The sequence below is a fragment of the Saccopteryx leptura genome, chromosome 9 (assembly GCF_036850995.1).
Source record: "Saccopteryx leptura isolate mSacLep1 chromosome 9, mSacLep1_pri_phased_curated, whole genome shotgun sequence".
Lineage (NCBI taxonomy): Eukaryota > Metazoa > Chordata > Mammalia > Chiroptera > Emballonuridae > Saccopteryx > Saccopteryx leptura.
In genome coordinates this window covers 2,951,484-3,020,937 of record NC_089511.1, presented here as the reverse complement: position 1 = coordinate 3,020,937, position 69,454 = coordinate 2,951,484, and the positions used below count along the sequence as shown (strand labels likewise).

The following is a 69,454-nucleotide window of genomic DNA, read 5'->3' as shown; positions in this document are numbered from 1 at the left end:
GTCACAGGTGTGCACCGGGTCAGCATGCTCCCGCCCCCAAGCCACCCACACCCTCCCATCTCATCTTGCTGAATCTCACTGCTCTGCAGCCAGCAGCAGAGTAACGGGTCTCACCAGTGGCCGCTGCACCCATCGGTGAAAAAGGGACTTGTAGATGCGTCAGCCTGTCCACACCCGAGTCCACAGCCGTTCCTAACCACGTCCTCAAAAGAGATGCCCTGATGGAGGCCCGTTACACCTCCTTTGAAGGATTCTTTCCCCCAAATCCCCTTTCTGAACCCAGTCTGAAGTCTCGATCTTACGACCCATTTGCTAGAAGGACCAGGAGAGCGTGTTCAACACCCCGTGAGGCTGCAGCCAGTGAACTGCAGTGTGCAGAACGATCAGCTCCAGTGCAAGGGGAGAGGGAGGAGCAGTGCTCAGGGGAGGACTCTGAGCCTGGCGCGGACCCTGACGGGAACATGCCGGCGGTCAGGTGGCGGTGACGGAGGGGCCTGGCAGACATTCGGACAGTAAGGAGTGAAAGCGCTTTTTGGTACACAGACTTACTTTAGATGTGCATACTGAACACTTAGGAATGAGAGGCTGTCTGAGATGTGCTTCAGTGTGCTTCAAACCAACTGTCAGGATGGCGGGGAGGGCAGAGCAGCGAGTGGGGGCGGTGCTCCCCAGCCAGCCGCGACTTGAAGCCGGTGACAGGCGCATGGTGTTCACAGGACTGTTGCTCTCGTACAGTGTGCAAGTTTTCCATAATGAAAACAGTTAAATCACTGGGGAGCTTTCAAAGACATTTGCCTCCTGCACCTCCCACTCTTGAGAGATTTGGATTTGTGGGTCGGGTCCAGGTTAGATTTGGGAGTGGCTTTGTAAGAGTCCCAGGGGAGTCTGAGGGGCAGCCGGGGTTGAGAGCTGGGTTCTGTCATGTCCCGGGATGATCTCATCTGTTGCTCTGATGCCGTCAGTGTGCCAACAACTCCCTGATTTGTGCCTCTAGCCTGCCCCTTCCTCTGAGCTCTGAGCTGGTGTGTTGCCTGCACTATTGACACCGTCCACTTGGAGGTCAAACAGGCATCTCAGCCCAGAGTTGGCAAAAACAACGCTGTTTTTACTCCTGAATTTGTTTCTCTTCCTGTCTTCTCTCCCTCAGCAAAAGGCTGTACGTCCACACACTTGGTGGTCCATAACTGGTTCTGATAAGGAGGTCCCGACAGCCCACACACGCTGTAGAGAAAGTTCCGTGGCTGGTTCAGAAAAGGGCCCGAGTGGCTCGTGACCACCAGGCACAGCACAAGGGCTCATACCCAATATTTTCCACGTAGTTCACAGAATTGTTTTGATTTTCCCTGAGCTCCCGCCCCTCCCAAGGCCTCACGCTTCTGGCCAGGGGTGGGATTTGAACGACACTCATTTCCGTTTTAGGTTTTTCTACCAACACATTTGGAGGAGCTGGGATGAAGAGGAGGAGGATGAGTACGATTACTTCGTCAGATGTGTGGAGCCTCGACTGAGACTGTGAGTGTTTGTTGCCTGGGGACCTTGGAGTAGGAGGTAGAGCTGCCTGTGGTTTAACTTGACCTGTGTGGTGAACACTCACTCCAGGGCCCAGACAGAGCAGTCCGGTCTGGGTACAGTTACCCACTGACAATTATTAAATGAAACTTGGATGTGCAAAGAAACCTACTTATAGTGTTTACAAACTGAGTCTAAAAGCAGATAATTAAAGAATATTTAAATAAATAGCAGCTCAATGTTAACTAAGCTCAATGTAAATCTGAATAAAACTTGAGTTAGTGTGTTAAAAAAAATACAAAAACTTTGTTAAATTCAGAGACAGTTATTTGAAAAGCAGTGAGATTAACTGACTTATAGAAGACTTTACTGCTTTAATTTATTGAAAGAGTACTTCTAAAGATGTATGGCTTTGAACTAAGTTCCTACAGTGAAACAAGCCTCATAGATTTATCTTGGGAGGATTTGTCAGGTTCTTGTCCTCAAATATTATTTGACATATAGATGAAAACAAAATACTAACCATGGCTAGTTGGCTCAGCGGTAGAGCATTGGCCCTGCTATAGAAGTCTGTCCTGGGTTTGATTCCCGGTCAGGGCATACAGGAGAAGCGCCCATCTGCTTCTCCATCCTTCCCCCCTCCTTCCTCTCTGTCTCTCTCTTCCCCTCCCGCAGCCAAGGCTCCATTGGAGCAAAGATGGCCTGGGCGCCGAGGATGGCTCCATGGCCTCTGCCTCAAGTGCTAGAATGGCTCCGGTTGCAATGGAGTGACACCCCGGATGGGTAGGGCATCGTCCCCTGGTGGGCATGCCGGGTGGATCCCAGTCGGGCGCATGCGGGAGTCTGTCTGTCTCCCCACTTCTAATTTCGGAAAAATACAAAAACAAAAGCAACAACAAAGAAATACTAAATAGCTAATAGTAGTGAATCAGAATGTCCAAAGTGTCTAAACTCATTCTTCTAATTTAATCTTATTTTCTTAGGAAAAACCCTTCCATACAAATGTACTCCAAATTCACCATCATTCAACCCAAATAGCTGTTCTGCACTTTGTTAAGTGTGGCCGTTAGCCTTCCACTAGGTGGCGCCCTGGCACCGTTCATTCTTACGGCCTGCTGCAGGAAGGGCTAAATTGGAACTAGCACTCCCCAAACGAGGAAGATTTGTGGAGGCCCCTTCCCCGCGTGAGAGCTGACTGGTGCGCTGCAGCAGGGCAGGGAGCCCTTGCCCTCGGAGCCTGCAGGGTGCAGTCAGCTTCTTTGGCTTAAGTAGTGGTGCTAAGAAAAAGGTCTGGGCAAAGTCTGGGTCAGGGTCCGGCTGGCAGAGGGTCAGGTGCTCTGTGTGGGTGGCCGTGCCTCCAAGCGCCTTTGCAGCCCCTCCCTCGTGTCTTCAGCCAGGGCCGGGATTTCCAGAAGCTCGCGCCAGTTCTGGTTCTGATAGACCAGTTCTAGAGCAGTGGCTGGTTCTGGCACTGGTTCAGAGGTGCGGTGCAGTGTGGGCGAAGGCCAGGTGTGGCCAGGGAATTGGATCCTCACCTGGCACAGCGGGGCCCCAACTTGGAAGCCTTACATTACACGTGTGCGCGGGGACAGGGTGGGCACGCAGCAGAGCTTCGCCGGCGGCCAGGGGCAGGGAGAGCCGGCAGGCGCTGCTCCTGGTCGTGGAGAAGAGGCCGGTCCGTGGCGGGGGGACAGGCGTGCGCTCACAGGCAGGCAGAGCAGGGCGCTCTCCACTGGGGAGATTCCGGGAATTGAGCCTGGTTGTCGTGACGTCACCCCTGTGGGAAACACTCTCCCTGTCTCATCAGAACGCTGCCGCCGGAGGTGGCCTGCCGTTCCCAGACTGCACGTCAGGGCTAGAGCAGACAGGAGCTGATGGCATGGGTGTTGGAAATGCGAAGGGATGTGTTTTAAAACCCGAGTCCTGACCCTTTAAGTCAGGCATCCCTGAACTACGGCCTGCGGGCTGCATGCGGCCCCCTGCCACACTTCCGGAAGGGGCACCTCTTTCATTGGTGGTCAGTGAGAGGTGCACTGTATTTGGCGGCCCTCCAATGGTCTGAGGGACAGTGAACTGGCCCCTTGTATAAAAAGTTTGGGGACCCCTGCCTAAGTTCACGGGCCTGTGTGGCAATCAGCGGTGTGGGCCCCCTTCCGTTTGCAGAGGGGACTCCGGAGCAGCTGGAACGGAGTGTGGATTAACCAAAGCAGACAGAAGCCTTATTGTTCAAGCTTCGCCTAATTCATTTACTTGAACGGCAGAAAAAACAAATTTTTTTTACTCATTTTTAAGCATTGTTTGCTCGCTGTAATTCGATGTACGTTTGTTGGCTCTGTCCCCTCATCTTAGAGCATGACGTCATCGCAGGCGGGGGTCCCCATCCTGCCTGTCATCAGTGTCCCCGGAACTTTAAAGAGCACCTCTCCACTTCAGGGTCCCAGTAGTTGGTCTGGTTGGGGACCTGGGCAGTATTTTTAGAAGCTCCCCGGTGGTTCTCAGCTGCAGCCAAGGCTGGGACTCTGGCCTGTAGCGTCTGTGAGAAAATGGACCTTTAAGAGAGAAACAGCAATGATTTTAAAACTACAGGTAATGACAATAATATTGTACTTTATTTTTTTTAATTTAATTTAAAAAAATTTTTTTATTCACTTTAGAGAGGAGAGAGAGAGAGAGAGAGAGAAAGGAGAGAGAGAGATAGGGGGGAGGAGCAGGAAGCATCAACTCCCATATGTGCCTTGACCAGACAAGCTCAGAGTTTTGAACCAGCAACCTCAGTGTTCCAGGTTGATGCTTTATCCACTGCGCCGCCACAGGTCAGGCCTGTACTTTATATTTGTTCATTTCACATTCCTCAACTAGATTATACATTCATCAGTTACTTGCATCTCAAAATACTTTCTGTTCTGTTTTTGAGAAGGTATATATATTAATAGTAAATTTCAAGTGCCAATAAGGTGATGCAGTACAAGGTTGTTCCCTGTTAATCACTCTAGTTTAGTGATCACAGAATCTGAAAGGCTCATGTCTTTGAAACACTGTAACAATCTTCTGTGTTCTGCGCATTTTGTGCCATGGGACTGGCGGTATGAATTATTTTTCATTGCGGGTCCTATAAACATGGGTGTCTGAAATGTAGCGACGAGGCTGTTTGGGATGTTTCCTGGCCCTTCCCGACCCCCACATTCCCTCTGCCCCCCATTTGTTAGCATCTGATGCTAACACAGGAGAGACTGCCAGTAATTTCTCATTGAATAATGGTGACACATTGTGTAACACAAGCTCTCAGTGTTTGTATAGCACAGACGCTTGGGTGAGGGGAAGCAGCTTCTCGGAGAGAACTCGGTGTGTTAGTGAAGCAGCTCAGCGCGCCCGTGGCTTCCCCTAGCTGTGGAGGGCGGTTCAGGGCTCCCCACCCCGCCCTAACACTCCTCGGGGCTCCTCTCTCCACCCCATATGCCTCAGCCCCCCCCCCCCACTCCCATACTCCCTGCCCCGGGCCTGGGGCCACAGGCCAGGAGCTCGGGCCCTGGCCTTCCGGGAGAGGCGGCCCCCTCCAGCATAGGAACAGGGTTCAACCTGCATGTGGTCCCGCAGGCACTATGACATTCTGGAGGACCGCGTCCCTTCCGGACTGGTGGCCGACTACCGCAGCCTGCTGTCGCAGTGTGAGGAGAGCTACAGGGGCTTCCTCAACCTGCGGAGCAGCCTGTCGGCCTGCGACTCGGACTCGGAGCAGGAGAGCCTGTCCATGGTGGAGGGGCTGAAGCTGTACTCGGAGGTGGAGCAGCTGAAGCGGAAGCTGAAGCTCATCGAGAGCCCCCTGCTGAGGTCGGTGCCCCCTGTCCCCCCCGCTGCGGTCGGTGCCCCCTGTCCCCCCCGCTGCGGTCGGTGCCCCCTGTCCCCCCCGCTGAGGTCGGTTCCCCCTGTCCCCCCCGCTGGGGTCGGTGCCCCCTGTCCCCCCCGCTGGGGTCGGTGCCCCCTGTCCCCCCCGCTGGGGTCGGTGCCTCCTTATTCCCCCCCGCTGAGGTCGGTGCCCCCTGTCCCCCCCTGCTGAGGTCGGTGCCCCCTGTCCCCCCTGCTGAGGTCGGTTCCCCTGTCCCCCCTGCTGGGGTCGGTGCCCCCTGTCCCCCCTGCTGGGGTCGGTGCCCCCTGTCCCCCCCCCGCTGGGGTCGGTGCCCCCTGTCCCCCCCGCTGGGGTCGGTGCCCCCTGTCCCCCCCCCCCGCTGGGGTCGGTGCCCCCTGTCGTCCCCCCGCTGGGGTCGGTGCCCCCTGTCCCCCCCCCGCTGGGGTCGGTGCCCCCTGTCCCCCCCGCTGCGGTCGGTGCCCCCTGTCCCCCCCGCTGGGGTCGGTGCCCCCTGTCCCCCCCGCTGGGGTCGGTGCCCCCTGTCCCCCCTGCTGAGGTCGGTGCCCCCTTGTTCCCCCCGCTGAGGTCAGTGCCCCTGTCCCCCCTGCTGGGGTCGGTGCCCCCTTGCTCCCCCCCGCTGAGGTTGGTGCCCCCTGAGGTCGGCGCCCGGGTTCCCGGAGGAGGTTGTGCGGGCGCTTCTCTGGGCAGCGCGTACCGAGTGATCACGGCTCGGTTTGGTTCCTCAGGTATGTGTTCGGGTATCAGAAGAACTCGAATATTCAAGCCAAGGGCATCCGCCCAAACGGTCAGAAGGTCACCCACGTGGTCTCCCCCGTCATCGTGGTGGGGCTCCTGCAGTCCCTGCTCAGGGACAAGCTTTGTCAGGAGCCTGGTAAGGAAGAGACGGAAGTCCAGGTAAAAGGAGTTTCTTGCTTGGGTGGCTTTCTCCCAACTTTCCTGAATTCGACAAAGTGCTTGCAGGGCCTCCCCGAGCTGGTTCTCGGTGAGCGGGGGTGGTGGCAGCCCTGCCCTGGGCACAGGGCAGCGGCACGGGGTGCTCTGTGTGGGTGACTCCTCTGCAGTGTGGCGTGGAGCCCCTGGGGGAACACTCGGGTTGCAGTACGTTGGTGCTGTCTCCAGTTCCACAGGGACCCGCTGTCTGCTGTCAGTGCCTGCCACGAAGGTGACACCGTGATCATCTGCCCCGGGCACTACGTGGTGCACGGCACCTTCTCCATTGCTGACTCCATTGAGCTGCAAGGTGAGTGTCAAAGGTCACCGAGCTGTTCTCTCGCCCACGGGCTGCAGGACAAGAGCACCGTCCTGGCGCTCCAGGAATGACGGTGGTGTCCACTGCTCGGCGTCACACGTGAGGGGCATCTAAGGCTTACAGGGCACTGACGAGGTGACTGAGCTTGAGGGACGGCCTTTGTGGCACATGTAGGGAAGACAGAAACGATCATGAGGAAGAAGTGTTTTCCAGATTGTAGGTGGTGTATGGAAAGGGAGTCTCGTTTCTAAAATAAAATTATAAAATTATATTCCCAGCAATACATTTAAAAAATATTTTTTTACTTGTTGCTTGCTTTGATTTCATAAATGTGGATGTATCGGCACATTTAAAATTTTTTTTTCAGCTTATTTTTGTGAGAGGTGTAGGTCCAACTTGAAATTGGACCAAAAATCTTAATTTTTTAAATTGATAAGAATAGATACTACATTTGATCTTAGCCAAAAGGTGCAACAGTTATTATCTTAATTTTTTGAAAGCTTGCTGAATGCCACAAATTCTACCCTTCGAGTCTTGACTAGAATGTACAGTTGAGAACACTAGTGCTGAAAGGGTCTGTTGGGAACCTCTTTGCACTTGCAGCCTCCTTGTGCGGGAACGTGACTCCTGCGTTCAGGTGACTGGCGGTCGTTCATCTTGGTCCCGTACGTTTCCATAATGTGTCAAATTTAGATGCACCTGTTCAACTATTTACCAAAAGAGCTTCAAGTTAGCAATAGAGCTTGTAACGCAAAAATCATATATCATTCCGGGCCTCCTGCAGCTGCTCCGAAACTGCTCCGAGTGTGGTCTTTATCTTGTCAGAACGTCTTAATGGAAACGGGGCCGGGCGTTTAATCTCCTGCTGTTTGCCAGTACATCGGCTCACCGCCTCTTTGTTTTATGCGCGCGGTTCTCTCCTCTCCTCCCAAGTTTGATGTATACCGGAGGTGTGTGTATAAATAACACAGCTGCAGGATAAATCACCATGGTGGAAACACTTTGTTTTTTTCCGGCATCATGAAAACACCGTTGATGTTATAGAGTGCACGGTGGGTGAGAGTTCTTCGCAGAGTGGCAAGGAAATGATAACATCATTTCCAGTGTCATAAATAACCACATAGAATTCTGATAGTGCGGTGTGATGATGATGACGTTTACTCACTGCGTTTCTGAGGATCCGCACAGTCGGTGGTCTCAGGCGTGTGAGTCACAAGTAAGATGAGAGCTTCTCTGATGGCTGCTCGGGCCGCAGCGAACTCCTACCAGGCTTACGGGGTACCGTGCACGTGGCAGGGATGGTCTTTCTCGCCTAGAACTTCCAGTCACTTCAATGATGGTTTTATTGTTTTTTTTCCTCTTTATTTTTATTTATTTATTTTTGCATCTTTCTGAAGTTGGAAACAGGGAGGCAGTCAGACTCCCACATGCGCTCGACCGGGATCCACCCGGCATGCCCACCAGGGGGCGATGCTCTGCCCATCTGGGGCGTCGCTCTGCTGCAATCAGAGCCATTCTAGCACCTGAGGCAGAGGCCATAGAGCCATCCCCAACGCCTGGGTCAACTTTGCTCCAATGGAGCCTTGGCTGCAGGAGGAGAAGAGAGAGACAGAGAGGAAGGAGAGGGGGAGGGGTGGAGAAGCAGATGGGTGCTTCTCCTGTGTACCTTGGCCGGGAATCGAACCTGGGACTCCCGCACGCCAGGCCAACACTCTACCACTGAGCCAACCGGCCAGTGCCTATTTATTTATTTTTAAGTTAATTTTAATGGGGTGACATTGATAAATCATGGTACATATGTTCAGGGGATGGTTTTATATTTTAAGCTGCCAAGAATACATTAACTTGTTTATGTCATAATCTCAGTTTTTTCTCTGTGGCATTTAAAAAAGTTTTTTTTTAATTTCTCTGATGATTAAGAAAAAACAGTTATTGTGGAAAATGTGCCAAGTAAATACCTGAATGAGAAAAAAAAAGAAATTGCTCGAAATGCAGTCACCCAAGGTCACCACTGAGGCGCTGCATGTAAGGCCATAGACTCACTAGTGCCCCCGGAGGCTGGTGTCTGTGTGTGTGTTGTGGTGTGTGTGTGGTGTGTGTGTGTGTGTGTGTGTGTTAGCCTGCACTCACTAGCTCCCCAGGAGGCTGGTCTGTGCTCTCCAGGGTGGATGAATCCAGTGTTCTGCCCGTTTGTTGAATGGCTCAAGTAAAAGCTCATCTTCACACAGAGAGCAGGAAGTGGTGTTTCTTACAGCCTTGTCTGTGTGGTTCCCTGTGACGGTGAACGTCAGGTGGGTTCTCTGGTTTCCTGATGCTCCCCTGTTCTGTGAGGCCACTCAGGCCGGACGGCGTGCTTAGCTTGATTAAGATTTGTAGTGATCCAATGCTTTTTATTGTAGCAAGATAGACCTATTTTTCCAGTAGCTTTTTAAAGTGCTATAAGTCATTCTGTTTAATATTAAAGTCAGTCTTGGAACATGCTTAGGCATTCTGAAACCTAATTTATATTAAAATAATAGAACCTTAGAGTTGGAAAAACAGCTTATAAGTGTTAAATGCTTTAAAGCCCTCTGACCCAATGGTGGGTACCTAGTATTAGTTTTGGGTTTTTTTTGAACTATCAGATTTGTAAGTGAATTTAGTGCAGAGCTGGTTTGAGGTGGTTATGGGGTGGTATTCCTGATACGGGGGCACATTGAGGAGTTACAAATAAAAGTTGTAAACTCTGGTTTAAACTGAACAAGATGTGGGGAGAGAATTAGACTCTATAGGCAACTGTGTTGACTGGTCTCAGCTCCTGTGACGGGTTCTTGGAGATCGGCTGTGGCGGGTTCTGTGCTTGGACATTTGCCCACAGCTGTTTTAAGTGGTCTTGCTCCCTTTCTTAGGATATGGGCTCCCCGATGACATCGTCATAGAGAAGAGGGGCAAGGGAGACAGCTTCGTGGACTGCACGGGTGCGGACATTAAAATCTCAAGCATCAAATTTGTTCAGCATGGTGCCGTGGAAGGGATCTTAAGTAAGTATCTGAGTGCTGCTGGTATGTTATTTGTTCTTGGCTTTGAAGGAATCTGTACTTTCCCTGGAAGATACAATTTAATAAAGCACCGCTCTGCGGAATACAGGAGGCTGATTCATTATTTGGGTGCATGGCATGATGACTTAGGAAGCCTATTCCAAAGTGAAATAGAGTTCAGTCTATCCTTGAAAGTTGGTTAGTTAATTCTTGGTTTCTATGTGATCCATTTTTCTTTTTAAAACATTCCAAGATTGTGTTGTGTTTTTTGTATTCAGTTTAGCCCTGGATGCACACCAGCCATATTTTGCATTTCCGAGGTATAGTCATTCTTCTTTTAAAGCATGCTGCTTTCAGATTTTAGACAGTAACTAAAAGCAGTCATCATTCTATACATTTTACACGAGTAATCGCAGTAACAGAGTTTGGGTGGTAGCTGCTGGGAAACAGACCATAGAGCCCGCGCTAGGCTGCTCCCGCCTGGGACGAGGCCGCTAGCGCCTGTGACTGCGTCTTCCTCAGTCATCCACCGCGGCCGGACCACCTTGGAGAGCTGTGTGTTGCAGTGCGAGACGACCGGCGTCACCGTGAGGACCTCTGCGGAGTTTCTGATGCAGACCTCGGACTTGTACGGAGCCAAGGTGTGTCCTCTCCCACCTGTGGGCGCAGTTCAGGCTGAAGTTCTAAGGCAGTCAGTGCTATGTGGGGCCAGGCCCTCCCGTCCTCTCTCTTCAAAGGGGACGAGACATACAGAGGCGGCCAGCCCTGGTGTGGACGGCTCCCCTAACTTACCGCTTTCAAAACAGGTCAAGAGGAGAAATAATAAACCTTACACTTCCTCTGACAACTTAGGGACTTAGACCCTTGACGTTGAACTTGAGACCTGATTCTTAGCAACTGGAGCTCAGTTGCTTTTTCTTTTTTTTGTGTGTGTGTGTGTGACAGACAGGAAGGGAGAGAGATGCGAAGCATCAATTTTTCGTTGTGGTACCTTAGTTGTTCATTGATTGCATTCTCATATGTGCTTAACCAGGGGGCTCCAGCAGAGCGAGTAACCCCTTACTCAAGCCGGCGACCTTGGGCTTCAAGCCAGTGACCTTTGGGTTCAAGCCAGCGACTATGGGGTCATGTCTATGATCCCATGCGAGCAACCCCGTGTTCAAACTGGAAGAGCCTGCAACCCCGTGTTCAAACTGGAAGCCAGCAACCTCGGTGTTTCGAACCTGGGTCCTTAGCATTCCAGTCTGTTGCCCTATTCACTGTGCCACCGCTGGGTCAGGCTGTTTTCTGAGAATTTTTATAATGAATGTGTGTTGATTTTTGTCAAGGGTTTATTCTGCATTATTGGATAGGGTCACATGGTATTAATTGATGGATAGAATCATAAAACAGATTAGTCCAGAATGAAAGAGGTATGGTAATGAAGTGTGTGTGCGTGCGTGTGGTTTCTGAAAGTAGTGAATGATGCAGTTTGCTGGAAACAGAGCAGAAAGCAGCGTTTCACTAGAAACACCTAGTAAGATTTTCTGTGAGACACTGCCCATTTGCTGTGTCACAGTCTAAGAAGTGGTTTCAATAAACCTCTGAGAGTCCTGCCTCTTAAAACCAGCTGTGTGACCTCCGACTGTGCTTTGTAGGGTGCCGGCATAGAGATCTACCCTGGGAGTACGTGCACGCTGCGTGACAGTGGGATCCATCACTGCAAGGAAGGCATCCTCATCAAGGTCAGCCTCCTTCCCGCGGCCAGGCGCCTCGTGGCCAGGCCTGTGCTCTGTTAGGTCCTGTGCTGGTCTGCCGTTTCCGGGTGGGGGGGTGTAACCAGTGCGTAGACTTTAGTACACGAATGGCCGGTGAGTGAAGGCCTCCTGTGGAGGCGCTGTGCTGCGTGGGGGCCCACTGAGGCCACTCAGCTGCCGCCATGCGGTAATGCGCTCAGCTCTCTGCTTTATTTTGAGAACAGCCCGGAAAAAGTGCGGTGGTTTAAGATTGGCAGGTCGAATGTGACAGTCGTTTAAAACATTTGTTTCAATGTCACAGGACTTCTTAGATGAGCACTATGACATCCCCAAAATATCCATGGTGAATAACGTCATCCACAATAACGAAGGCTACGGCGTCGTCTTGGTGAAGCCGACGATTTTCTCTGACCTGCAGGAGGACGCCCGAGACGCAGCTGAAGGTGTGTTTAGTGGTTTCTTGATGCAAACTCTGATTAAGGGTCTGAGTCTTCCTTCCCCCATGAGAAAACAGCGTGTGCCCAGCACGGATACGCCTCGAGCTGTGCCCTGATAGAGTCTCAGGGTGGAAGAAGCTTCCAGGGCGGGCTCCGCAGCTGCTCATGCAGAGCCCTGACGAGGGACGCCTGCGATCCCGCAATGCCCTTCTCTGCACTCGGCTCCCATAGTGCAGAGTTGGGGTGGTCGCACGCGAGCCACACGGCCCCTGTTGGCGTCTGTTAACAGTGGAGGCAGAGAGAGGCGTGTGCCAGGCGGCAGGCTGTGTTTCCTGGAAGGGCTTGTGGAGTCGGCCTCTGTTCTCCTCGGGTTAAATGCCGCCTGCCAACTGTCCTTGGCAGCCACGCTGAGCTGACCCCGTGGGAGAGGGTTAGATTCCAGGCCACGCCCAGGTCCCTGTGGAATCGCAGTGGTAGAGAAGGTTAAGCTTTGGCATGGGGCAGAGCTCTCCTCCCTTTAGATCTCTGCGAGTTCTTGTTATTCTCATTCTGTAGGTGGGAACGCAGCTGGACTTGGCTTAGGGTCTCAGGAGGGCTCACTTGGCTGTCAGCTGGGCAGGGCTCTTCCCTGAGAGTTCTGGGGGCACGATTTCCTTCTGAGCCCCTTCAGGTGGCTGGCTGAAGCTACTTCCTTGAGGGTGTAGGACTGCAGCCTGCATTCACTTGCGGGCTGTTGGCTGGGGTCACTTTCAGCCCCAGAGGCCAATCTCGGGTCCCTGCCACACGTGCTGCACCTCAGCACCCGGGAACCTACCTCGAGGTTAAGCTCTCTGCTGCGACTCTGCCTGCTTGTCCTTTCTTCCTCTAGTTGAGACACCCTGCTGCTAACGGGCGTGTGCAGTTAGGTTATGCACACTCGAAGCATCGTCTCAAGGCCCACTGAGTAGTACCTGGACCACACCTGCAAAGCCCCTTTGCTGCTGCCTTGTAACAGAGCAGCACAGAGCCGGCATTGTGGAGCCGTCTGGCCCGCACACAGGGCTGCGCAGTGGACACAAGAGTCTGTGCGGGAAGGAGCATCTAGAATAGGAAAGGCGTTCAAAATTGGCGATCCCGTGTGAGGCTCAGGGGGCCTTGTCTGAGGAGTCAGACCACCACCCCTTGCAGCAGAGTATCATCTCTGTGAGGTGCAGCAGGAATCCTTGGCAGGAATTTCTTTTCTTTTTTTTTTTTTTGTATTTTTCTGAAGCTAGAAACCGGGAGAGACAGTCAGACAGACTCCCACATGCACCTGGCACGCCCATCAGGGGGCGATGCTCTGCCCACCAGGGGGCGATGCTCTGCCCCTCCGGGGCATCGCTCTGCCGCGACCAGAGCCACTCTAGCGCCTGGGGCAGAGGCCAAGGAACCATCCCCAGCAGCCGGGCCATCTTTGCTCCAATGGAGCCTCACTGCGGGATGGGAAGAGAGAGACAGAGAGGAAGGAGAGGGGGAGGGTTGGAGAAGCAGATGGGCGCTTCTCTTGTGTGCCCTGGCTGGGAATCGAACCCGGGACTTCTACACGCCAGGCCAACGCTCTACCACTGAGCCAACCGGCCAGGGCCTTGGCAGGAATATCTTGAAAGCTCTAACCGGAGGAGATGCATGTGTTAGTTAGGCTCGTTTGCATACTTAACTTTGTTTGTTTCTCCAGAAAATAACGCACTGAAAACCCAGACAAGTGGAGAGGCAGAGGCCGTGGAGAGAGGGGACCTGGAGGAGCTGATTGCGTGCGCAAACGGGAGGGTGGGTCTTGCGCAGCCTGACGGCCCGGAGCAGGGCGAAGGCGACAGTGAGATCGTCAGCGAGCTGCTGGCTGCCTCCACGCAGAAAGGGCAGCTGCGGAGGAAGAGGCTGAGCGAGCTGGGGATTGTGCAGGCGGGTGACAGCCTGATGTCACAGGAGATGTTCGTGTCGATCGTGGGCAACCAGTTCAAGTGGAACGGGAAGGGCAGCTTTGGCACATTTCTGTTCTGACCGTGATGATGTCAGTAGACAAAAACGAGCGGGAGCCGCGCATGCTGCCCTGAGTCCCTGCTGCACCATAGCGCTTCCTGTCTGAACTTTACCCTTGACCTGGGCCCTGGGGTCAGAGTGGAAAGTGGACTGCCATCTGCAGGAGCACATAGAACTCCCGCTCTTTATGAAAAGGTGATGCAGTTGTACAAAATAGAAAACACTCGGCGTTTCTCACTTGGAAGATCTTGCCTAGTTCTCTGATGTGAGCTGCTTAGTCGCTGCCCAGGGTAGACACGTTACACTTCAGAGAGGTGGGAGAGGTCGGGCCGCTGGACGAGGGCACAGGTGCAGCGGGTGTCTGGGCACAGCCCTCTGTCGTGCCCCCTGACCCCGGCGGCAGCGAGTCTGAGGTCCAGGCTGCATTTGCGTAACACGGTTCTCCAAAGGAAGGCTTATGTGGCCCGGGCGTCACCTGCCTCATCAGGCTCTTGCAAAGAAACTGTGGGCTATGTGTTTATGTTGACATGTGTCATGGGAACAGGAGGTGGCGTGGCAGATTTGCAACAGAAAATGAAACGTGTTATTCCTAGCCAGTGTGTTGGCAGAGCACTGACCCAGCTTTTAAAAATATTTATATTGAAAGAAATTATATGACATTAATATGCTTACTGATTAAAATTATATTGATGAAATAAGTCGAATTTTGTCCTGTTTTTCCAAATGCATCACGGGCGAGGGCCGGGCGGCACCGTGAGCCTCTGGAGTTCCCGCGACGGTTTGGTGGCGCTTTTGGGTTTCAGAAAGGGTATTCAGTTTTCTCCACGGTGTGCTTGCTGTTTTCTTAAATAAATAAATCTTTTCCGATGCTACTAAGTGTGGCAGGATTCATGGTCGACTTCTGTTTGAACATCCAGGGGCATTTCTCTGTTCTTTTAAAACCCTGTTGCAAAAGTAACATGAATTAATTCTGCACCAACACAAGCCAAATGCTGACTTAAAAACCATTTATTCAACTTAATAAAATCAAATTGGCTTTCCATTTGAATTTCCACTTTATTATCTTGGAGTTTAGTTTTTGCATATTGTCTTATAACCTGCAGTGTCAAGAAAATGACAAGTAGCTAGGTAAGTCAAGTGAGTACCTTCTCTGTTCCTTTTTATAGCTTGATTTTTCCCCCTCAGATTTCATTTCGGTCTTAGTTTAAATCTAAGCTGTTAAGTTTTATTCGTGTGATCTGTTGTTGACGTGACGTGGAGAACATTTCTGCCTCAGTTGTGAAGCGTCGGGCGTCCCAGAGGACTCCGTGTGGGGAGCAGAGCGAGAACCCGGGGGGCCGTGGATTTGACGTTTGTGGCAGTAAATGGGCCGTCCCCTCTGTGGGTTTGTTGCCATGTCCTGTCCTTCGTGCGGCTGTGAATTTACGGCTGTTAGCAAGCTTCTGTATCTTGCCTGGAGTACTTGGTTGCAGACTTGTGAACGGCCTCCCTTGGTTTCTCATTCTGTTACCGTGCCACAGACACGTCCACGGGCGTGTTTTGATCTGGGGAGAGGCGGTGTGATCTCGCGTGTCTGTGCCCGTTTCTAGAGCTTGCTGTGGAAGGGTGGTGACGTGTCCAGTCCTGAGATGTGCTCTCGAGGGAGGTTGAAGAACCTGAACAGATAAAACTCGGATGGGCCCCTTAGGGTTCCTTATGCACTACTCATAAAATCGAGGGGCTGTCTTCAAAGCAAATCTGAGGCTACAAAATATCCTCTCGTTTCTGTGAGCAGTATAATTCAGTTTGCTCTTAATTTCGGTTCCTGTTAGGAAAAGGATTTCACAGGCTTCTACGGAAATGAAGATAGGAGAAAACTGGTGATTAGGCCGGGGTGCAAATTTTATACATAACACTTAACTTGACAATGTTTTCTTTTATGCTGCCTTGTTTTGGATTGAGGGTTTAAAAACTTGTCATTAGGTCCTGGCCAGTTGGCTCAGTGGTAGAGCATCATCCCAGCCTGTGGATGTCCTGGGTTCGATTTCCGGTCAGGGCACATAGAAGAAGCACCCATCTGCTTTCCACCCCTCCCCCTTCTCTCCCTATTTCTCTCCTCCTCTCCTGCAGCCAAGGCTTGAATAGTTTGAGCTGAGGATGTCTCCATGGCCTCTGCCTCGGGTGCTAGGAAGAACTGGGTTGTTGAGCAACGGGGCAACACCCCAGATGGGCAGATTATCGCCCCCTAGGGGGCTTGCTGGGTGGATCCTGGTCGGGGCGAATGCGGGAGTCTGTCTCTGCCTCCCCTCTTCTTACTGAATTAAAACAAAACAAAACAAAACAAAGAAAACTTGTCGTTTGGCTCTCTTGGCTACTGACCGCCCCCCGCTGTCAGGTGGCTCTTCTCCACGCTGGCGTCAGCATGTCGTCCTGAATCTCTGCGGTGTCCGCACGTCTGTCCGCACAGACTTCCTTTACTTCAGGCCCTTCCTCCTCTCTCGCCCTCCTTCCACTAGCACCTATCCCTCTGGCAACTGGTGCTTTATTCGCTTTTCAACCTTTTTTCTCCTCTTTCATTGTGGGTAGCTTCCATTGCTGCGTCCGCAAGTTGGCCAAGCTCTTCTGTGTGGCTTACGCTGCTGTTAACCTCATCCAGGGTTGTTTTCATGCCTGATAATAGTTCTTAGCCCAGGATGGGTTTTTCAGGATGCAGTGGGGAGACTTTTGAATATCTTTCTCTCTTCATCATGACTATATTTTTACTTTCTTGAACATATAAAACGTATTTATTGATATTTTCAGAGAGAGAGACAAAAACACGGATCTGTTGTTCCACTTATTCATGCATTCATTGGTTGATTCTTGTGTGTGTCCTGAGCGGGGATCGAACCCACAACCTTGGCTTATCAGGACAATGCTTTAACCAACTGAGCTACCTGGCCGGGGCTAGAACATATTTATGATGACTGTGTTAGTATCTTCAGTGGCTAGCTTTATCATCTCTGTTTCTCCTAGTTCTGTTTCTGTGGATGTTTTTCTCTTGGTTACGGTGTCTCCTGTCTCTTTGCTGCCTTATTTCTGACTGGACGGTGGCTATTGTGAGTTTTATGTAATTGCTGTAATTTGTTTTATTCCTTTAAGTAGCGTTGGCATTTTTTTTTTCTTCTGTAGTGCAGTTATTTGGCATTTGTTGGATCCTTTTGAGATTTGCTTTTAGGTTTTGTCTGTCCCGGTCAAGGGCAGCTTTTAGTTTGGGGCTCATTTGCTACCCCGCCCCCTTTCTTTAAGAATTCTGTCTGGTGGCTCCTGTGCTGTGAAGTTCTTTTACCTTTGGCTGTGGGAGTGGGATTCCTCTGCCTCTCCCCCACCCCCAGCCTTGGGAGGTTTCTTCTCACACACACAGGGGTTGGGACTCCGCCAGTACCCAGGGGTCCACGGCAGGTGTCCGAGGTGCTCTGCCTGCATCTGTCTCCTCCGGTAAATCTGATGCTTGTTACTCAATCTTGACTGAACAGGGCCATCGAGCCCCCCTGGTTGGAACCGTGTCCAAAGGACGCGGGGGCCTCCGTGTCGGCAGCGCAGGTCGACTCCGCGAGTTGCTCTGGCTTCTTCCCGTTGACAGCTTTCCCTTTCCCGGAATGGTTGGTGCTGGCCCATAAGAAACATTCATTTTGCAACATTTAAGTAAAAGGAAGTGAGGTCAAGGCTGGCTGGCACATAAAACCCTCCTTTTACTCAGAAGCACGCGTGAGCTCATCAGGCGTGTTCGCTCGGGGCCTCAGCCGGGACCGCTGGCCAGGTGGGTGGATGGCGTTCTCACCGAGATGTTGGAAAGAATCTTGGTGCACGTTGCTCTTTAAAGGCCATTTTGAGTGAAATCGGACCGATTCAGCAAGCAATTAACAACTGATGAGACTCTCCGCGTCATTTTCACAGGCAGCGTCGGCCGCTACCGCGAGAACGGTCTGACGGAACCCGCGTTCTGAGTCCCGCGGGGCCCCGCGACCCGGGCTGCTCTCTGGGTGGCGGCAGGGGGGCACTTCCCCTGGAGGCCGTGGGCGGCTTACGTGCCGCATTACCTCCGCTCTCTGGGGAGCTCTCCAGAGGTGTCTGCACGCCCGCCTTGGGGCGATGTGGCGTCTGGCACGCTAACAGAGCGCGTGCCTCTTCCTCGGGCCGACGCAGCACGTGAGCAGGCAGCGCGAGACCTTCCAAAGTACCGCGAGGCTTACAGCGCGAGACCTTCCAAAGTACCGCGAGGCTTACAGCGCGAGACCTTCCAAAGTACCTCGAGGCTTACAGCGCGAGACCTTCCAAAGTACCGCGAGGCTTACAGCGCGAGACCTTCCAAAGTACCGCGAGGCTTACAGCGCGAGACCTTCCAAAGTACCGCGAGGCTTACAGCGCTAGAAACCGTCTCATTCCCAGTCAGGGCCTCGAAAACGCCATTTCAAGTCTGGTCATTGGTGAAATGCTCACTGTCACCGGAGAATTATTTCTGACCCGGTCTTCATGTCCAATGTTTGCTAGTGAGACCAGTCCCCACCCGGGCCGGAGGAAGTGGACGTTTGGCTCTCCAGCACGGCGCTGGTATTGTCAAGCCAGGTCCCTGTGATTCTGTGTCATCTAGATGTCGTCCGTTCATTTGAATAGCAAAGTTCCCGTTTTAATCGGTGTGAAACACATATGTCTGGACCGTGGTTGACCGTTCGGCCACTGACAGGAGAGTGTCTGCTCAGCTCCAGGACACTAGCCACTGGACTTTCTGCAGCGCTGTGCTGTGTGTGTGTGTGTGGGGGGGGGGGGCGGTCCCCTGACAGCTTTTCTGGGGGTAGGGGGAGGCTGACACGGACCCGCAGCCTTAGACAAGCGCTCAGGTCATGGAGTTAACTGCCTGCGGTCACAGGGAGGGATCTGAGGACATTAAGCGAGCATCGGCAGCACGGAAGCTGAATTACTTCCCCCCAAGAAGGATGCACGGCCTCCAGTTAGATCTTTGTCTCCTGTGTTCAAGAGATTGGGTTTCCTTGCGCACCCGATGTTTGGAGCTGCTGAGAACCTGGGAAGTGGCAGGGGCGCAGGAAGCTCTCAGAGGACACTCTCCTCTGAGGCGCCTGCAGATGTCAGGGTGTTGCAGGCCCAGCCGGCGCCTTGGCTCCTGCAGGTTCAAGGGAAATTCCGTAGACATGAAGGTGGAGTTACCTGGGGTTCGTCCCTCACCCGTGTCAGTGGTCAGTCCCGGTGAACAGAGGGAGAGAGGAGAGGGGGGCGCACTGCTGGCTGGGTCGGGGTGACTGTCTCGTCCCGGTCTGCCTAGGACTTGGCTGGTTTCAGCACTGAACATTTCATGATGGACGGAGCAGGGGTCGGTCCCTGCCAGTGGTCCAGGCTCGGCCATGACGGGCCTGTGTCTTGGAGCAGTGTTTTTCAACCAGTGTGCCGTGAGACATGGTCAGGTGTGCCGTGGGGAAATTAAACATGGGTCCCCAAACTACGGCCCATGTGCCGGATACAGCCCCTGGAGGCTATTTATCCAGCCGGCCACCAGCTGCCTCCATCCAAACATAAACATTCCCCTCACAACCCCTCCAGCTATCAGCGACAGGAAGAGTGGAGGCACAGGGAACTGCTCACTGACCAATCACCTTCTAGGATTCATCCTGAGCACTAGCAATGAACCAATAGTAGGCTGCCTCTCATCCACACCCAGGAAGGTCCCACTCGAGCTGCCACACACTTGTCATTGTGTGGCCGTGGCAAGTAGTTGAAGATGCTACTCCTCCCCATGGTCTCGATTTCTAATCCTGGTCAGGACTGGAGGTAAATATTGCCACCACTAGATGAAGCCTCAGCCTCGGCTAGTTATGTCTATCCTCATGGTGTATATAGATATTTGACCTTTTTCTTTTTAAAAGAGGCCCCCGCAGAGGGTGATATACAATGCATCACAATGTTATCTAACTTTAAAGCTAAAGTTTGCTGATCTTCCTTTGGACAGTTTTTGGTTATCTGTTGCCAAGGAGTTCCCCATTCTGGCCAACAAAGCTATTTTGACATTGCTCCCATTTTCAACCACATATCTATGTGAGCTGAGCTTCTCAAGCTTGACTGCGATAAAAACTAAAAACAGAGAGAGACTGAGAACTGTTGAGGAAGAGCTTCCTGTGTGTCTTTGTACCATTCCTGCCAGGATATCCCTTTTGTGTTCATCGAAACAGGCCCAGGTTTCACACTAGGTGAGTATAAATACATTTAGAAACTATATTATTAACTATATGTATAATATGTACTGTGTTAGAGTGTCATTTTGTGTCATTTTGGTAGGTGGTGTGCCTCAGGATTTTGTAAATGTAAAAAATGTGCTGCGGCTCAAGAAAGGTTGAAAATTACTGTCTTAGAGGAGCGTTTTGGGTGTGGTAGAAACGACCCCCTCTCGGCCCAATCTCGGCACACACCCTCACCCTCACTCCGACCCTGAGGTCTCATTCCCCACGGTGGCCCCACGAGAAAGGCGTCTGCAGCGGCTCTGCTCACGCCCACCCCGCACTCAGACCCAGACGTCCACCGGCAGAGGAGAGGAGCAGGTGTGTCACCGTGGTGTGGTCGGGGAAGGGACTCGGACAGAGGACAGCGTGGGCGGGGTGGGTTTCCCTGATGGAATGCGGGTGAGGGAAGCCAGGCCTGCACAAGTGGACACCAGGAGCTACGGGGTGCTGTTCGCAGGAAGCTGTGTAAAGGGCAGATGGATCTGTGCTGGATGGGAGCGCTGAGGGCTCCGTGGGCGGGGTTAGCACAGGGGAGTTGGAGGCGCTGTCTGCTCTAAGGCCTGTGTCTGCACAAGGGGCTGTAAGTGTCCCCGAGGGCCCGGGGCTCGCCTCCCTCCCCCGGTCGGGGTCTTGTGCTGGGGTGACCACCCGCTCCCACGTAGTAAACTCCTCCTGAGGGAGAAGTCCTTCCCTAATCCAGTTTGTAACAGGAAGGCAGGCTTCCCGCGCGGGCTGCAGATATAAAGTGAAGGGACAGACCCAACTTATTGTTTCTAAGAGGATGCCAAGATGAAAGGGGAAGGGGCAAAGGAACAACCCTCCTGGCTCAGCCCAGTTTCCAAGCCTCTGATTTTTATTAAAAAAGAGAGATGTGGCTAAGATACTAAGAAACAAGAACAACACGAGATCCTGAAATTGAGTCAGTCCAAGAGCAAACTAGAAGATGAAGGGACAGTGACCCCCGTCCCCAGCCCGGATTGACTGTCGGGAACAGCCGGAGGACCGAGGCACAGAGGGGTGAGGCCCGACAGCGAGCCGGGCAGACACTGGGCGGCTGCCAGCCCACCCCCCCTTGCCCTCGGCGGGGTACCCTCTGCTGGGGGTGTGGGTGAGAGGAAGCTGAACACCTGCTCCGTCAGCATTTCTGTCTTTGATCTTTAATCACATTCCTGTCTCTTGATGTTTAGCTATTCTAGTAGCGAATGGAAGGACTTTTCTTTAAGGATGTGAGATCAGAGCTTCAGACCTCAGGGTCTGCCCTCACAGCTGGCAGTCATGGGCACCCTTCCTCTCTCTGCCTCCTCCTTGCTGGTGAAGGCTGTGTGCACAACTTTGTTACAATCTTTTTTAAGTGAGAGGAGGGGAGATAGGCTCCCGCAGGGTGTCTGACCGGGATCCACCCAGCAGCCCCCATCTAGGGCCATGCTGTAATCAACCGAGCTATCCTCAGCGCCTGGGGCCGATGCTCAAACCAGCCGAGCTATCTTCAGTGCCTGGGGCTGACGCTGGAACCAGCTGAGCCACTGGCTTCGAGAGGGGAAGAGAGAGAGAGAGAGAGAGAGAAAGGGGGAGAAGGATGGGGAGAGAAGCAGATGGTCCCTTCTCATGTGTGCCCTGACTGGGGATTGAACCCGGGATGTCTGCATGCCTAGCCGACCCTCTATCCACTGAGCCAACTGGCCGGGGCCCCATCAGTGCCACTGGCTAGCTGCTTTTTAATAAGCATTTCAGTTTTACCTTTGGTGGGGAAGAAAACCCTTCAGCGTGAAATGTAGCATTCAGATCTAGGGAACTAGAATAAGAGTCCCTGTAGGGCTTAGTTCACTGTGTCCGTCTCTCCTGTATGCTGCGCATCCTGTATCCTGAACAAAATGCAGCAAGCTTCCCTGTGTCAGCTGCTTGGCGCCATAAAGGAGCCACAGACTGGGTGCCTGAACGACAGACGCTTGTTTTCTCACAGCTCTGGAGGCTGGACGTCCCAGATGAAGGCGTTGGCAGAATTAGTCTCTTCTGAGGCCTCTGTCCTTGGCTTGCACATGGCCTCTCCCTCTGTGCCTGCCAGTGTCCTAATCTCATAAGGACACAGTGATGTTGGATTAGGGCCCACCCGTGTGACCTCACTTTACCTTAATTACGTTCCCATTAAAGGCCCTGTTCCACATACAGTCACGTGCTGAGGTACGTACAGGGGTGGCGGTGATGAGGACTTCAGTGTGAGGACTTGGTGGGGGACACAATTCAGTCCATCGCCTTCCTCCTGTGGACAGATTTTAGGAGCCAGATGGAACTTCTGAAACGCTGGTAACACTGGTGCCTCGCAACGTCCCCAAAGTCTTTCAGCTGTATCCCTTTCAGCTGTATCCCTTTCAGCTGTATCCCTTTCATTTGTATCCCTTTCAGCTGTATCCCTTACAGCTGTATCCCTTTCAGCTGTATCCCTTACAGCTGTATCCCTTACAGCTGTATCCCTTTCATTTGTATCCCTTTCAGCTGTATCCCTTACAGCTGTATCCCTTTCAGCTGTATCCCTTTCAGCTGTATCCCTTACAGCTGTATCCCTTTCAGCTGTATCCCTTTCAGCTGTATCCCTTACAGCTGTATCCCTTTCAGCTGTATCCCTTTCAGCTGTATCCCTTACAGCTGTATCCCTTTCATCTGTATCCCTTTCAGCTGTATCCCTTACAGCTGTATCCCTTTCAGCTGTATCCCTTTCAGCTGTATCCCTTTCATTTGTATCTCTTTCAGCTGTATCCCTTACTGCTGTATCCCTTTCAGCTGTATCCCTTTCAGATAACAGTGGTGCCACAAAATGTCCCCAAAGTCTTACAGCTGTATCCCTTTCAGGTCTGTTCGGTCAAACCTGAGACTGCTTGCTTCCAAGTGTTTCCAGATCGGGCTTCCTTTCCTAAATAGATACGTTGTTTGTGATCACTGCATTGTTCTATGTAAGGTGGTGACAGAATAAATCCATCGAGTAGCTTAACCGCCCCTACCAGAGGTATTCTTTTTTTTTTTCTCTCTCTTTTTATTGAGGTCAAAGTCACGCATACCATGAAATCTGTCCTTTTTGAAGCACACAATTCAGTGTTGTTTTTTTTGTATATTCTCCAAGTTGTCCAACCGCAAGCACTATTTAGTCCCAGAACGTGTTCGTCACCCCAGAAAGAACCTTGGCAGACACTCTCCAGCCCACCCCCACCCCAGCCCTGGCAGTGACTCTACTTCCTGTGTCCGATGTGCCTCTTCTGGGATTCTCACAGAGATGGAAACATGCCACGTGTGGTCTTCGGCGCCTGCTTCTTTCACATAGCACAATGTCTTCCACGGGTCAGTTATGTCCTAGCAGGTGTCAGTACCCAGTGCTTGTTCACGGCTGAATAATATTCCATCGAATGGATATACCACATTCTATTTGTCTGCTGATGGATATTTAAGTTGTTTCCACTTTTTGGCCACTAGGAATAATGCTGCTATGAACATTCACACACAAGATTTTACACAGACCTTTGTTTTCGACTCTCGTGGGCATGGACCTGGGAGTGGAGGACTGGGTCCCGGGGTAAGTGGACGTCCGGCTGTCTGAGGAAGAGCCAGGCTGTCTTCCACAGCAGCTGTGACCTTTCACCTTCCGCTCAGCCGGTGTGTGCATTCCTGTTCCCCCCACATTCTCGCCCACACCTGTTGGGGTCCGTCTTTTTTATTATAGTCCAGCTACTGAGCCCCCCCTGCCTTTAATTCGCTTGTACCCCCGGACCCTGTGGCGGCCAGCGCCTGGCTCCTGGTTCCGCAGGTGCTGGCTGCGTCCTCAGTCTGTGTCCTTGGGGACTTGACTTGCTTCGTGGCCTTCCTCTGTTCCCACTGCCCCTGCGTGAGGTGGGTTTGCAGCGAACCAGTCAGCTCCTGCCCCTGGGGGCTGGGGGGGCAGCACCTGCAGGTCGCCCCGCCTCCTTACCTGGGGCGTGACAGATCAGCGCCCCACCGTGCACACCTGTCCCCACGTTCTCACCCTGCCCCGCCCTGCACAGCACCACGGGAGGCGGAGCACGGAGGCTGCGGACTTTCTTTTCTTGCATTTCTTCATGAATCGATAAGGCGTCCCCCCCTTCTCCTGTCTCACCCGTCCCCCAGTGGAGGACTGTGACATCGATTCTTTTCCCTCCCTCGAGGAATGTCTTTTTAATGACAAGTCAATTCCAGAACCTTCCCCGGTGGGACTTGGGGGCGCAGTTGTGTTCAAGCCTCCCCGCCGCCGGCCCCCTCCTTCCCGCGCAAGCCGCTCGAGTCACCCGTGATGGATGGAGGACATTAGCGGGAGAAGTTAGCCCTGTTTTGATTTATTTTGTTTACTTTGAGAATAGTTTTCTCACTTGTCAAATGGATTAATTATGGGGAACGCATTGAGGGGTGGGGGTGGGGAGGGAGGGAAGGAGGGAGGAGGGCTGAGGTTCCGAGTCCTCCGTCCACGAGTGAGGCCGAGTGAGGCCATGTGGCTGCCGGGCCAGCGTCCCTGTGTCCTGCCCTGCGGTCAGAGCTGCTGGTCCAGGGCCCCTGAGTCAGCCCAGCGTTTACCGCCCGAGGGAGCCAGCTGAGGACAGAAAGGCCTGGGTGTCCTCTTGTGGGCATGACTGAATTCCAGCAGCCTCAGCTTGGGTTCTGGATGTATTTTGCTGTTTCCCCCTAGATCCATGCACCTGTCCTTCAGTTCTGTGACGTCGGTGACGTCTCCCCTCTGCACGGCGCGCTCCGGGAAGGCACAGCTCCTTACTTGTGTCTGAATCTGGGGCCATGCTCTGCGCCTCTTCCTGGGTGCCCAGAGGAGCGGGTGTCTGAGGGGGAAGACGGTGCACTGGGCGCCAGGTCTCCCTGAAGGAGCGAGGGGTGCGCAGGGCTCTCCGGGTGAGGGCCTGGGGGGCAGGGTTCTGGGAGCCACGGACACTCAGGGGACAGCCAATGAGAACAGGCAGGAGATGCTCAGGACCCCAGGAGCGGGAGGCCAGGAGCCCCTTCACTTTCTGGGAGAGAGGGAGAGACAGAGACAGGGACAGATACAGGAAGGGCGAGAGATGAGCAGCATCAACTCGTAGTTGTGGCTCCTTAGTTGTTCATTGATTATTCTCATATGTGCCTTGACTGGGGGGGGGCAGCTGAGCCAGCAACCTTGGGCTTCAAACCAGTGACCTTTGGGCTCAAGCCAGCGACCATGGGGTCATGTCTTTGATCCCATGCTTAAGCTGGCGACCCCACGCCCAAGCTGGATGAGTTCGTGCTCAAGCCGGTGACCTCGGGGTTTCGAACCTGGGTCCTCAGCATCCCAGATCGATGTTCTGTCCACTGCGCCACCGTCTGGTCAGGCTGGGATCATCTTGTGCAGGGGGATAAACGAGACTCTGCCCGAACCTGCGAGCTCAGGAGACAAAGAGGATTCTGGCATCTGGGTGCCAGGAAGAACGTGCGACCCTCAGTGTCCCAGCAGAGCCAACATGAGATGCTGTCCCTGTAAGTCAGGGCTTCCCCTCGGTTCTTTCTCAGGCAGAGGTGGCTCAAGCCTGATCCTTACGGCCGAGTCAGCTTGGGGTTGGATTCTTGGTCACCTGTCCTTGGTCACCACCCTTCCTCCCGCCCATGGCTGACTCTGCTTCCTGGGAAAGGAGGCCCCCAAAGCTGGCCCGGCTCTTCCTGGTGTCTGAGGGCTGCTGGCTCTCACCTCCAATTGCCGTCTTCAATATGCGGCTTCCCCTTCCCATCCTCAGTGCCTCCTAATTTGTCACTCTTATTTCAGTGATAACAGAGAGACCCACTGGGAGTGGCGGTGGCAGGCAGCCGCGTGTATGGCTGATTAGATGCCTAAAGCACTAGAGGAGACCTCTGCTCACCGGCAGCCCGCCCGCATCTTCCGGCCTTGCTGTCCTCTCCGCTCCGTGGCTCCTGGTGGCCGCCGTCCATCTCACTTGCATCACACGGACCCTCGTTCTATCTAATTAGGGAGCCTGGCGTGACATCTCCCCCAGGGTAAACCTTTGAAAACAGACATCTGAAAGTAATGTCACTGCTTGGACTTGTGGTGCAGGTTAACAGAAAAGCTGTCAAAAGCACCTGTGACTAGGACGCAGGTGCGACACTCTGGTTGAGATAGGAAGAGAGCGCGGCGTGTGGGGAGTTCACCCCCAGTTTGGTCACGTCGTATGAGAGGTGACGACATGCGCTTTCATCTGCTGTCCCCTGGAAACTCACGGCTCCAACGGGTGGGATTTCCGCTCGGCCGTTGACAAGGGCCTCACCGTGGGATCTGCTCATGGCCGAGGTGGGGGCCAGCCCTGCGGGGCGTTGTCACCTCGCTCCACAGGGGGCCCTGGCGCTGGGTCCTGATGACCACGAGGAGGGTCACTTGCCTTCTCGGCTGCAGCGTGAGGCTGGCTGTCCCGTGACAGCACGGGAGTCTGGGACGTAGCCACTTTCCTGACGCGGAACCTGCTTCTTGACAAAGTCTCTTTGTTCAGAATTGTCACGTTCCCTCAGCGCGTCTGCATCACTGAGGTTGGACGGTCACGGCCACGGCTCATACTTTCAGAGCCATCGAGAGGGAGACCATTCCGGATTGTGTGCCACTTACCCTGTGGGAGGTCCCGACAACAGAGCTAAGAAAGCAGGACGTGTTCATCAGGGCGCAGGGCGGGCGCTTGGCGTCTGGGGAGGTCAGTGGGCAGCCAGGCAGATGGCGGCAGTACGTGTGGCCTAGGGGGACACAGCACCTGCTTCACAGCCGCAGGGATCCGAAACGTTACCAAGTGGGCGGTGCGGAGTAGAGCTCTCTAACTGGCTTTTGATGTCCCCGATGAGAGGAAGGATCTCCTGGGCACGGACAGGACTTCTGAAAGAATGGGAGATAAAAGGGAATCAGAGCAGGGCCTCCCGCACTCTGCACCCTGGCGGGGGAGCTCACGCCCCACAGAGACGGCATGCTGGCGGCCGCGGGCGCTGCGGTTCTGCACAGCGCGCTCCCCCGGGTCTGCACCAGGAAGAAGGGCCAACCAGCAAGGCCAAGGGGGTCTCAGAGCCATCAGTGGGGTGCGAGGTGGACAGGGAGGGGGCCGTGGGCTGCAGGATGGCCCTGGCTGTAAGCGTGGTGGGGGACCAGGCTGCTCGTGCTGGTGCAGGGTGTGCCCGGGTCCTGAGGGCCAGCCGAGGTCCCCAGGGGGGGCCGAGGAGTGTCCATCTTTTGGAAGCACGCCCTGGGGATAGAGCTGGGGAAAGGGGCACACACAAGGTATGATCAGAGCTTAAATAAAGTGGGAGAGGGTAACGGGGAATCAGTGATGGAAGGAGATTTGATTGGAGTAGTGAGCACGCAGTACATATATAGGTGGTGTATTGTAGACTCGTACACCTGAAGCCTATACAATTTTATTAACCAATGTCACCCCAATAAAGTCACCAAGAAAAAATACCAAGTTCCTGGAAACAGGTAGGAAAGAAAGATGCGTCTCTGCTGATAGTTGTTGGCTTTGGGAGACTTCAGACGTAACCCCTGGGGGGAGTCCTCCACCTGTGTGCTCTGACACGCCGCCCGGATGCCAAGTCCAACGGCTCGGGGGCAGCCTCCCAAGCACACACGTTGGGGTGACCTCGCCATTGGGGACTGAATCCCGGTTGCCCTTGATTCCAAAGGTGGAGAGCTACCTGCTTCACCCCAGCTGCCGGGGTCTGACAGTGCCGGCAAAACGGAGGTGAAGCCCCCGACAGGAGATCATGCATCGATCCCATGGAGGAAGAGGGATTTCTAAGAGGAGAAATATTTACCCAGCAAGTCAAGCATCTGACTTTCCTGAAGATGCAAGCCATCCTGAGACCAGACCGCGAAACGACGGGCAAGCACTTCAGTCCCAGGAAGGCTGCCACTCTGCCCCGCGGACAGGGAACCTTCTCATCAGGCATGTTGCCCTGTCTACCACGGGCCGTAAGCAACGGTGTGGCCACCAGGGTGGACAGCAGCTTCAGAGAAACCCAGCCGTGCGTGAAGACACAGGTGCACCTGGGAAGGAGAGAGCCCGGGAATGTTTCGGGACCAGATGGCATCCACGCCACAGCATGCTATTGCGACAGAGACGGGTCTGGGGTGGACCGCTGGTGGGGAGGGGGAGGGGTCTGTGCCACAGGAGGTAGAGGACCTCATGGATCCAGGCCCAGGCGTGATTCCCAGCAGGTGCACAGCAAAGGGCTTTGCTATTGAGCTGTGACCCGTAATTTCCCTTCCTGGTGCACAGAACACGAATGCACCTGTCTTGTTCCAGCAGCGGAAATGGTCATAATGTGACCTCTCATTGGTCTTGTTTTTCCTCCTGGTTTGGAGATAGAGGCCCAGCTGCACCAAGGCCCCCCAGCAGCTGCAGGAGGCAGAGGTGCTGCCCAGCGGTGTGTCCCCCAGTACACTCTGCGGCAGGGCCGGAGGTGCATGGTGAGGACAAACCGCGGGCTGGCTCCATCTGGGTCCTGCCCTGGACCTGGAGACCTCTCCAGCAAAGCCTGCCCGTTGCTCAGAATCTTCCTGGCTCTGATGGCCTCATCCTTCCCTCCTTTCTCCAACCACTCCCCTATTGATTCATTCTTTCCTTCTTGTGCTTTAACTGGTGCAGGACTCACCACCCTGTCCATCAGCCCCCACCCCACAAGCCAGGAGGAAGGCTGCTCTGGGGGCCTCTGCAGGGGACCACCTCTGTAATACAGCATTACGCTGTACGCCAAACTCACCTCCCCCAGGGGCGCAGAATTAGCGGGGGTACCTGCTCACTTAAAACCTCGGCCTTTCCCAGGAAGCTCGCCACAGATGTGGTTGAAGACAGACTCAGTGAGACCTGACTCAGTGAATAGGGTTCTTTCTCCTGGTCCTGAGTGTGAGATTCGAATGCCAGGTTCCTTTCCGAGTTTGCTGAGACCTTCAGGACGCCTGGCGCCCTGCGCTGTCATGGTCACGGCCGTGGTCCGTGGTCCGTGGTCCGTGGTCGGTGTTCCCGGGCTGGGTCATTGGGGGAGTGGACCGGCACAGCCCTGACCCGGGAAGGAAGCCGGTTTGTGTAAACGACGTTAGAATATCAGCCGAGAAAGCCGGGTGGACGCGGGGAGGAGCATGCCCCCCCCCCCTCCTGACCTGGCCGGTCCTGACCTTGGCCACCTCCACTGGCCACGCCCCTCTCCTCCAGAGACAGCCAATCACAGCCCCTCTCAGTCTCCACCTGCAAATCCAGGGGCTCTGACCGCTGTGCTGTCCCCTCCCTGCTGAGGCGCCAGATTGATTCATCTGGCCCCGGGGACCATCTGTCCACCCGTCCTAACGCATGTGCATGAGCTGGTAGCAACATGCAAACCCCCTCATTTTGGGAAGGAAAGACGCTCGAGCCCCTGAAGGTTTTTGGAATGACCCGGCCCAGACCAGGTCAGGGCTTCCTGTGCAGGCCCTCCCCCTCCGCCACCCGGCCGCCTCTCCCGGAGTCAGCGTCACGTGGCGGGGCAGGGGTGCGGGGGTGGCCGGGGAGACCCGGCTCCAGTTTTCTGACAGCAGGGTAACACTTGTTGGAGACACGCTCATATTTTATATGAAAGGAAATCTCTTTATATGATGCAATTACACATAAATACTTCATGTCAGCTGCTCTCGAAATCTTAGCAGCAGGATTTAATACTGCCGGTTACCGTGGCAACAGGCAAAGTTGGTGATTTTTGAATATTAGTGTGTTATTCCATGGTGGGAAAGTTCATTTCTGTGTGTGGAGTGGGAGTGGTGGGGTGGTGGTGGGGGGGGACGGTTTATTTATAACCACACATGTCAGAACAGGCAGGACACCCAGGACGTGGGTGAGACTCACCATCGCTCAGGTGAGCGCAGCACAGGTAGCGTCTGTTTCTTGGTCACCTTCTCTCCTGAGACAGGCTGAGTTAGGCTCCGCGTGGATGCACGGTGGATTGGGAGAGGGCTGCTTTGCTGATGGAGACAAAGGGATATAAAAGACACTTATAGGGAAGCTCAGATTTTCCTGTTCTTTGCCATCGGGGCGTCGCTCTGTTGCGACCAGAGCTGGTCTAGCGCCTGAGGCAGAGGCCCTGGAGCCATCCCCAGCGCCCGGGGCCATCTTTGCTCCAATGGAGCCTTGGCTGCGGGAGGGGAAGAGAGAGACAGAGAGGAAGGAGAGGGGGAGGGGTGGAGAAGCAGATGGGCGCTTCTCCTGTGTGCCCTGACCGGGAATCAAACCCAGGACTTCCGCACGCCAGGCCAACGCTCTACCACTGAGCCAACCGGCCAGGGCCTCTGCTTCTTGTTAACTTAGAGCTGAGATTTCTCAGGTGGTTGAAAGTCGGATCAGGTTCTAGGTAGAGATGGTGGATTGAACATTTATGCACCAACTGGCATGTTAGGTTCTAAGAGCAAATATAAAGGACGGTTTTTCCAAAGGGAAGAACTCCGAAAAACAGAGAAAGGAAACAAAAACATGACTTTTGGAAGTTAGAAAGCACAGGAAGGGGTAGCTGGTTCGGGGGTCCTCTGTCCCTGGTCGGCTGAGAAGCCAGTTGAAGAGCCCCTCAGGGTCCGGGGCTGCCCTGTCAGGTCCCTCTGGGAGTGGAGGTGAGTGAGGCCTGAGAAAGCAGGAAATGTGTTTCAGAAGCAGTTGGAACCCCAAATCCCCTCCCAATTCACGGTGGTGGTGGGGGGCCATCCCACACCAGGTGGGAGGAGAGGGTTCCTCTCGGAGGACGTGAAGCAAGGGGGTCTCTGGTCTGGGGGGGCACACGGGCAGGGGTGTGCTTCTGAAAACAGGGTTGAGTGTTCCTCTAGGGTGCTGACATACAGGCCTGTGCCCTACGGGCAGAGGTGTGGAGGAGGCTTCCTCAGGCCTCTCTTCTTGGTCAGTTCTCCCAGAGATGCTGAGACTGGAGGCTCTTCAGTGGAACAACCCCTGTGTCCCCTCCTGGGAAACCCACACAGGACTACCTTAAACAGAGCTGCTCTGGGTCAGCAGACACCGGAAGGACGCTTCTAACCTGGAAGGGGCCCAAACCAGCAGCAATGCCCTGTCCTTGCCCGCTCTGTTTTACAGGAGATTTCATGTCTGCTTGCCAACACTTCTGCAGGGATTTTTATTTATGTTTTCCCATTTAAAAAAAATAGAATTTATTAGGGTGACATTGATTAATAAAATTATATAGGTTTCTGGTGCATGTTCTTCCATTTTTTTTTTTTTTTTTGTATTTTTCTGAAGTTGGAAATGGGAGGCAGTCAGATAGACTCCCGCATGCGCCCGACTGGGATCCACCCAGCATGCCCACCAGGGAGTGATGCTCTGCCCAACTGGGGCGTCGCTCTGTTACAACCAGAGCCATTCTAGCACCTGAGGCAGAGGCCATGGAGCCATCCTCAGCACCCGGGCCAATTTTGTTCCAGTGGAGCCTTGGCTGCCGGAGGGGAAGAGAGAGACAGAGAGGAAGGAGAGGGGGAGGGGTGGAGAAGCAGAGGGGTGCTTCTCCTGTGTGCCCTGGCTGGGAATCGAACCCGGGACTCCTGCATGCCAGGCCGACGCTCTACCACTGAGCCAACCTGCCAGGGCCTTTTCTTCCATTTTTAAGTTTCAAGATCACTTGCTTGTTCTCTGAATGTTTTTTATAGCTTCTATTTTTTAAATGAAATTTTATTATGCTGGGGACAAAAAGAAGATCCTAGAAGCTGTTCAAAGGGGGAGAAAAGTGTGTAACACCCAAAGGATGAGGAAACAGAAAGGCTTTGAGCTTCTCACCAGCCATGCTGGAAGCTGGGAGCCAAGGATACGGCTCCACGTCTTCAAAGATGGGGGGACGGGCGGACGTCATTCCCAACCTCGAGTTCCCTCTCCAGCCAGGTTACCAGGTCAAGGTCAGGACCGAACGAGAACATCTTTAGACCCCCCTGAGCCTCACACACTCTTTGTCAGGAAGTGACTGGGTTTAGATGGGGGGTGGGGGGAGCACCGGCTGGGGGAGATGGGGGTTCTGTCTCCAGGGCGCTGTGAAGGGAGATCTCCAGATGGCGCTGTGTACCAGGTCGGAGGGCTCTGGGCCTGAGCAGGTCACAGAAGCAAGTCAGCGGTTTCTCCCGGAAGACCTGTGTTGGAACGACAGTGGGGCGGTGGGGGGGGGGGGGGGGACTGTGAAGAGGTCTGGGTTTCCCCACCAGCAGGGAGGAAAGTGAACAGCGCCTACACCAACGGCCCACTTCCCGTGCTCCTCTGGAGCGTGTCAGAGGTGTGCCAGTGACACCAAACGGGTCAGCTGGAGAGTTGAACGAGATGGTCTCTGGGGGGCTGGGGGCGGGGGGGGGGGAGTGGTGGAGAGGCAGAGGGCGGTGGTGTGCGGTGTCCATGGCAGACCCTGTAGAATGACTTGACCCTTCAACTAGGAGCATGTGCCCCCTCTCCATCCAAGTCACTGTGCAGGTCACCGCCGGCCCCTCCGCGGTCGCCTGCCCCGCAGTGGGTTTGTGTTGCTTCCCTGCACGCACGCCGCAGCCCCGCCTGCATGCGCTGTGCTCCCGCGCCTTCTTGCCGGCTGCGTCTTGTCTCCAAGCCAGCTGCTTCCTCATGGGGTTCAGCATGGCTTCCTCTGCCTCGTTTTGCTGTTGCGCGTGGTGTCAGGCGTTTTCCCTGCACCTGGAACACCTCCAGCAGCGTGGCTTTTCCTTTTTCTTTCTTTCTTTTTTTTTCTTTCTTTTCTTTTCTTTTTTTGCGACAGAGAGAGAGAATCAGGGATAAACAGACAGGAAGGGAGAGAGACGAGAAGTATCAATTCCTCATTGTGGCTCCTTAGTCTCCTTAGTTGTTCATTGATTGCTTTCTCATACGTGCCTCAACCAGGGGTGGGGGTGGGGGTTATAGCAGACCGAGTAACCCCTTGCTCGAGCCAGCGACCTTGGGCTCAAGCTGGTGAACCTTGCTCAAACCAGATGAGCCTGTGCTCAAGCTGGCGACCTCGGGGTCTCGAACCTGGGTCCTCCGCATCCCAGTCCGACGCTCTGTCCACTGCGTCACCACCCGGTCAGGCCAGCCGCATGGCTCTTGACAGGAGCTGTTAGGGATGCCGCTGGCAGGACGGAGGAGATGGGGGTGGAGGGCGCCTTGTCTAGACCTCTTCCACGCCGTTCCAAGTACTCAGGAAAACGTGGCAGCCCAGTGTATTTAAAAGCGTGGCTCTGGTGTCCGGGAAGTCTCATCGTGTCTCTGGGCCTTGCCCACCCCTCCCCCAGGTCCCCTTCTCATGGCCACAGCACCATCACACCTCTGTAGAGAGTCCTTCCTCACTCACTGAGGAAGGTCTTGGGATGGTCAGTCTAGGATGGGGACATGACCAGGCACGGGCAGTTGAACTCTGGGGACCCTGAACCCCGAGGGAGTAATGCTATCACGCCAGACATCTGTTAGGGCCCTGTGGTCAGATTGAAGGAATCCTGACAAAGTTGTCAGCGGCTGCCTGCCACCTAGACAAGCCCCCTCCTGTCCACCCAGCGGGCCGCCCGGTCTCCCCCTTGTTAAACCTGGTTCTCCCAGCTCGGCTGACTCTTTGGTTCATTCAGACAGAACGAGAACTTACTGGAAGAGTATTGGGCTGCCCAGAGCCAGTTTTCTTTGTTTGCCATCAAAGGACGTTAATAGATACAGCCCCCCTCCCTCAGAAAAGCCCCCACTGCAGCAGCGTTCAGAACAAGAGTGTGTTTTATTCTCAAACAACAAAGTGGAAATTGCCGGACCTGAGTCTTCAGATCCCGTTTCTCCAGAGAGGAGCTTGGGCAGACCTCCCGAGGTAACGCCCCAGAACGCGGAGATAACTTCAGAGCTCAGTTTATTTCCATATAAATGGGATTTTAAGTCCTTATCAGGGTAACAGAAACAAAAGAAAGGATGTCATCCAGGCATACTTAGGGGAGCCTGGTTAATGCTTTCTCCTTTTTGGAACAACGACATTATCAAGATTATACTTCACTGCCCGTTAGACTCATCTCTGCTGGGAAGCAGATGAATTGATTTTGAACTTCTTCTGTGATACGCTCAGCGCTTTGTCAGTAAAATTACTGTCATATCTTATGCCATCTGTCATCTTCCCTTCTTGTGGCAGGAGCTGACTCCAACCACAGAGCTCTCGAGCTGAATTTCAATCTTCGGGGTGGAGAGTGAGCGAGCCCGTGTTCTGGGCACTCCGCTGGCCAGGGCTGGGGCTGGGGTCGCTCGATGGGGGGTGGTCCGGTTTCTGACTTCCCCACACGGAGCAGCACGGAGACCCCTGGAGTCCCTGGTGGGCTGAGGCTAGGGCGAGGTGGGTGGGGTATTCATCTGGGGTGCAAAAATTTAGAGGGGTGTCTGAGAACTCGGCAAAGACAACTAAATAGTTCAATGCAATGTTGAAAATATGAAAATGATTGCAAAAAAGATTCCATGATGAACCCAGTATTGGCCATTCCCGTCCAGTGGGGTCAGTAGTGTCCTGTGCCCTCCCCTGGGGGTGTCTTCCCTGGTCCTTTCCACACGTCCCCTGCGGCTCCAGCTCTGCCTGTGGACGCTCTCTCCCGGGCCTAACTGACACTGAGAGTTTCTAACTGGGTCTCTGTGTGCTGAGCCCCCCCCCCCCCAGACCCGCTGTGGCCCTGGGTATGATCTGTTGCCCTCATGTCTCTGTGCTAGTTCAACTAGATATAAAATTATGAATTCAGAATTTTTTTTCGCCGCTTCAGATGCACAAAGCCCGGGCATTGCTTTGGAATGTTGCTGGCCGGATGTCTGTCCTCTAGTTCATGGTCATGTTTGGGTGATCTGCCTTGTCACGCTGCAACGTCTGAAGGTCACTCTTTGTCCTTCATGTTCCCAAATATCAGTTTAATATTTTTGTGTGGAGATTTAAAAAAAAAAATCTATATATTTTTTAGCTCTTTCAATATGTCAACCCAGAGGTCTTGAATATTTCTTTTATTCTTAGATTTCCTCAATCATTATTTTAAAACAAAGTGTTTTTTTCTTTGTTGTTACTTTGTCTCTCCAGGTGGGACTTTCATCCCGTGTATGTTGCTTCTTCTAATTCTGAGTCCCACACCGCCTACAGTTTACATTTTTTTATTCCCATCCCTCTCCTGGGAGTTTCTCTCAGTCAACATCTCTCAGACTTGGCAACAGGTTGAAATGAGCTGGGAAGGGTCCACAATACAGCATCCCCCCCCAAACTGGGGCCTGGGCGTGGCTGCAGCACCTACATCAGAGATGGGGTGCGGACAGCCGAGGCTGGTGTCGTCTCTGTACACGCAAAAGCGAGGTCGGGGGGCTGGGGGGCGGCCTGCCTCGCTGACGAGCTGGACTCCAGGTCTCCATTCTGCTGGAAGCCACCCAGGGGAGCCCAGTGGCCCCTGAGGAGTTCAACATGACTCTCCGAGGAACACGCTGGTTATAAGGGGTTACAGCCCGGAGGGAAATTTCTCCTCCTTTCCCTGACTTTTCCCCCAAGGGGACCCCTGCTCCACACTCCGGCAGCCCCGCCATCTGGGTTTGGCAGTATTCACTCCCACGGGGACCTGAGTGTAGACCTGAGTTCTCATCGACCCGTTTTCCCCTCCGCCAGTGCAGAAGGTGGACCCGAGATTAGCACATTGATTACCCGGTGGTGGGGGGCCTCCTCTCCCCCACCCTGCGCCTCCGTCCTCCTTCTGAAGGGTTTGTTAAGAGAATATCAATGAGGTTGTTAATGTAGCAATCAGGATCTTCTGGTGAAACCAAAGCTTCAAGAATCAATAAAACATTAAAAAGGTTAAATACTTTATTGGCTAAGTCAGAACATGTTCTCTACTTAATGACACAGCTTTGGGGGAAAATGGAATTTGAAAAGGCACAGTGATATCACTCCGTAATGGGAGAACACGCATAAAGGGATTATTTTATCAGGCTGACGCTAGGATTCAGGGTGTACGCTAGTTAGAGGGCAGTCGGGAGCATGGGTGGGGGCCTCCCCCGGAGGTCACAGTGTCTGGGGCTTTCTTGCTGTGTGACCACGGCAGACGCTTCAGTCTAATTTCTTGAAGCCTCAGTTTCCTCCGTTTAGGGACGGGTCTGATGTTCTGTGCTCTGCTTCCTCCTGGGCGGTTCAGGAAGGTTCGATGGAATGCAGGGTACCAGGTGTCAGATGCACATTCGAGGTTCTGTCTGCAACCACAGTTGCTGAGCATAATCTCTTGAAGAAGCTCTGAGTGTGTGCTCCATGTGGAAAACCCTCTCTGTTTGTCCTGCTTCCCGTGATTGACAGCCCCCTCCGCCACCCCCAGGCTTCCCCCGACCACCCACTGTGAAAGGAGCTGTTTCCTCAGGTCGGGGAGGGCAGGATCCCCCCCCCCCCAGCCTCCTTTAGTCCTTGCTGCTGGACTAGTCATAAAATGATAAACGTGGCACACACTGGATTAACAGGAGCGAATCCAGTCTAATACGTGAGCATGGGAGACTCATCATACGACTCTCTGATCACAGAACGAGGCTCAGAGAAATGATGAAACCAGGCCCTCTTTTTTTTTTTTTTTTTTTTTTTTTGTATTTTTCTGAAGCTGGAAACGGGGAGGCAGTCAGACTCCCACATGCTCCTGACCAGGATCCACCCGACATGCCCACCAGGGGGCAATGCTCTGCCCATCCGGGGCGTCGCTCTGTTGTGACCAGAGCCACTCTAGCGCCTGGGGCAGAGGCCAAGGAGCCATCCCCAGCGCCCGGGCCAATGGAGCCTCGCTGCGGGAGGGGAAGAGAGAGACAGAGAGGAAGGAGGGGGGGAGGGGTGGAGAAGCAGATGGGCACTACTCCTGTGTGCCCTGGCCAGGAATCGAACCCGGGACTCCTGCACGCCAGGCCGACACTCTACCACTGAGCCAACCGGCCAGGGAAGGCACTCTTTTATACTCTTTAGACAAAGGAACAGTACGTTTGTGAGAAATGGACAGAAGGAGACAGTGCTCGTTAGAAATGATCCGCAGCAGATTTGCGTATTTGTTAGTGAGGAATCTGGCCGAAGTCTGGGCTGGGGAGCTAGGTTAGTCAGTAAGGGCGGACAGGGCTTTGCTGATACATGCTGTGGACCCTGGATTCTTTCAATTTCCCTGTGAGGTTGTCTCAGCCCCCCCCCCACCCCCCAGAGCTCACCTGTCACGTGAGATTTGTCTCCTGCTTTTAGGGGGACAGAGCAGTCACAATTTCTTCTCGCACGGGCCCTTTCTTAGTAACTTGAATTCGTTATAATCACGGTGCCATTGTGGGGCATCTCGGGGTGGCCCTTGCGGGCCCCGACACTCCCCGGCCTTTGTCCCTAATGACGTGGGTTTCTGTTGATCTGGTTTTGGAACGAGCTGTGCTCCCTGGGGGCGGGGGCGTTACCTGAGGTCAGACGCGTGAGGCTCCGTGGTCGGCTCCTCGGGGGCCCCCTTGCCAAGGCCAGACTTTTCTAGCACGCAGGGGAAGGGCTGGGCGCTGTTGGTGGTGACAGGGCAGGGGGGTTCCGAGCTCTGATCTCGGCCCTGCCCCTGGTGGCCCGGGCAAGCTCGCCCTGAGCCTCTCCTCTCTGCAGCTGGAATACAGAACCCTCCATCCAGAAGAGCCTGAGTCTGGGTGGCCTCGGTGACCCCCAGGCCTGACCTCCTGGCTCGTTTCGCTGCGGCTGGAGCCCAGCTCCATCTCCACGTGGCAGAAACGTGTGGTCCAGGAGGGAGGGGAGGCTCACTCCTAGAGCTGCTCACATCCCCGCCTGCTCGTGACACGGATAACCAGGGACTTGTCCGAGGTCATCTGCCTGCGTTGCAGGGCACGGTGGCAGCCGGAACCCCGCCCGTCCCCGGGGGTGATCTGTCAGCTTCGTGGACCTGCGGGGGGGGGGGGGGTCCTGCTCCATCAGCGGTCTGTCCGCAGCAGAGGGGCCGGTGTGTTCTGTTTCCTCCTCTGAGTCGGTCTCAGCCTGATCCTGGAGGAAGGCCCAGGGCACCGCCTCCAAACTCTCTCTCTTCCTTTTCCCCTCCATTGACATTGTTTTGTTTGAGGAAATGCTTCAGGGATTCGTTTGGTCTCCAGACAGCACCAGGGATGGGAGGAAGAGAACTCTGGGGTCCTCTGAGAGGCTGGTGCCCCTTGGAGCAGCTTCCGAGTGTTGACCTTGGGAGGGGGCTGCTGGTGGAGGGGCCTGGCCACCAATCCCCCAACCCTGGGTCTATCATCTCGCTTACTAATTTATTATGTGGCTAGTTTACTGACGACTGGTCACCTTCCTGAGTCTAACTCTATCAATGCTAGAACCCTCGGCCCCCTGCGGGCAGGGTACTCTGTTCATTCTGTTCACGAGTGTATCCCATGCACTGAGAACAGTGCCGGCCAGTCTCAGGGTTCAGCAGACGTTTGCTGAAGGATGTGCAGCGCACTAGGGCGGAGGGTCGGCTTTAGGAAGCAAGCCAACATTCATCTACTCAATAAGACCCAGCAACTGCAGCTCCAGGGGCCGGGGTGACGTGACCTGGGTTCCCACCCCAGATGTCCCACTCGTAAGTTGCTTCCCATTCCTCTTGGGGAGGAGGAAACCAGCAGACTGGGAATATCAAGCTCCAGGGGACATCGGGAGAAAGAGGTGACGTGGGGCACGGCAGGCTTGTGGGAATGTGTCCCAGGCTCCCAGACGACATCAGCCCTTTCTCATAGCCCCTCATTTAATCCTCACAAAGACCCCGAGGCCGATGTGATTCTCAGCCCTGTTTTAAGAGATGAGAACAGGGAGGCACAGAGCAGTTGCGTGACTGCCGAAGGTCACACAGCTCGTCCGCGGTGGAGCAGACGGAAACCCGGAGCCCTGACTCTCGCCAGACTGGGGAGTTCCACCCACGTGAGCTCAGCCGATTTCCAAATCCAGGTGCTTTTCCAGAGCCTGCGAATCGTCCCTGTGCTGTGTTCTCCCAGGCGGGCTCCCTGTCCGTGTTCGCTGCCATGTTTGCGGGTTCTGATCTGTTGCAAATGCGGATGGTTTTTCTATTCAATCAGCTGCTCTTCTGACACTGCTGTTCCCTGCAATCATTAGTACGTATTCACCTTGACTTTGTTAGCCGCTCTTTGGTGTCAAAGCCTTAAGGAAATTCTGTGCTGCCACAGTGACAATGACCCACACCGATTTCATGGGAACCCCACGTCCCGAACGTCCGGTAAGGTGGGAGAGTGGAGAGCCGGCCAGAGGTCCCAGCGTCTTGGGAATATTCTGTTGAAACAGACGTGGGTCTTCCTGGTTGTGCGGGTGCTTCCTCTGGACCCCGGCTGGTTTGGCATCGGTGAGACTTCTCCGAGTTTCAGTCCCGGGAAGGGGGCCCGTTCCTGCAGAGGCACACCCGGAGAGTGGGGAGGGGGTCGTCTGCAACGAAGGACTGCCCTACAGCCACGGCTTTGGAATGCAGGGAGACACGGGCTGGTGTGCGGGTCACAGTGGTCCTGCTGACGAAAGCTGAGAAACCGAGACAGGGCTAAGTCCAAAGATCTGAGCACAAACAGCACCCACGTTTACTGCGCAGGAGGGGCACTTGCGGTGGGTCCAGTACGGGGTCTGGCACACGTGGACGCTCCAAGTTCATGGTCCTCGGAGGGGAGGGAAGAGCTTCCCCCTGCCCTCCGATAGCTGGCCTCTGGAATAAACCAACCACAGGCAGATGAGCTGGAGAAAACGATGTAATTTTTAATATTCACACTGCAGCATCTCAGCAACAAGAGCGAATGCCTGGAACAATGGGTGAGATTTGACAGAATGGACGTCTTAATAGGGGACGGGGATGGGGGTGGGGGGGGGGTGAGGGTGGAGGTGGGGCAGGGAAGAAAGGCGATTTTCAGGGAAGATGAACAGCCCTCAGGAGAGGATGTGGAAACGGGGCAGTGAGTGACGCAGGGCATCTGGGTGTGGGGCTGACTTCTGGTCTCCACTCCTGTGATGAGTCAGTCTTCCCTGCTTGGTGACACTCCCTGGCAGGGGACAGAGGACCCCTGAGGTCCTTTTAGGGTCCGCCAGTGAAGGGAGCACAGAGAGAGCCTCTCCCTGCACGGGCTGTGTCCCAAGTCGTCAAGAGGGCGAGTGGCAGAGCCTGCGGGGGCGTGTCCCGAACCCCCTCACGCTTTAACCGGGAGAGCAGGGTGGGGCAGCATTGGGGTTTCTGTCTCCCGGGTGAGCCGTGCTCAGTGGGACGTTTTCTGTGTATATGTCACCCTTGACCTGTGTGGTTGGGGCAGAAAGACAAGGAATTGGTCCAAGCTGCTCATGGAGGAGCCAGGATCTGAACCCAGGCTGACGTCATTTTGAGCGTGTGCTCCAGGTACCAATTCTGTGTTTGAAAAGAAAGGCGTTCTTCGGGCTTGTCTGTGGCGTGCGATTCCAGGTGCCCGGGCACAGGAGGGACGTCTTGTTTTTCCGGCAGGAGAACCTTCTCTGGATTCACCAACCCCCCGCCTCCTCTAATTTCTGCAGAGAGAGCACCGGCCTGCCGAGGGGCCGGGGTCTCAGCAGCAGCTGGGAGTGCTTACCTAGACGCAGCCTGTCACCTGTCACCACGCCCTGGCGGCAGTGCCCCCCCCTCTCCGCGCATCCGCCTACAGGCCCTGTGTCCCCTGCATGGTCCCCCTCTCCACAGCGGCATGGGTGAGGGAAGCTAAGGCCATGTGTCACTCGGCTGCAAATGACAACAATTCGACACATTTGTTTTCAGAGTTCACGTGCATCATGATGGTCCCCCAAGAGGAACTGAATAAAATCTATAAAAGGAAGAGAAAGTACTTTTTTTTTTTTTTTTGCCTTGGCTGAGCCACACGGGGTATATACATTACTGAGGAGTTAGCATTTCTCCGTAATCCCAGCAGCAGGGGCCTTGGGGAGAAAGTGCTGACTCCCAGCAGTCAATAGACACTAAACCGGGGGTCAGGCGGGGGTGTGGACTCCGAGGTTCCGGTTTCAGGGAGGGCAGGACTCCGCCCCTGCAGGACGCCTGGGGCGGGGCTGAGATGTGATGGAAACATCGTGCAGAGCCTCCCCTCGGGCCCACGATGTTCCTTGAGGGCGGAGCCATAAATCCCGCCAATGGCGGGGGTGGGGGGGAGGCCAACCCCCCCCCCCCCCCACTCGGGCAGCCTGCTTGATTTGGGTTTGGGATGGGAGATTGGTTTTCAATTTTGATCATATGTTATAATCAACTGGGGGACTTTAAAAAAGAAAAAAAGTGCAGGTTCCCTGAGCCACGTTCCCAGAAATTCTGACTTAACTGGCCCTGGGTGGGCCCTGGTGTGGGGCCGTCTTGTCAGAGCCCCTGAGAGCTGCAGGTTGATTGCCGCTCCTGGGCTCCAGGCTGAGTCTGTAAGGGGCTTTTCTGTCTAACAGGTGAGGGGATGGTGGGCTTAGAAGTGGGGTGTGCAAAAAATGTCATTTATTTCTTTTTTTTTTTTTTTGTATTTTTCTGAAACTGGAAACGGGGAGGCAGTCAGACAGACTCCCGCATGCACCCGACCGGGATCCACCCGGCACGCCCACCAGGGGGCGATGCTCTGCCCATCCAGGGCGTCGCTCTGTCGCGACCAGAGCCACTCTAGCGCCTGGGGCAGAGGCCAAGGAGCCATCCCCGGCGCCCAGGCCATCTTTTGCTCCAATGGAGCCTTGGCTGCAGGAGGGGAAGAGAGAGACAGAGAGGAAGGAGAGGGGGAGGGGTAGAGAAGCAGATGGGTGCTTCTCCTGTGTGCCCTGGCCGGGAATCGAACCCGGGACTTCAGCACGCCAGGCCGACGCTCTACCACTGAGCCAACCGGCCAGGGCCCACACACAATTCTTTACTTCTTTTCATTTCATTGTACATCTAGGAGTGTGCTCTAAGCTCATGCTATGAAGCAGCCTCTCTGTTCCTTTTTTTTTTTTTTGAACTGTTCCTGTATGTGCCCTGACCGGGGATTGAACCGACAACCTCTGCACCTCCGGATGATGCTCCAACCAACTGAGCTATCTGGCCAGGACTCAGCTGCCCTGTTTCTAAAAGCTGCTGAATGTGCTGTTGTTCAGATGCAGCATGATGGATTTAACCCTCCCTAATGATGGGTATTCATGATGCTTCCCGGCGTCTGCTACTGTAGACATCGATGTTACAAGTGTCCTTGTGAGTGCCTTCTTCCTGCCTATGGACAAGAATATCTGGGGTATACATTTCTGGAAGTGCAAGGACCAGGTCAAAGGGTGAGTGCATTTAAAGTTTTTGCTATTTGCCAAAGAGCTCTGCCGAAGGGGCTATGGCGGCCGGTGGGCACGCCTGCCCGGGCAGAGAGGTCGAGCAGCTTCGTACCTAACCTGTCCCTCGCAGGGGTGCCTGAGCACCTGTCTGTCCCTTCCCTCTCCCGACTGGGTGTTGTCAAAGGTTGTTTCGGTGAGACCCACCCTTCCCCTGCTTTCCTACCGACTGAGCTGGATTCTTGTAACGGGTTCTGGGGTGGGGTGGGGGTCCTTGCCAGGAGCTGGCCTTTGTGATCAGAGAAAAACAGCCAGACTCCACCCAGCCTGGACATCAGACTCCCAGAGATCGCCCGCATTGATAACGACTTCAGAGTGTCATTACGGCCGGTGCACTGATTTAGAAAAAGCGAGTGGATGTCATCTGTTTTGCACAGAAGGGGAGGGAGTTCTGAGAGCAGGTGGTGTGCGAATTGAATTATTTCATTACTTGCTCATCAGGTTTGGCTGCTGCCAGGAAAACAAAGGTGCCTCAGACTATTTCTTCTTCTTCTTCTTCCTTTTTGAGACAGTTAACTTCATCTTGTGCGAGGCGAACGAGACCCACATAACTCATTAGGCTCGGCCCAGCGCTCAGATATCTAATCATTGTCTTCCTGGATGTTTACTGGGTCTGGCGGGCTCTTCAGCGATAGCTCTACTGTGTGTTTGATTGACAGAGAAGGCTGTGGGGAGGGGGGGCAGGTGGCCTGCAGCCCTTCTCCGCCCGTGGGGAGGAAATGAGGGTCTTGCTCAGAAGAGAGAGAGAGAGAGAGGTGGAGGGGTGGCCCACCTCCCTTGTACCTGTCTAGGCTGTTTGAGGTCCACAGCTGCGATCGACCCCTTACAACGATTCCTGGGGAGTTTGGGGTGCATGCCAAGGGGTTTGGAGCTGCCCTGGACTCAGAGGGAGATAGGTTCGAATGAGTCCGGATCCCACCCCTCGTGTGAACACCGGAAATCTGACGCTTGTTCTCTGCTCACACACCTCGAGGGGCCCTGGGGCACCCAGCCCATGCCCTTCCTTTGGAACATGTGGTGTCACCTCGAGTTCCGGGAGGTTGGAGGTTGGGATGTGGGCCTGACCAGTCGACACTCGCCCTTCCCCACCCCTGCCCCCGGCCGCTGTGATCGGGGCTGGAGTGGGCATATGACCCAAAGACATCCGTGAGGCGCCGTGAGGCTTCTGCCTGGACTTCTGGGAACGAGACCCTTGGATTTTTCTGGCGTCCTCTGACAGCAGAGGTTAGGTGCTACTGAGTCACTGATGTCACCAGGGAGAGTCTGTGTGAGCGGACCAACCAGGAGGGAAGTGGAGGGACAGGGGACGACTTCTCAGTTACTGAAGCAACTCTCACTGTCTCTAAAAGGGTCTTGGTACCTGATTCCCCCGCCACCGCCCCCCCCCGAAGATCAGAGGAGTGCCCCGTGCTCTCCTTAGTTACCTCCAACCAGCCTCCTCTGTCTCTCTGTGGCCTCCACGGCCCGACTGGGTGATAACGTCGGAATTCCCGCACTCTGTTCGGACTGTTTCCACTCAGGACCTTACGGCTTATCCTGCGGTGATGGGCTGTGTGTGGGAAGTCACGGTGAGACCGTGTCCTGTGTCCCACGTCCTGTGTCCCTGGCGCTGAGTGCTTGGCTGCAGTGGGGACCTTGGGGACCTTCTCATTCAGTCTCCTCGCTGTCCAGTGGGGCGGCGTGGTGGGCAGGGTGCTGGGTTCAACACGCGTCGTCCTGCAGGACTGTCTCTGAGCCCAGTCCCCCGTTCTCAGCCTTCTCGTCCTGACTCCTCCCCTCGTATCGACTGGCACGTTAGTGGCCCCTTCATCCACTCAGACGTCATCAGGTTCACAACCCCGGAGGACAGATATGCTGACCGTGGAGTGGGCGGTAATGGCTGGAAGGAATTGGGTCAACGAAGTCGCCTTGTTGAGGCCGGAAGTCCCAGTTCCCTGTTGGTCCTGATTCTGGCCTTGGCTGGGATGTCGGCAGATCTGATTTGCAATTCCGCCAAGGGTCCTTGGGAGGGTCCCTGTCCCTGTTGAGGACACTGACATGCCGTCCCATGGAAAGCACTCCCAGCCTTGTCCGCCTCGCTGCACGGGGTGAACACACCTGCTGGAGGAAAGGTTTAGGAAAACGCAGAGCTCCCTGCACGCGTGGTTGTCAGGTTTGCCAGCGTTACTCTTTCCTTGTGCTACCGGCGTGGATCGCTGGTGAGCAGGGGAAGGACGTGGAGAGGGGTCTGTCTACAGGGATTCCTAGTGCAGGTATTCTGGGCCCGCGGTCCAGAGAGTGAGCTATCCCTTCTCTCCGGGCTGACTCGGTCCTCGAGGAGGAAGCGTGCCCTCTGGCTGCCCCACCTGGACAGAACTAGCCCATGGTGGGTCAGACATTTGCAGGCTCAGGCTCTGGCACGGGGAAAGCACCTGTGTGGATGGCAGGGGCGGGACTTGGCCCTTGGGGGTCGTGGTGACAGGGCTTCTGATGCGTCAGCCCCCTGAGTCTGTGAACTCGAGGTTTGGTGTCCAGGAACTAGTGGGATCGATGTGGCCCACACAAGGCCCCACACAGTGGTGTCTGCACGCTGACTTCAGGATGACAGGGCCGGGCATCTCGAAGGAAGCTTCTCTCCTCTTCTTTAAAAGTGAAACAAACCCGCAAAGACCCTGTGACCTGCGGGGATCCTTCAGCCCCAGGAGGAGGAGGAGGGCCCGCGGCGTTGTGGGTGGACACACGTTCACTGTGTGTTCTCTCGTTGGAGTCTCAGCGTCATCTGTGATCTACGTGCTAGGACCTCCCTTTAACAGACGAGCAAACAGAGGCGAGAGAAACCACACTGATCGCTCAAGGTGTTACTGGGCTAAAGGGAGAGAGGCGGAATTTGAACCCGCGGATTCCGGCTCCAGAGTCCAGGCTCCTATTGGCTGTGCTGCCTGCCCATCACACGCGCTCACCCTTCTCTGGATACCCCGCCTCCTGGGCTGGCCCAGAGCAGATGTGCGGCGTGTTTGTGAAAATGAGCGTGAAAGTCAGACATCAGATGAAAAGGGTAACGCCGTGGTAACTCAGATACTTCTGGGGACGGACTCGCGTGTTCCCAGAGCCCCGGCGCGCAGACTCGCCCCTCAGCATCCCGCGGTCAGCACCTGCCTCTCCGGACCAGCACGGGGAACCCCCAGCACCGTCCACTGGGTTCACGCTCTGGGCCCGGAAGGCCCAGAGCAGGGCAGACGGAGGGAGCATGGACACCTTTGTCGTCACAGGGACGGGACCCTTCTGGGAGAGGGGCCTGACCCGGAGGGGCGCACCTCCGACCTTGATCCGAGCAGGAAGACGAGTCTCTACTGTGTCACGTTATCGACGTCTTAAGCTTCCTTACAGCATTCAGATCCAACTACTACAGGTCTTTGGGGGAAGCCTGTTTGGTTCAGGAATCTCCAGCTACGATCTTCCGTGCGTGCGTGCGTGCCTGTGTTGAACGTGTCAACTTTGCCTCTCCCCAAAGCCAAGTTGCTCATCATCCTCGACGCTGTTCCCAAGTTCAATACCCTCGACTACCCGCCTCTCTTTCCCTCCCATAGCCACCAAGACAGATGTCTCCACCAGGCGCCCAGAACGAAATGGTATTCCGGCTCACAGCCTGTCCTTTCCAGCAGACTGTCCAGCCCACCTGGCAGCTGTCTCTGCTGCTCCCTGTCAGGGAAGCTCCTCCCGTGTGGCTGCGTCGAGCAGAGCTCTCGGGCGGCGTGGCCCATGGGTGTGCTGGTGTGTAAGAGGAAATCTTTCAGGGGGTGCCTTTAACCGAATGCCCAGTGTGCAGGGTTGGCGGGTGCTACCCTGCTGCAGAGCGCGGAGCCCCGGCCGCGTCGGCTGAAGTGGGGCACGTGGGACGAGGTTCCGACCATGGGAGAGGGGGGCGGCTGGAACTACTGACCCAGCAGATGGAGGCAGGGCTGCTCTGATGCCCGGAGACAGCGCCTGGTGGAAGAGACAGCCTGCTTTGTGGCCATTTCAGAGTGATTACCACTGGAGTGAGGAACAGGGAAGCCATTGACATGTCCGCCCGACTAGAACCCAGACTCCCTCCTGCCTCCAGCCCTGAGCCACAGGGAGGCTCAGTCAGGTGCTGGCAGAGGGGGAGGGTGGCTCTGTCACCCGCTATGACAGACAGATGGGGAGAGGGAGGGAACTGACGTGACGTGCTCACGGTCCCTTCTCCAGGAAGGGGCAGGGCCGTGTCTGTCTGCTGCCAGAGCCAGGCGTTCTGGCCACGGCACATGGCTACGCCTTGTTAGTGTGTGCTCGTGTGTGGTGCTCATCCTAGGAGGTTTCCTGCAGTCTCCCTTGCCACCGTCCCTGTTTGTGGTCGTGTATACTCAGCAGGCTGGGCACCTCTCTGTCCTGGCTGCCCATGAACATCGCCTGGCGGACTCAGAGAGACTCCAAGGCCTGGCCTCGGCCTAGGGATTCCGGCTTCACTGCTCTGGGGTGGGGTCTGAGTCCTGGGAGCTTTAGAAGGTCCCAGGTGACCTGATGTATCTTAAGGGCAGCCCTGGACAGAGGAGGGTATAGAGAAGAGAAGGTGATTCAGATATTTAAGTCTCATGAAATAAGTTTTCTCCCAGGGAAAGGGACTGCAGAGAATGTACTGTGCTCTGCATAGCCAGAATCCCAACTCAGACTAGTTTCAGCAAAAGAAGGGGTCACTATCTCCCAGAACCGGGTGGCTCTCCCAGGGTCGCCTGGCCCTTGGCCCCGTCTGTCCCCTGCCTCTGCTTCCCCTCGTGCTGGCTCTGTGTGCAGCCTGGCTGCCCCGTGTGTCATCCGATGGCGCTCTCGGCACGTGGCTCACAAGGTGGTGGCCCCGTGGAAAGGGGGGCAGCTTCCCCTTCCCCGTGTTTGTGTACGACTCCAGGGAGGGCCCGGTGTTGTGAGGCCGCTCTGGGGTCGGTCACTCTATTCTCATGGCCAGGAGACGGTGAGACCCTGGGACCATGGCCCCTGGGACCCCACGGGAGGCAGGAGGAGTGGTTCTTCAAAGTGGGGACCCAGCAGGGGCACCGCGGTCACCAAAGGCCAGGTGTGGCCGCTTGCTAGGGCAGGAATGGAAGGAAGGGCATTCTGAGCAGAGAGTCAAGCGTGGGAAAGCCCAGGGGTGCTAGGGGTTCGGGGTGCTTAGGGCGGGCAAGCTGTTGGGAGCTGGAGCTCACTCAGCATTCACGGGCCAGGGTGAGGGTGAGGGTGGACAGACGGCAGCCGCGACTGCGGGTCAAGGACCTGGAAGGACATGCGAAGGACCCTGGATGGCCTCTCGTGGGTTATGGGCATCCCAGGGCTGTAGGCGGGAGCGCGACACGATTAGATTTGATAAAGATGATCCCCGGTTGTGAGATGGGGAAGGGAGAGACGGGGCTTAGTTCGGACTGACTCAGCTCTGCCCCGGTGCTGTGGGAGGGACCCAGCGGGACAGCGGCCGGGTACGTGGACGGGCACACCCACATTCCGGTGCGAGGGAAGGATGGGGTCACCACCGTGGTCACCGCCCCGGCTCTGAGGCCTTTGTTGCTGCGTCTGCGTGGTGAATATACGACTGCGCTCGGAGGCATGCCTCTTCACTCTGCTAATGGTTTCTCTGATGAACAGAAGTTCTCATTTTTTATAGGGACCCATTTATCAAATTTGTCTTTTATAGTTAGTGCTGCCTGCGCCCTGTTTAAATATTTTTGCTTATCCCAAGATCATAAAGAGGGGACGTCCTTTGAAGAGGAAGTCTAGGAAAGGCCTCCAGAGGAAGTGCCCTTGGAGCCGAGCCCTCAGGGTGCAGAGGGGGGTGCCGGTCCTCCCCCAGGTGGGTGCCTGTCTCTAAAACCGACAGACCCGTTGTCCCCGGGGATGGACTGCGGCAGAGGAAGCCGAGAGCCGGGAAGACAGCGTAGCCGCGGCACCCCGTCCTCTGTGTGGACGACTGTGTGTGGAGCAGGAGACGACGTCAGATGCAGGGGAAGGAGGTGGACAGAGGTGAGGGCAGCGGAAGGGAGGACACACCTTCAAAGCAGTCCAGACAAACACAGGACACCTCCCGCTCCCTGCCCAGGCTCCTAGCCCGTTTGACTTGACGTAAGAGGCTCCGGTGTGAAGCGGCAATCAGTGCAAACGGTGCGGGCAGTGTCCCCTCAGCAGAGGCTGGGTGTGCCTTCATGTGCCAGGTCAGGACCGCCACTGGGCACCGGTCCAGGCCCTCCGTCAGGAGACAGGACATGGGGCCGCCCCTCACAGCCAAGCTTCTGATTCTTCTGACACGAGAATGAAGGGGGTTGGTTCGCCGGGGGTCGACAAGTGAGCAGGTGTGGCGTGAGGATGCTGTCTTCAGGGGCAGCAGGCGTCCCGGGAACCGTCTGTGTCTGGGTTGGTCCTAGGTCAAGGGGCAGCCAAGTGGTGGCCTGAGGCTTGTGAAGCTCTGACCACTGTCTACCTCGGCCCACAGGGTTTGAGGGTAACGGGCGGCCAAGCATGGAGGTTCTGGGCCAAGATGGCCAGGCTTGAATTCTGGCTCCCTCATGTACTTGCTCAGGATCCTTGGGTAAGTGACCATGCTGTGCCTCAGTTTCCCCATCTGTAACACCAGGGTAGGGAGTGGGAGGGGTTGACCGGTTGATCCAGGCAAAGCAGCTGGAAAGGTATTGTCACAGAGTCAGCAAACGTTCTCATTATTATTCTCTGTGTCGATCCAAGAGGCGCTGGAGCAGAAGTGGGTTCCTGGGTCCCTGCCTCTTCTCCAGACTCCCGTAACAGCCAGGGGGAATGACCAGGACATTCTGGGCACGCCCAGAGCGTGTTTTCCTGGAACATTCAGGCAAAGGAAGCAAGTGCGTGAGGCTGAGGGTCTGGGTGTTAGCTTCCACTCCTCGCTTTGCCGGCTGAGACGTGGCCCGTGGGCTGGAGACCACGGACCGCTGACAAAGGGGGAGCAGTCAGCTTCTGGAAATCCACGCCCCCCGACAGTCAGCTGTTGGGAGAAACCGTATCATTGTATCATTCGGAAGAGTCCCTCCTGAGGTTACACTGCAAGGCAGAAATTGACGCTTCTATAGAAAACGGAATTTCATCAACTCCCTTGCCTTTTTAACAGTAACCTGGAAAGGTGTATCAACTCTGCAGTAAAGTTAAAGGTGCTGTCATTTGGTTGCTCTGTATTAAAGTTAGTAGGCAATTTATGTCTACCCTTAAATAACACGGGTGCTTGGGGCGCTGATGCCCACGCAGTCAAACATCCGCACAAAACTCGCGACTCTGCAGTCGGCCCTTTGGCACTTACGGGTTCAACCCGCTGCGGGTCAGAAACAGTCTTTCTGATGCTCTGTTGGGAACCTGCAGTCAGTCGGGGGTGCCAGCATCCTATCCCCGCCTCCTCACCCATCCTAGGGTCATCGTTACCCACAGTGTTACGCCCGCTCCTCCAGGTGCTCGGCACGCCTAGATTAATACATAGATATTAACGATAGCGGGTCTCTGTAAGCGAGAACTTTGATCCGTGCTGTTAGGCGGTCTTCCGTGTAAGTTCATCCATCTCCGTATTTTTTACGACCTTACACGTATGGACGTAGTTTATCTTAGTTAATGTTTGTGTTCTGAAAAAGGAACGCAGCTCCTTCACGTAACCCGTGCTGAGCACGGTTCGGAATAACGCAGACGCTTGACTACAGGAAGGCGGGAAGGTCGTGCAGGTGTGGGGAGGGAGCAACCCGTCCCCTCCACCGTGAAGATGCCAGTCTTGTCACATCTGGGGAAGGACCAGGCTCAGCTCACATCCTCAGGCTGCATCTCGCTGCCCTCTGACAAACCATTCTCCCCGGACGCATCAGTGAAACCTCATTAGCTCCAACATATTGACAAGCAAAGGGGTCTGCTCCATTTCAGAGTTAAGAAAAAGAAAGAAAGAAAACCCACAAAGATGTCATGGGCAACAGCTCAAGTCCCTTTCACGAATATCATCCCCCGGTTAGTGGTCTGGAGAGATGGAAACATGACGATCGTTGTGACTCTGCTGACTACAGGATAATAAGAGAAAGAGGAAGTCACCTACCAAAGATCCCTGCAACTCACCATGGGGCTGGAAGGACGCCGTGGGCCTGTCCGTCTGGAAAGCGACGGCTCGAAGTCAAACGCCGTGTCCTGCCAGGGGAGAAGGGAAAAATCAATTATTTATGCCGTCCTGGTCTCACTGGTGGTTTTCACCAAAAACCAGATATTGCAGCCTGGGGAGAGAGGCGGGAGGTGGAAGGGGCCGTGGAGGTAAACAAAGATCAAATGCTATTGCAGCCACTTGCCGCTTGTCACAGCAGAGCAGGGACAATGCCCACAGAGGGAAGGGACGGGGACGTGGACACAGAGAGACCGGCCGTGGGGGGGAAGCAGTAACCAAGCTGTCTCTCTGGGCCTTTCTGGTTATTTGACCGAATGCAGGAACACGCATCCAATCTGTGGCTCTTTCTCCCCTTTGCTTGGCAGGGCCCAGGGAGAGCTGGAGGTCGGCAGGACAGGCTGCTCCACCTCAGCCCTGCCCGTGGTCCGGACAGACCAGTCTCCGCCGTGGGGCCATCCTGGGTACTGTGGGATGTTCAGCAGCCTCCCTGGCCTCTGCCCACGAGATGCAGCAGCATCTTCCCAGTTGTGATAACCAAAGAAGCTTGTAGACCAGGCCAGAGGTGCCCTGGGGGGCAAGGTCGCCCTGTTCAGATCCAGGGACAGTGTTGAACGCAGTGTGTGAAGTGGTCCCCGCTCAGCCTTGCTCTGGGTCAGAAGGAGGAAAGCCCCTGTCTGTCCCTCCTCTCACCACACCAGAGAACCACAAACACATCCATTCGCGGAGTCCAGTCATGTGAAGGTCTTGGTGGTTGGCTGAAACCCTGAGTTTCCAAACACCAGCATCCTGCTCCATGGGTTCCTGAAAACTCAAAGGACTCATCAAATGCGAACTCTTTAGGTGGGGCTTTGGCCCCAAAGTTGTCCCTGTGTGATCTCGGTGGGGCCACTGGAAGGGTAAGTGTAGCCCTAGTCTGTCTTTCTCCGTCTTCCTGGGCCCAGGCCCTTTATTAACCACTCGAAGGTAAAGACATGGTTCCAGAGAGCAAGCAAGGCAGAGAGTGTGTCTCCCCAAAGGTTTAGAACTGGTCTAATCCTCCCATTTAATCCAGGTAGAAGCTCCAGAGGTCTGGGCGCCAAATTCTAGGACCAGAGCCCCTTCCCACGGCTCTACAATGGGTGCTATGGCAGATGGACGATGGCAAGGGTGACGGCCATCTCCTCTTTTCCTCCTGGTACAGATGTGACTGAAGGAGTCTGTGTCCTTTCCTTGGACCTGAGCTGGCCTGTGACCTGCTTTGCCCAGTAGGATGTGTCACAGGTGACATTGTGCCAGGTCTGGGTTTAGCCTTCCAAAGGACTGGTTGGTGGCTTTTGTTGCTCTCCCTTGGAAGCCCTGAGACTGTCACTGGGACGGAAGCACCAACTAGCTGTATCGTGTGACCATGTGGAAGGAAAGAAGAGGCTCCAGGCCAGCCTTCAAGCCTAATGTCCCCAACTCTAGCAGAAGGCATGCTGTTTTGGTTATTGTAGCTTTGTTGTATGGTTTGATATTGGAAGCATGATACCTCCCACTTTGTACTTTCTCAAGATTTCTTTGGCTATTCAAGGTTATTAGGGTTCCATATACACTTTAGGATTAGTTGTTCTAGTTCTGAGAAGAATGCTATTGGTATATTAATAGGGATTGCATTGAATGTGTATATTGCTTTAGATAGTAAGGACTTTTTTTTTTTTTTTTTTTGTATTTTTCTGAAGCTGGAAACGGGGAGAGACAGTCAGACAGACTCCCACATGCGCCCGACTGGGATCCACCCGGCACGCCCACCAGGGGCGATGCTCTGCCCACCAGGGGGTGATGCTCTGCCCCTCCGGGGTGTCGCTCAGCCACGACCAGAGCCACTCCAGCGCCTGGGGCAGAGGCCAAGGAGCCATCCCCAGCGCCCGGGCCATCTTTGCTCCAATGGAGCCTTGGCTGCGGGAGGGGAAGAGAGAGACAGAGAGGAAGGAGGGGGGGTGGAGAAGCAAATGGGCGCTTCTCCTATGTGCCCTGGCCGGGAATCGAACCCTGGTCCCCTGCACTCCAAGCCGACGCTCTACCGCTGAGCCAACCGGCCAGGGCTGTAAGGACATTTTAATGGTGTTAATTCTTCCTATTAATGAACAAGGTGTATCTTTTCACTTATTTGTATTATCTTCAATTTATTTCTTCAATATCTTATAGTTTTCTGTGTACAGGTCTCTCACCTCTTTGGTTTAATGTATTCCCAGGTATTTTGTACTTTTTAATGCAATTGAAAATGAGATCATTTTCTTAATTTCTCCTTTTGACCATTTGTTATTGGCATATAGAAATGCAGCAGATATCTGTATATCAATCTATCTCTTGCAAATTTATTGAGGTCATTTATTAGTTCTAAGTGTTTTTTGGTGACATCTTTAGGGTTCTCTGCATATAGTATCATGTCATCTGCAAATAGTGACAGTTTTACTCCTTCCTTTCCAGTCTGGATGGCTTTTATTTTTCTTCTTGTCTGATTGCTGTGGCTAGGACTTTCAATACTATGTTGAATACAAGTAGGATAGTGGGCATCTTTGTCTTGTTTCTGGTTTTAGAAGAAAGGCTTTGAGCTTTTTACCACTGAGTATATTAGCTCTTGGCTTGTCATATCTGGCCTTTATTATGCTGAGGTATGTTCCTTCTATATACACTTTGGTGCGAGTTTTTATCATAGAAGAAGTATATTGAATTTTGTCAAAAGCTTTTTCGGCACCTATTGAAATGATTTTATTTTTTAATCCTTTGTGTTGCTAATGTGATGCATCATATTAATTGATTTATAGATGTTGAATGAAACTTGCATCCCTGGGATGAATCCCACTTGGTCAAGGTGTATAATTCTTTTAATGTATTACTGAATCTGGCTTGCTAATATTTTGTTGAGATTTTTTGAATCTCTGTTCATTAAGGATATTGGCTTGTAATTTTCTTTTATTGTAATGATGGTTTTATAAAATCAGTTTAGACATATTCCTTACTCTTCAATTTTTAACAATAGTTTAAGAAGAACGGAGATTAATTCTGTGTGCGCTGGGTGCTATTGGCAGGCTGGTAAGAACCAAACAGTGCTTAAGGTGTGGGGGCCCTAGCTCCTGAGCTACAGAAGCTCCAGGTGAGAGGGCAGGTAGGTAGGTGCAGCAATGCCCTACTGATCCCGCCTGCTCCCTTGGTTCAGGCTGAAATGGGGTTGAGCTGCAGTGACCTCGCAGGCAGGCCAGAGCCCCTGGGTAGAGCCTCCATCTGCCCTGGGGAAGTGGAGGAGGCCGTGAACCATGGTGCTCATTGTCCCCTCCGGCCTGGAGAATTCCCACATCCTCCAGAGAGCTCCTGGGGCTCCCCCTCTTCTCTTTGTGGGCTTTCTTGTTTGTGGTATTAAATGTAGTCCCCGTAGAACGTGGTCCCCTGTAGAACGTGGTCCCCTATAGAACGTGGTCCCCTGTGGAACGTGATCCCCTGTAGAATGTGGTTCCTGTAGCACGTGGTCCCGGCAGAATGTGATCCTTTGTAGAAGCTTCCGCTGTACCGGTGCTGTGTGCTTCGTGGGAAGCTGCTTGGAGCCGGCAGGCGCTTCTGGCTCCTTGGGCACGAGCAGCAACTCAGGCAGCTACTTCCTGCACCTGGGCAGTAGCAGGCACTTCCGGTGCACAAGCAGGCACTTCCGGTGCTCCAACTGGCACGTCTGAACTACCAGCAGGCACTTCCGGCGCTCTGGTGGCCGTAGCGGACTCTTCCGGCCTGGAGCATGCGATGAGGCCCCGGGGATGTGGTGACGTCCGGCTCCTGCTCCTGCTGTCAGGAGGCGCGAGACTCCGGGTGACGACGTTGCTGTGAGCAGCCGCAGTGGGGACCCTGCAGGTAGGCCGGGCCGTTCGGCCCCGTGCACGTGGAGCTGGTGCACGGGAGTCCCTGCTTTCTGGTGGACAGCCCCCGCTGTGGTGACCCCGCAGGGACCCTCCCGCCCTGTGCACGTGGGGCTGGTGCACGGGAGTCCCTGCTTTCTGGTGGACAGCCCCCGCTGTGGTGACCCCGCAGGGACCCTCCCGCCCTGTGCACGTGGAGCTGGTGCACGGGAGTCCCTGCTTTCTGGTGGACAGCCCCCGCTGTGGTGACCCCGCAGGGACCCTCCCGCCCTGTGCACGTGGGGCTGGTGCACGGGAGTCCCTGCTCTCTGGTGGACAGTCCCTGCTGCCCCTGCAGGGAGACCCGGCCATCCCACCCCGTGCACGTGGGGCTGTTGCACGGGAGTTCCCGCTCTCTGGTGGACAGTCCCTGCTGCGGTGACCCTGCAGGTAGGCCGGGCCGTCCCGCCCTGTGCACATGGGGCTGGTGCACGGGAGTCCCTGCTCTCTGGACAGTCCCCGTGGCTCCCCGAGGCTCCCACGCTTCCTGGGCTCCTCTGTTCCGTCTTTTTCTCTCGTTTGCTGTTGGGAGCTGGTCATTCAGCGCTGGTTGTGCCGCGGGAGTGATTGCCACCTGTATGTGTATTTTTTCTTTTTTTTAAAAGAAAGATTTTACTTAATGATTTTATAGGGGGGTTGGGGGGAGCAAGCTGTATCAGTTCCTAGTTGCTTCACTTTAGTTGTTCATTGCCTGCTTCTCGTATGAGCCCTGACCAGGCAAGCCCCGGGTTTTGAATCGGCGACTTCAGTGTTCCAAGTGGAGGCTGTATCCACTGCGCCACCACAGGGCAGGCTGTGTGCCTGTGCTTCTTTCTGAGTCTGCTGGGGGCAGGGGCGGGTTCGGCATCCCCCTAGCCACCACTGTCTTGGACTGCTCTAACGTTTCTGTTTGGGTCTTTTGTATATGTGACATCTGGTTAAATATGTTTTTATTTTTTTATTTTATTTTATTTTATTTTTATTATTTTTTTTTGTACTTTTCTGAAGCTGGAAACAGGGAGAGACAGTCAGACAGACTCCCGCATGTGCCCGACCGGGATCCACCCGGCACGCCCACCAGGGGCGGCGCTCTGCCCACCAGGGGGCGATGCTCTGCCCCTCCGGGGTGTTGCTCTGCCGCGACCAGAGCCACTCCAGCACCTGGGGCAGAGGCCAAGGAGCCATCCCCAGCGCCCGGGCCATCTTTGCTCCAATGGAGCCTTGGCTGCGGGAGGGAAAGAGAGAGACAGAGAGGAAGGAGAGGGGGAGGGGTGGAGAAGCAGATGGGCGCCTCTCCTGTGTGCCCTGGCCGGGAATCGAACCCGGGACTTCTGCACACTAGGCCGACGCTCTACCACTGAGCCAACCGGCCAGGGCTTGTTTTATTTCTGACTGAAGCTTCCTATGTTTTGTTTCTCTTTAAGAGTGTTTGCCTGTACAGGTGGGGTCGTGCCCAAAGTCTTTGTGGGGTGAGTTTGACACCTCCGTTACAAAGCTTTGGTGTTGAGTGAGTTCTAACATCTCCCTGCTAACATTTTGTTCTTGTCTTTATCCATGCGATTTTAGCTTGCCCTGGTTCTTACGCCGTGTAATTTGGGTCAGATCCGGGCATTTTGACCACAACGTTCAGTTTTGTTTCCACCTTGTGGAGAATTTGATATTTTAGCATTCGTTGGTGGTCGACGTGATTGGACTTAGGCTGTAAATTCCGAGTCCCTGCCATGGGCTGTGGTTTCTGTGTTAGTTTCTGTGTTCACGGGTTCTGCAGTCCTATTTGGACTTGTCCTCTGTGGGCAGTCTGGGATGTGGGCAGTGACCTGTCTGTTAATTTGGGTCTAGGAAGGCTGTTTAGGATCAGAGTCCTGCAGGCACAGCTGGGGGCCAGTCCCAGGAGCTCCTCAACCCTTACTGAGGTGGTTTCCAAGCTCCTGCAGCTCTGCTAGCTCCTGGTCCTTACAGTCCCCGGGGCTCTGTGCTTGCTCTTTTTCTTTTAATGCCTCCAACCAGAAATCTGAAGTTTTAATTACTTTGCTTCCACACTCACTTTCTTAAAACACATACATCCATGACCAACGTTGAGCAATAGAGGGGAGAAAGAGAGAGAGAAAAAAAGAAGGGGTCAGCCTTACCTTCTGGGGACAAGGCCACACATCTTCCGCCTGGCCACCTGGATAGGAAGGTTCTGTCTTCACCTGTGGGTTCCGGCTGCCGGGAGATCCTTTCCCACTCTCTGCACCCGACCTAGAGAGTTCGTCTCCCGTGCCTTTCTCTCCACCCCGACTTCTCCTTCTGGACTTCAGGCTGAGAGATACCAGAGGGGAAAATAATTGGTGGGTAAAATATTGGCTAAAAGCCGTGACACTTAACACCTTTGTGTCGCATGTGACTTCAGGAAGAATGCTCTAAAACTTCCCACCATGAAGTATGATGCTTGCTGGCCCCTTGAAAGGAAATACCTTGAATTAAGCCATTCATTCTGAGTTTGCTCATTGTCCAGAGATGTTTTAGCGTGTATGAAGGCTGAATTCTATTGAATGCCCCCCCCCCCCCGGCCTATTTCAATAACCGTATAACTGTCTCATTTGTTAATGCGGTGAGTGACAGCCATCCATTTTCTGACTTGGACTCCTTTGCTTTCAAGGGTTACAGTTGCTCTTTCATTAGACATATGTGAGGTGTTGAACTTGATTCCAAATTTTACATAAAAACGAATTAACCAAATGTGCCGGTTCATCTTATGTATTGACTTGATTGGATCACAGAGTGTCTGGGTACTTGGTAAAACAATATCGTGAGTGTGTCTGTGAGGGTGTTCCCAGACGAATTTAACCTTTGAATCGGTGGACTCAGTAAAGTGGCCTGTCCTTTCCAGTGTGGGGGGTGTGGCGGGCATCGCCTGACTTGTCGAGGCCCCGAATAGAACAACGAGGCAGAAGGGAGAATTCGGCTTGTCCCGCCTCATTGCCTGAGCCGGGGGCCGACCCCCTGCTGCCAGCGCTCCTGGTTTTCGGGCCTTCAGACCCGAGCTTCTTCATCGGCGGGCTCCCCGGGTGCTGAAGCCTTGGGACTCGGCCTGACTTCACGGTGCCACCGGCTTTGCTGGATGTCGGCCTCCAGCCTCCACGTGGCCGACCTCGGCACTGCACAGCCTCCGCAAGGGCGTGAGCCTGTTCCTTATAATAATCTCTCCGCACGCATGGTCTGTTTGTTTGGTCTCTAGAGGATATTGACGAATACAGCCAGCATCATATTGGTGGCATCCGGGGAATTCAGTGTTTCAATTCAGAGGGCTTTATAACGAGTGACCCCTTGCTCAAGCCAGTGACCTTTGAGCTCAAGCCAGCTATCATGGGGTCATGTGTGTGATCCCACACTTAAGCCGGCAGCTCCATGCTCAAGCTGGTGAGCTTGTGCTCAAGCCGGCGACCTCGGGGTTTCGAACCTGTGTCCTCTGCGTCTAAGTCCAAAGCTCTATCCATTGTGCCACCGCCTGGTCAGGCTCAGAGGACTTTATAATGATATGTTTTATAGTTTTCCTTAGTTGTGTTTCTATTGGAGTTTTAAATAGTCAAAATGTTCCTTTTAACATGAAATTCAAGTCCAAACTTGATCCTTTCCCTAAGGTTGGTGGGAAGACACGAAGCTGGGCTGTTCTTCATGTTGCTGGATGTCTACTGAGGGTGGCCAGCTGCCAGTGAGGGTCCAGGGTTACGGCACCCAGGGGTGCCCGCTGCCGGCCACTGCAGAGTAGCCAGTACCTGACTTCCCCTCCCGCCATAAACGACTATAAAATTGAGCAAAGCATACGGAGCGTCCAGGTTCAGAACAGCGGCCGTTCAGACAGTGACCACAGAGAAAGGGAGCACACACAGGAGCCTGGAGCGGAGTGAAGGTCAGTGCTGTGACCACACTTAGCTAAGGGTGTGGAGGTCAAGGTGTTGGCCCCCGGCCTGGCTGGCATCCTGGAGGGAGGGCAGCTGGGGAGAGGGAGCTGAGGTCAGCATGGGGCTTTGCTGAGACAGACCCCTGGCGGATGCCGGGCTCTCAGCTACAGGGACATGTCCCCTCTCATGGCAGTGGTGGGGGAGCCGGCTCTAAGCTACCTTCCGGGTCCCTGCACCAGGCTGGGGCCTCCCACCCGTGACAGGAGCTAGCTCAGCTTCTCCCCAGTCTGCCACCCAGAGAGGAGGTCTTCTCAGGCGGTTCCATAGTCCTCCTACTGCGTCCTTCTCTGCCAAAATGATCTCAACTGTTCTTTCTCTTTAAGCGTTAACAACCATCCTGCCGGAGAGAGCATCTCTCTGACCCTTACCCTGTTTTGTTTATCTTCGCTGCACTTACTGTTACTTGACCTTGTGTGGCATATTTACATGTTTGTGTTTATTCTCCATTTCCCCAACCAGAATTCAGTTCCATGAGTGTAGAGTCTTTGTGCCGGGTGTCACGGTGGGGCCAGTGGACGTTCAGAAGTTGTTGAGGTGCACGAGCAAACACATGTCCTTCCGGCTTATGCCAGTTGTATTGGGATTGTTTCTTTCATTCCATAAAAAGAGTCAGAACTGACGCAATCCGTGTGAAGTAGGCAGGGGAGACCCTGACCTTCATGCTGAATGGTGGACACAGGTTCAGGGGGAGGGGCCTTTGGTCCCGTTTCACACCCCCGAGGTCTGGGAGCCTCAGCTCTACCTGAGCTCTGAAGTCTCCCTTCCTCTCTCCTCCTCTGACACTCGGGAACCATCGACTCTCAGAACCTGGAAGACGGTGGAGAGCAGGCAGAATCTCTTCTTGGTGGTGCAGCCAGTGTGTGGTGTCAGTTCAAGTGAGGTACCCGGAAGTCCATGCAGCCGGCAGCCCCGACCGATGCTCTCGCTGCCGCTGCAGGAGGGATGGAGCTGGGTGTGCCGGACTGTGACTTCCACATCAGACCCCCCCCCCCCCCCCGCCTTCCGCTTTCTGAGCGCAAGAGAGAGGCCTCTGCGTGTGTGCGTGTGCTGGGGCGGGCGCCTGCCTCATGAGGCCCTGGCAGATGCTCTCTAGCCCGAGGTGAAGGCCGGCCTAAGGGAGAGGCCGTCTGCTGAGCCTCCTTGTGGGCCTCCGTGCCCAAGTGCTCTCCCTCCTCCCGCCAGTCTGCGATGCGCGTGGGCACGCCCGGCTTCTTCCATGGGGGATTCTAAGTCTCCCGGCATTTCTTGCATTTCTTGGCACAGAGAATGAATCATATCGCTGGGATAATGAACCGTTTAATCACTTGTGTGTAGATTTATCAGACGGTGCTGGAGAGGCCAACTGAAAAATAGAAAGCCGTGAGTCACCCAGTCAGGGTGCACGGTGGGCAGAGGGAGTGGCCTGGGCCCTGGCGGGACCGCTGTGCGAGCCACGAAGACGCCGGCTGTCACACGGCCCGAGGACGTGGGTGCTCCGTGTCCTCCTGCGGTGGCCGTCCATCTAAGCAGCAGTCAGTATGCTTTTTTAAAACCGTGTGCTGGGGGCTGGGGAGTGAAAATAACCTAAGAAGTCAGAATGCCGCCTCCTCGTCGGGCCACGGGAGCCTCAGCCTGGGTGTCCTGGGACGCTGGGGGAGGGGGAGAGCCTGGTGCTCCAGGCAGTGAGGGAGGGGCTGCTAACTGAAGGGTGGCTGACACTTCACAACCCAGCCGTCCTGGTGCCGCCGGTCCCCGCGACCGCCTGGTCACCGAGAGCAAGCGCCCACGCCTCCCAGCCCCTGCTCCACGCGCGGAGAGCATCCACATTCCGCCGAGAGGGCGTGGGCTCTTGAATTTTGTTGTAGAGGAAACTCCTCTGGAAAAAATGACACAGGGAAGTTCTTGCACATGAGTGGTGATAAATATAGACACCAGGCTGTGACACGTCCATTCATGGGGCAGGTGCAAGTCTAAGGGAAGACTGACGAAGAAACTGAGGCCCAAGAGGGTTCATGCAAAATTCCCCCCAATTTTGCCACATGGCTCAGAGAGGGCAGACCTAGGATTGAATTTAGGACAATCTGATTCTAGAGTGTGACTTCCCCACCTCTACTGGCCGCCTCCTTGTCTGGGAAAGGAGTTCCATCCACAGGGATGAAGTCACCTCTGTTGTCTGGATAGCAGCCATGTCAAAGAAGCCATACTGGTGTCCTGGCCCCATTTTTTTTTTTTTTTTTACAGAGACAGAGAGTGAGTCAGAGAGAGGGATAGAAAGGGACAGACAGACAGGAATGGAGAGAGATGAGAAGCACCAATTATTAGTTTTTCATTGCGCATTGCAACACCTTAGTTGTTCATAGATTGCTTTCTCATACGTGCCTTGATCGCGGGCCTTCAGCAGACCAAGTAGCCCCTTGCTGGAGCCAGTGACCTTGGGTTCAAGCTGGTGGGCTTTTGCTCAAACTAGATGAGCCTGCGCTCAAGCTGGCGACCTTGGAGTCTCGAACCTGGGACTCCTGCATGCCAGGCTGACGCTCTACCACTGAGCCAACCAGCCAGGGCGAGGCCCCATTTTTAAAGTGAGGAACAGCGGCAATGTGGAGGGGAAGCGACGGTCCACCCCCTCGGGAGCCAGACACCGAAACGCTTCAAACACATCATCTCCTGAAAACCAGAGAGATTTTTCTTGCTTAAGAATGTGACAGCCCTCCCTGCCGACCAGCCCTCTCCACCCCCCTCCAATCTGGCTTCTCTGGTCACCATGCTTATTAGGGTCCCTGATTGCTTCCATGTTGCTGCCTCCAAAGCAAAGCTGCCGACTTCGTCTTATTGATCTCACAGGCGATCAGCAGAGGACCGCTTTTCTGTTCCCGGGAAGCTCTGCTCTCAGACGCCATTCTCCGCAGACCCTCCTCCCGGCCCTGCCCCCCACCCCCACCAGCCGTCCTCTTCAGTCTCCTCTGCTGATCTCGGACCTCAGGCTACACAGCCCCGTCCTGCATAACATCTCATCATCGTCATCATGTCTCATCCCGCGGCCTTCCACATGGCACCTGCCGACAAAGGCTGTGGTCACAGCCCCCCCCCCAGCAGACACCTGGGGGGGGGCACGCGCCTGGGGGAGAGCTGTGGGGAGATGTCCCAGGGTTCCGACCTTAAGAATCTAGAGAAAGAGCAAAATAAACCTGATAGACGCAGAAAGAAAAAACAAAGCTAGAAGCAGAAACTGATGAAATTGAAAACAGGTAAAGAGTAGAGAAGATCAATGAAAGAAAAAGCTGATTCTTAAAAAAAAAAAAAAAATCAGTATCATTGACCCACCTCTAGCAAGGCTGGTGCAGGTGACGAGAGGAGAGACACAGGTCACCAACGCCAGGGAGGAAACAGGAGATGTGTCCACGGGTCCTCCGCCGTCCGCTACTGTTGGATTTGTAATGTCAGTTGAGAAGAAATGGACCAAGTCCTTGGAGTCCTCAGACAGCCCAAACTCCCCTTTCTCTAAGTGGCGGTGGGCGTACCAGAGCCCACTACTATCGGGACGTGGCCCTGTTACTTGGACACTCTACCGCATTCCTACAGATCTGAATTGTTTTTAACTGACTGCTTTGGATTTTCCATGGAAGCAGTCATGTCATCAACACATTAAAATGTTTCATCTCTTCTTTTTAAAATTGAATTTATCAGGGTGACATCGGTGAACGTGATCCTGCAGGCGTCGGGTGTCCGACTTCATGACACATCTCTCTCTGCTACACTGTGTTCACCACCCCCCAAGTCAGGTCTCTTTATCCCCCCACACCCCCTCCCCCTCCCCGTCTCTTCCTCTCCAGTAGTAACACTCCTTTCTTGTTTGTATTTTCTTGTTTCCCAGGATCTCTAGAAAGATCTAGGTATTCAGGACGCAGGTCAGCTTCTGTCTGGGCGCGCAAGACTCTCCCTAATGTTTCCACTTCAGTTGCTATTTTGTGTAGGTTTTGGAAACTCCCCTTTATCAAGTTAAGTTTAAATATTTTCCTACACAATAATAATAAATATATAAAATATATGTATATATATATTTTTTGAGAGAGATACAGACAGAGAGAGAGGGAGGGACAGACAGGGACAGAGATACAGGAAGGGAGAGAGATGAGAAGCATCATCAACTCGTAGTTGTGATACCTTAGTTGTTCATTGATTGCTTCTCATATGTGCCTTGACTGGGGGGGCTACAGCAGAGCGAGTGACCCTTTGCTCAAGCTAGCGACCTTTGGGCTCAAGCCAGTGACCATGGGGTCATGTTTATGATCCCACACTCAAGCTGGTGAGCCCCTGCTCAAGCCAGGTGAACCCACACTCAAGCTGATGACCTCGAGTTTCGAACTTGGATGCTCAGTGTCCCAGATTGACACTCTATCCACTGTGCCACCACCCGGTCAGGTCATAATAAATCGCTTTTTTAAAAAAGGCATCAGAATGCCTTTCTAACTCTTGAGGTGCACGTGGCCTCCCCTTTTCAATGCAGGGAATTGCACTGGTGAATTGCCTGCTCTTGTATTCTTGCATCCTGGGGTAAAACACACCTGGTGATGAATGATTAGTTTTGTACAACAATTTTCTGATTTGTGCTGCATTCATTTCTTTTATTTTTTATTAATTCTCTGTTTTGTCTTTCTTTGGGTCTATTTATTTATTCGCTTGTATCTTCTTGAGTTGAATCCCTACTTTATTTTTGGTATGTCTTGTGTGCTAATAAATGCAATTGTAACCAAAACTGTCACTGACTGCGGCTTTGGCCACATCCTATAGATTTCTACCTCTAGTGCTCTCACAGTATTTAATTCTAGTTAGTTTCTAATGTCAGTTTTGATACTCACTTTAAAGCAAGATTTATTTGGAAGGGTTTTTATTTCCAAATAAGGTGTTTGTGATGCCTGCTTTGCTGAATCATTTCAGTGATCATGGCCTGTGTGGTTTTATGCCTTTTGGAAATTTATGATTTATTTTATTTGGCCTAATGAAAGTCCAGTTAGGAATTGTTCCAGGGGGGTGTGGAAATAATGTACAGTCTCTTCACTGGGGACAATTCATATTAAGAATATATCTATATAGTTAATTAGGTTAGACAACATACAATTCATACAAAAAGGACAAGAGAGAGATTTAAGTAATTATTTTATTTAAATCCTTAATGGCTAATCTTTTTTTTTTGTCTACTTGGTATCTTAATTTCTTAGAGAGGCTTTTAAATATCTCACTAAGACTGTGGTTTGTTGGCCCTGGCTGGTTGGCCTTGTGGTAGGTCACTGGCCCAATGTATGGAAGTCCCGGGTTCGATTCCCAGTCAGGGCACATAGGAGAAGCGACCATCTGATTCTCCACCTCTCTCCTTTCTCTCTCTCTTTCTCTCTCTTCCCCTCCTGCAGCCATGGCTCAGTTTGAGCAAGTTGACCCTGGGCACTGAGGACAGCTCCACGGCCTCTGCCTCAGGCACTGTAAATAGTTCCTGGAGCAACGCCCCAGATGGGCAGAGCATCGCCCCTGGTGGGCATGCCGGCTGGATCCTGGTCGGGCACACGCAGGAGTCTCTCTGCCTCCCCTCCTCTCACTTAATTAAAAAAAAAAAAATGTGGTTTGTCAGTTTCATATTCCCAAGCATTTCAGCTTTATAAACATCAATGTTTATGCTGCTGTGGTGGTCATAAAAGTTTACAACTATTATATTTTCTTTGGGAATTGTGATTTTTATAATATAAACTATTTCTCCTTTTCACTTGATGCTTTTCACCTTGAGTTCTAGTCAGTAAGAGAAAAGCTGATAGCACATGGTTTCACTTATCTGTGGGATCCGAGGAACAAAAGAAATGAACAAACAAAATTGAAAGACTCCCAGATCCCCATCAGACTGGTGGTTACCGGGGGTGGGGTGGGAGGGCGGAGTAGGAAACAGTCACAGAGCAGTCAGGAGGAAGTCAAGTTCAGCACGGGCAGCAGAGACAGCAGTGTTGTCATCACTACGGATGGTGTCAGACGGGTCCTGGAAACACCAGGGGGAGCACTTTGTGAAGTGCTGGATGGCCTTCCCACTAGGCTGTGCGCCGGAGACTCTACAAAGACTCTACAAAACGATACTGAAAGTAGACTGTAACTGAAAAAAAGAAAAAGGAAAGAGGGGGGTTGAGGAGCAGTGCCAGGGTGTTCTGCGTGGTCTTTCTTAATAGAACGGTTTTTATTCCGTTAAGTCAAGAAGGCACTTGGAGGGCCTGCGGCCGCTGTGTCGTCACAGGCAGTGGTTTCCTAGGCAGTCCAGTGATGAATGACCACCATGTGGACCCAGTGCGGGACAGGCGTGGGCCAGGACTCCGTTTACTGCCTCACCCCACGTGCCCCTCCTCTGAGTCACGGGGCACGATGGCAGTGTGGGTCCTCGGATTCCGTGCAGGTTGGTGGCCACCCTGGTGCCCCCCGAGTTGTGCGAGGCCGGCCGAGAAGCTCACCAGAAAGTCCTCTGGGATGGCCCCTGCGCGAGTCCGGCCGTTGCGTTTCTGCGCCATGAGGCACAGCCAAGACGACAGTATCTTGGAAAGATTTCAGAACGGCCGTTAAACTATCCCCTTAACATGGCCGTCACCTTTTCAGTTAACTCTTCCATTTGGCGACTCAACTTTCTTGTGTTTCTGTGAGTTGGTTAACCATGTCCATTTCTCGAAGAACTCTCGGTATGACCTTCCCTCTGTCTCTCTCTCTCTCTCTCTCTCTCTCTCTCTCTCGGTATGACCTTCCGTCTCTCTCTCTCTCTCTCTCTCTCTCTCGGTATGACCTTCCCTCTGTCTCTCCCTCTCTCTGTCTCTGTCTCTCTCTCTCTCGGTATGACCTTCTCTCTCTCTCTCTCTCTCTCTCTCTCTCGGTATGACCTTCCCTCTGTCTCTCCGTCTCTCTCGCGCTTACTCTCTTTCTGATCATTTGATCATTTGCTGAAGGTGTTCTGCCTTGTTGAGCTCTGAGTTCGGAGCGGTTGATGCTGAGCTGGGCACACAGGAGCCATCTAGTGAAATTGGCTTGCTGGGAAATGGTTATTGAATGAGCACCTGTTACTCATCAGACACCGGATGGGCACTGTGGGAGACCCAGAAGTGCACACTGTGCGGTTCCTTCCCTGGAGGGGCGTGTGATCTGCGGGAGGAGAAGCAGGGCAGCCTGGGAAAGGGGGTTTTCTGTGGCGGCAGCTCTGGATCCCCTTTTAGAGTGAAACTCGAAAGAGAAGAGGTGGCTGCCGGTAGCCCCCTCTGTCTCTGAGCCAGTTCCTCACTAGAGCAACTGGGATGAGCCACCAAGGCAGAGGGGCTCCCTCGCCCACCCGGGGCCCTGGTTCTGGGCAAGTCAACCCCGCTGTTGCTGACGGCAGTCAATCCTTAACAGGCAGTAAGACTACTTCTGTGATCATTTCTTTGAATAGTTTGAGACAGCACAACACAGTTTAAAAACAAGTTCATGTCACAGTTCTGTTTCTGCATAGTTTCAAGAGGAGTTTACTTACCTCCTTTCAGAAGAGCTGTGCGCTGACCACTGGTACCGGGTGGTGCCTGTGGCTGCGCCTCTGGAGGCGGGCGGGGGCGGGGGCGGGGGTAGGGGGAGGCGGGGGGCGGGGGGCGGGGCGGGGGGGGGGAGGCGCTCCAGTGTCTGCGTGCGGGGGCGGGGGTGGGGGTGGGGGTGGGGGAGGCACTCCAGTGTCTGCGTGCTCCTGCGGGAGGGGAGAGGAGGGATGTATGCTCCTCCTTCCTCTCCCCCACCCTCTCAAGAGAAACATCAAGAAGGAAGAAAGGAAGAGGGAGTGTCAGTCCTGTTTCCCATCTTCATTGGAAGCCAGAGATCTAAGCTCCTCCCAAGGTCTGCCCTCGTCTGCCTCCCTGACTTCATCTCCTGACTCCCTCCTTTGCCTCCTCTTCTCTCCTGGCCTAGTTCTTTTCCGGAAGCAGCCCCACGGTGTGCTGGAAGTGGCTTACACGGCTCTGCGTGCTGTTTCCGGACCGTGTGTTCAGTGACCTTGGGCTGGCAGCCCAACATGGTGGCAGTATTTACACCGTGGTAATTGGCAAGCACTCTGAATCGGGACTGGCCTTGGACCTCACTCAGCTCCGCAAAGGGCGGGCTGTGTGACTTGGGTTGAGTGGCCTAATCTTCCTGAGCCTCAGTTTCCCCAGCCATAAAACGGGGGGGGGGGGTCGCAAGGGCAAATATCACCCGAGGGGCTGCTCTCCGGAATGACGTCAGATGATACAGGTAAGGTGCCATGGAAGCAGTAGCGGCTGATAATTGAGAAATACTCGATTACCTTTTTTTTCTCATCCCGCCATCAGAAAAGCTTGATTTGATTCAGAATATGTGTGAAAGTTTAGTGAGTTTCTTGCACTTTTCTATTGTTAATGCTTCCCCCTTAAATTTCTTAAAATTTAGGAATACATGTCCGGCTATTCTCAGCTCTCTGTTCTTGCACCTATATCTACTCTACTCGAATTTCATTTGCTGAAATTGAATTCGGATGGGAGGAATATTGTCAGGAAATAAAATGCCTGCTATGTCTCCATGGGAGGTGTTTTGATTTGATTTTGATCAGAGACAAGATCCCCTGTGTCTTTCTCAGACATAGCCCCCAAATCTCATATTTTGAGGAAATGAACCAACAACCACTGAAGTGATTTGCTGCAGTCAGCTGCCTGGGTTTGAAGTGCAAACAGGAATACTAAGAAGCCGTGGCACAGCCGGGCACCTTCCTGGTGGTCTCCACCCTTGGGGGATGCCATCTGGACCTCAGAGCCCGAAGTCCGCTATCTCTAGAGGGTGACGCCTGTGACGTTTTCTTCCATTAACCAGAGCATCCCGGGTATCTGCCCGGGTATCTGGGGTCTCGTCCTCAGGCAGAACCCGGGAGAGGGCTTTTGTGTGTCCGTTGTTTATTGTGGGAAGTGACCCCCAGACGCAGACGCGAGGGCACTAAGGAGAGCAAGGCGGGGAAGGAAGAGAAGCCTGCTCAAATCGGGGGATTCTCAAGCGGATCAGCCCCGTGGGCGGCTGGGCCTGACTCCTCCAGGACCTTCCGAGGGGCCGAGCATGTGGAGTGCCCTCAGCAGGTCTGTCCACGCCATAGGGGAGGGGCGTCGGCCGCCAGCTCCTCCAGTGCCCACGGCTGAGGGTTGCCCCTGGGCGTTACGGTTCTGCTGTGTTCAGGCCGTGACTGGTCCCAGTTTGTCTTGGACTGTCCCAGGTTTCAAATGAAAATTTCTGCATCCTGGAAACCCCGTCAGCCCTAGGAAAACCCGGGTGGTTGGTCACCCTGCAGGACCCTTGCCTTGCTCTGCAGAACAGTGCTGGTTCTGTGTGGGCCACTGGGTCGTGAGAAGCTGGGGGTTTAGAGGGAGGGAACGGGCCGGGCCGGGAGAGTCCCAGAGTGACCAGGTACACAGGGTGTGGCAGGATCCACTCATTCATTCCTTTGTGGTTTCAGCACCCCGTTAAGAAGTAGTGGTAGTGGGCATGCACCACAGCCCTGCGGTGGCTGTGTCCCCCTTGAGGTGTGGGCTCGTAGCTTCTGGAGAGGGCTGCGGGGCTGACCTAGAAGCCTGCGGTTTCAAGTTCCAGAGCTGTCACTTCTGCGGCCAGCGGGGGCCACTCAGCCTTGTCTTCTACCTGTCACGGGCGGGTCGGAGCAGACGACTTCTGCTTGCTCCGCGTGGGGGAGGCAATGGGGTCGTTCATGAACTGTCAGGTGCTCCAGCTCATCCGAGGGGACACGCCAGCCCTGACCCCCCCCCCGGGCTTGCAGCCACCACACAGTGCAATGTGAGATTTTGTGTTGTTTCCTGTGACAGCCATCCCATAAATACTGGACAGTTTTCAGGTTGGGATAACAAAACACAAAACCCCTCGTTCACTACTCAACTTGATTAACTTTTTTAATTTAAATATATTTTTTGGTTTATTTGGAAGAGAGAAAGGGGGGAGAGAGAGAGAAATATCAGTTTGTTGTTCCGTTTACTTAGGCATTCATTGGCTGACTCTCGTATGTGCCCTGCCTGGGGTTGAACCTGTAAGCTGGGCTTATTGGGATGACACTCTTAACCAACTGAACTGCCTGACCAGGCTCTTTGTTTAAATACTATTGACATTTATGTTTTCTACATTTACATCACCCATTCACTTTCACGTGATGCTAAGGGGCATCATTTGGAAAAAAAATGGGACATTCACTAACATCTCTCTGTTGTAAAACCAGATTGAAAAGTAAACCGACAGTTTTGGGTGGGCGTCTGAATGCTTTGGGCCCTCAGGACCCTGGTACTCACTCTGGCATGAATGATTCCAGAGGCTGCCACCCTGGGGGGCCCTTCCCAGGGTGACCCAGAGCTTTGGGGGGGGGAAGGAGGAGGGAGCGGTTCCTAGGGGGCCCTGGGGATATTTGCTGAGGAGAGACCTTAGCAATTCTTTTCCTCACCATGCCTCCTCTTTATTGTTGGCAGACTATTACACTGATTTGGAGCTAATTAATTTTATTAGCTTCTCATTTCCTTCTTTCTTCAGAAATGACTGAAGGCCCTGGCTGGGTGGCTCAGTGGATAAAGCATTGTTCCAGTGCACTGATGTCATTCATGGATGTGCCCCCTGGTCAGGGCACAGGTGGGAAGCCATCAGTGAGTGCACAGCTAAAGGGAACAGCGAGTTGATGCTTTTCTCTCTCTCTCCCTTTCTCCCTCCCTTTCTTCCTTTCCTTCCCCCCCCCCTTTTTTTCTCTCTCTCATATCAATTGAAAACTTTAAAGAAAAAGAGAAATGTCTCAAAGCCCTGTTTTACTTTACTGCCACCAACGCTAAGTCACCGTCACCATGATAAAATCCAAGGGAAGCCAGTCACCTTGGTTTAAAATCCTGCAATAACTCAGAGGCAGCTGTGAGAATTTAATGGCGAGGTAGTCCACTATGTTGCTCATCCAGGGACACAGTTTCATGAGAAAGAATGTCTGTCTTCCTGTCACAGAGAGGAGGCAGAGGCGGAGACAGATACAACGCCCTCGCAACGCACTGATCATTAAGGGCACAGGGCAATTCAGTGTCTTTTCAGTAGGGTTCTTAGGACTCAGGACATTTTGTGATGGTCCTCAAGCCAAAGCATTTCATTAAGAAAAAGGGAATAGCATGTCACATGGCCA

The 69,454-nt window shown here is 54.0% G+C and overlaps 1 protein-coding gene, 1 long non-coding RNA gene and 1 other non-coding gene across 3 annotated transcripts in view; 1 reads left to right on the top strand and 2 right to left on the bottom strand.

Moving 5' to 3' along the window:
* The window catches only part of SHCBP1 (SHC binding and spindle associated 1), a 23,188-nt gene extending 8,711 nt beyond the window's left edge, over positions 1 to 14,477 (top strand). Inside the window, exons 5-13 of the mRNA XM_066349627.1 lie at positions 1,420 to 1,512; positions 5,104 to 5,337; positions 6,100 to 6,268; positions 6,494 to 6,614; positions 9,512 to 9,643; positions 10,163 to 10,281; positions 11,278 to 11,364; positions 11,678 to 11,819; positions 13,507 to 14,477. Coding sequence (XP_066205724.1) covers positions 1,420 to 1,512; positions 5,104 to 5,337; positions 6,100 to 6,268; positions 6,494 to 6,614; positions 9,512 to 9,643; positions 10,163 to 10,281; positions 11,278 to 11,364; positions 11,678 to 11,819; positions 13,507 to 13,829 — 1,420 coding nt within the window. The 3' untranslated portion in view covers positions 13,830 to 14,477. The remainder of the gene's footprint in view (positions 1 to 1,419; positions 1,513 to 5,103; positions 5,338 to 6,099; positions 6,269 to 6,493; positions 6,615 to 9,511; positions 9,644 to 10,162; positions 10,282 to 11,277; positions 11,365 to 11,677; positions 11,820 to 13,506) is intronic.
* A 33,737-nt stretch (positions 14,478 to 48,214) lies between these two features.
* Positions 48,215 to 58,853, bottom strand: LOC136380795 (uncharacterized). Its single transcript, XR_010746983.1, has 3 exons — positions 58,694 to 58,853; positions 50,415 to 50,503; positions 48,215 to 49,337 (listed from the first exon to the last, which is right to left on the bottom strand). It is a non-coding gene; the product is annotated as an uncharacterized lncRNA (long non-coding RNA).
* Positions 55,654 to 55,729, bottom strand: TRNAT-AGU (transfer RNA threonine (anticodon AGU)). The gene has a single exon. It is a non-coding gene; the product is annotated as a tRNA-Thr (tRNA).
* Positions 58,854 to 69,454: the final 10,601 nt, after the last annotated feature.